The sequence below is a fragment of the Rutidosis leptorrhynchoides genome, chromosome 4, assembly GCF_046630445.1.
Source record: "Rutidosis leptorrhynchoides isolate AG116_Rl617_1_P2 chromosome 4, CSIRO_AGI_Rlap_v1, whole genome shotgun sequence".
NCBI lineage: Eukaryota > Viridiplantae > Streptophyta > Magnoliopsida > Asterales > Asteraceae > Rutidosis > Rutidosis leptorrhynchoides.
The window spans coordinates 403,999,437-404,071,525 of NC_092336.1; the positions used below are offsets into that span (position 1 = coordinate 403,999,437).

Here is a 72,089-nt window from a genome sequence, read left to right on the forward strand (position 1 = left end):
AATTAGTTGGAATATTTGACTTCGGGTATAACGATAATTTGACGAAGACTCTCGCACTTTATAATTATGACTGATGGACTATTATGGACCAAACCATATGGACATATCGAATAATCCAGGATAAAGGACAATTAACCCATGGTAATAAATTAAAATCAACATGTCAAACATCATGATTACGGAAGTTTAAATAAGCATAATTCTCTTAATTTATATCTCATCGCATTTTTATTTATAGTCATTTTATTTATCGTACTTTAAATTATTGCACTTTTAATTATCGTACTTTTATTTTATCGCATTTTTATTTATCGTCATTTACTTTACGCTTTAAATTAAGTTATATTTATTTTTAATATTTTGCATTAGAACTTAAAATCGACAAACCGGTCATTAAACGGTAAAAACCTCCTTATATATATATATATATATATATATATATATATATATATATATATATATATATATATATATATATACACAAATATAGTTTAAAAAAATATAGCGTTAAACTTGGCTAGCTCCCTGCGGAACGAACCGGACTTACTAAAAACTACACTACTCTACGATTAGGTACACTGCCTATAGTGTTGTAGAAAGGTTTAGGTATATCCACTCTATAAATAAATAAATAACTTGCGTAAAATTGTATCGTATTTAATAGTATTTGGTAGTAAAATTAATAGTATTTAGTACCCCTTCGCTTAAACATCATGGGATTAGATTAGTTAAAACTTTTAACTTTGAGGGCGAAATCATAAACCTATTGTAAACCTAATACAAGAGCGGTACTTTTAATTTTAACGTATTCTTGTCATTTTTTTCGAATGTATGTGTATTGATATCTTTTTTTTTTTTTTTTTGAAAGTCAAAAATTTTTATAGATAAAAAAATAAAGTACAACTAGCAAGAAGTTAGAAAAGACACGGAAATCACGAAAGATCACACCTACGAAAAACAAACTACCTAACCAACAAACACCACAAAAATGCTAAACATGAAGAATCACGACAAAATAACTCGAACGACCAGAATAAAACAACCACACAACTCAAAACAAAACGAAAGGAGAACACGAATGAGAAGCAAACTTATAGAGCCAATCACACAACACATACGATTCCGATCCGAGGATGAAACCGAATCACAATCGTAATCGCGATCGTCATCATAATCGCAATCGTAATCACAATCACAATCGCAATCGCAATCGCAATCGTCCTCACCCGAGTTCTTCATTAAATCATCGATAATAATCCTTTCATACCACGTACGCTTTTCACGACATCTTTTGCGCTTCAATTTTTTCTTTCATGTACGTACTTAATAAAATGATTTTTAATCAAAGGCCTAAACTTTCGCTTCTTATATCGAAAACGAACTACCGAGCTACACCTTGTCTCCTTGAAAACTGGGTCAAGAACTTCTTCATTTGTTTGAAATTCAAAAGTACCGCCGTTTGTATCGAAAGCATCATGGTCACGTTGTTTGCCATTTGAATTGTTTATCTCATGCACAGAAAAGTTGGACTTGTTCTGCTTCATATCAAGCCCACTTTCATTATTAGAATATGCATGTGAAGACCCACACCCATCACAACCATTTAATACCCTTTGACTCTAGAAATTTGATTCACTATCTTTATTATATAAAATTGAATTTAAATTATTAAAAGAAGTGTTATTCTCATTGGAAACATTACAATTTGAACAATCAATCCCAATATTCTCTTCGTTTAATAGCTACCAAATATTCACAGCACTAAAAAGTAAAAACCCTATTTTTGTAGTCGGGTTTTCCATTTAACCGCCGTCACCCTCTCGCTGCTTTCTCTCCTCCACCGTGCTCCTTCCTGCCACCGCTTTGTAGCTGATCTTTTCTTCCCCTCCCGGCCTCCGACATATCGTCAGAGGTCCGACGGTTTAGGTTTCCTCGCTATTTTTCTCCTTTCCATGTGAACCGTCTCCACGTCTCCATCTCCGGCGAGTTGGGTTCAGCCGACTTTCTGGGTCCGTCATCGTCGCAGGCGACGAGTGTGTGTCTACACACATCCTGCGTTCGATTTTGTCTCCGGTAAGTTCTCCTCTTCTCGTTTTTCTTTTTGGTTGATGGTTTGTAGTGGGTTGCCAGAGTTGGTTTACCGCCCGGCGACCTCTTCGAGCTCCTTACCGTGTTTACACAGGCGGCGATCTCTTCTTGAGATCTGTGTTATTTCGCTGTGGTAGTTCGTTTTTTGTTGGGGTGGCTGCTTTTTGTTCCTCTGCCGGCGGATCTAGAGCGCCATTGCTTTTGTGATGGTGTTTTTTCACCGGATTTTACTCCGGTCTGTTTTTTAGCGTTTTTTCTTTCTATAGCTTAGCGTCTAAAAATAGCTTGCACATTCTTCTTATCTGCCTACTGCTCTGCGTTTCCTGCTACTGGATATGTGTGTTGCCGGATTCCGGCATCCGGTTAGGGTTTGGTTGTTTAAGGTATCACTTTTCCTTTGTAAGCTTTGTTGGTTCCGCGACATCCCATTTCCCCTGTCGTCGTTTCCGGTTCGGGTAGGAACGATGTTGTTGCCGACGTAGTCGACTAAGTCGATATCGAAAAATTTGGTTCTCCGTGGTTGTCTCTTTAGGGCTTTTCTACTGCCCGTTCGGTGGTTGGGTCTTTGTTAGGGGATTTCTTTGGTTTTATGGTCTCAGGGGCGCTGTTCTTAGGTTTCCCGGTGTTTCGGAGCTCGCGGGTTTGCTGATGTTCAGGGTTGCTCTTTAGGACGGGTTGAGCGGTTGCGGTTCGGGAGATCCTTCCTGAGCCTGGTCGGGTTTGAGGGGTTATATATTGATGGGTTGGTGATCAGGCAGGGTTTCTGACGGGTCGGTTTTGTTTACGACCGTTTTGTATTTCAATGTAATTGGATTCGTATCAAGTTCAAGTGTGTAAGTTTTCAATGTTTTTTCAAGGTTTGTGGACTATGGTTGTTTGTAAAGTCACAAACCGCAGATCATTAGATCTGCTCAATCTTGTATGCTGCCTGATCTTATATATATATATATATATATATATATATATATATATATATATATATATATATATATATAGTGGTAGGATCAAGAGGGAAGTAACCAATCGGGGGGAAACGGGGGGAAGTAAAATCTTTTTTTTTTTTTTTTTTAAAAAAACTTTGTTTACGAACGTTATAGATTGAATGAAAATATGAATATTTAATAAAGATACTTTGTGATAAATGTTTTTATTTTGGGGGAAAACGTTCGAAGAACTGATATATAACAATTATCGTGTTTTTCGAGCGTATGTTGAGGTTTTAGATATTAGGGTTTGGATATTAGGGTTTAGAAATTTAGGGTTTAAGGTTTAAATTTAGGATTTAGATTGAGTTTTTAACACGAACGGTTTAGAGTTTAGGGTTTAGGGTTTAGGGTTTGGTGTTTTGGGTTTATGAAATAAACCCAAAACACCATAAACCCAAAACACCAAACCCTAAACTCTAAATCGGGCTAAATTTTACTTCACAAAATAGGGAAAAAAAAACGTTAACATTCTGCACGAACAATATTATCTTGAATGTTATTTTTGTCGATCGTTTTCCCGCCTAAATAATAATATTCATCACGAAATGTCTTTTCTAAATGTTCATATTTTCGTGTGATCTTGATGCCTGAAAAAAAATTCCAAAAAAAAACGAAGAAAAAAAATTTGCTTCCTCCCACTTCCCCCGATTGGTTACTTCTCCATTGATCCTGCCTATATATATATATATATATATATATATATATATATATATATATATATATATATATATATATATATATATATATATATATATTTCCAAAAAAAAAAATACATTACATTTTGAATTTGAACTTGTATAGAAAGAAGAGTACATCCTTGTATTGATATCTATTATCTACCAACAAATTATAACTTATCACAATTTATAATATTTATATTTATTTATTACTTTTCAACCGTAAAATTTAAGTTTGTGTAAGTGCAGCTCATTTAGATCAGTTTTATAGAACTTGTGGTTTAGTTTATACCAAGATACTTAAATGCAAATAATACTGCCAACAATACACAATTGAATGCACTTATGCACATAATATTATACATTTAATATACAACAGAAACTACATGTATATATACATGTGTGTAATTTCATTAGACCTCAAATTAAAAGTTTATACGAGAAATTAGATAAGAAAAAATAAAAACTTTGCAATGGGTGTAAGCAAACTACATATCATATTTTTTATGATTCTAACCATATCAAGCCAAGTATGCACATTTGGTATGCGGCTTCAACCCGAGGAACTTACAGCTAGAAAATCGATCACGCCAAATTCGAGTCCAAATAAACGTTGCTTCGGTATGCATCCCTGTGAAGGTGCTAAGTGCTTTTTTGCATGCCAAATTAAAGGAATAATTGGTATTGGTGGAAAATGTAAAGATCATAACACATGCTGTTGTTTTACAAAATAATTAGTTTAGTTCTATCTAATATGATAGTTTATTATAATATATAGTATTTTATCTTTTTAATGTTGGTGTATATATATATATATATATATATATATATATATATATATATATATATATATATGTGTGTGTGCAGGATTAATGGGGAAGTAACCAATCGGGGGGAAGCGGGAGGAAGCAAAAAAAAAAAATATCTTTTTTTTTTGGAATTTTTTTTTCGGCATCAAGATCACACGAAAATATGAACATTTAGAAGAGACACTTCGTGATGAATGTTATTATTTAGGCGGGAAAACGATCGACAAAAATAACATTCAAGATAATATTGTTCGTGAAGAATGTTAACGTTTTTTTTTTCATGTTTTGTGAAATAAAATTTAGCCCCGATTTAGAGTTTAGGGTTTAGGGTTTAGGGTTTGGTGTTTTGGGTTTATTCCATAAACCCAATACACCAAACCCTAAACCCTAAACTCTAAACCCTAAACTCTAAACCGTTCGTGTTAAAAACTCAATCAAAATCCTAAATCTAAACCCTAAATCTAAACCCTAAACCCTAAATTTCTAAACCCTAATATCTAAACCCTATAAACCCTAATATCTAAATCCTAATATCTAAAATCCAATAGCTAAAACCTCAACATACGCTCGAAAAACACGATAATTGTTATATATTACTTCTTCGAGCGTTTTCCCGCCAAAATAAAAACATTTATCACAAAGTGTCTCTACTAAATGTTCATATTTTCATCCCATCTATAATGTTCGTGAACAAAGTTTTTTCAAAAAACAAAAAAAAAAATTTTTGCTTCCCCCCGCTTCCCCCCGATTGGTTACTTCCCTCTTGATCCTACCACTATATATATATATATATATATATATATATATATATATATATATATATATATATATATATATATATATATTAGTAGGATCAAGGGGGAAGTAACCAATCGGGGGGAAGCAAATTTTTTTTTTTTTTGTTTTTTGAAAAAACTTTGTTCACGAACATTATAGATTAGATGAAAATATGAACATTTAATAAAGACATTTTGTGATAAATATTTTTATTTTGGCGGGAAAACGCTCGAAGAATTAATATATAACAATTATTGTGTTTTTCGAGCGTATGTTGAGGTTTTAGATATTAGGGTTAAAAGGGTTTAGACATTAGGGTTTAGAAATTTAGGGTTTAGGGTTTAGATTTAGGATTTAGATTAAGTTTTTAACACGAACGGTTTAGAGTTTAGGGTTTAGGGACTAAACCTAAAACACTAAACCCTAAACCTTAAACTCTAAATAAGGCTAAATTTTACTTCACAAAACATGAAAGAAAACGTTAACATTCTTCACGATCAATATTATCTTGAATGTTATTATTGTCAATCGTTTTTCCGTCTAAATAATAACATTCATCACGAAGTGTCTTTTTTAAATGTTCATATTTTCGTGTGATCTTGATGCCTGAAAAAAAATTCCCAAAAAATCGAATTTTTTTTTTGTTTCTCCCCGCTTCCCCTCGATTGGTTACTTCTCCATTGATCATGTCCACATATATATATATATATATATATATATATATATATATATATATATATATATATATATATATATATATATATATAAAAGCACGTGCGTTGCACGGGTTGTTAAAAATCGTGCAAAAACATAAGTCGTGATTATCTAATAAAATAATGTTGATAAATTAATAAATGCAAGTAACAATACTAATCTAAACAAAAAACTTAGTAAATACAATATTTGTTGATGAACCTTAAAAATTCAAAGTGTAAATCGATGTAATCAATCATGCACAACATGTTACTTAATAACAATGTAACATAGATTCATCAACAAAATGACCACAATCATCATCAATCAAGCATAATCATCATAATAAGCATTTATAGATAAAAAGCAAAACTCTCACAAATATGAATGAAATAAGGAATTAAAATGCAAGAATCTTACTTTAGTCATGATATATGATGAATTGGATGCAAGAAATTTGAAGAAATCGGGTGTTTTTGATGTTAGTGTGCTAGGGTTGGGAGTAGTAAGTCGTTCTTGAGAGAAAGAAAATGTGGGTGTGTGTGAAAAGTGATTTAAAACTGCCCATAAAATTCACTTATAACAGGCAGGAACGTCGTTCTTGTACACTTAAACCTCGAACGTCGTACTACAACCAAGAATGTCGTTCTTTACAGATACAACTAGGAACGTCTTTCCAAAATCAGGAACATCGTTCTTCAGCACGATTTAAAATCCCATTTTTCTTTCTGTTAACAAATCCCTCATTTCTTTCAAAAAGGAACGTTGTTCCACTTTTAAGAACGTCATTCCTTTTCCAAAATTTCCAGGAAACATATTTTTGTCAATTTAGCTCAATCACAAACCTTTCACAAGCTATTTTTGGTCTTTTCCAGGTTTTCCAAATGCATGAAATGAATTTAAATGCCAATAAGAAAAAGCAGTATCATACAACCTATATGTAATGCAATCCTAAAATGAACTATGTACAACGTTGTGGAAAGTGATTAACGAGTCTATCACCCACCTCGCATCAACGTTTAAGTTCAACTAATGTCGTAGTGGTAGGTTTCCCCCTCCTTCGATCTAAGGAAACTACCACTTGGAGAACCACCCTCGATCATAGACAACAACCAATCATCTATTTCTTTTGACTCCAAGATCAACTCTTTTAGCTTAACTTTTTCGTGTTTAGACAAGTTGGACACTAACCGGTGTGTTAAATGCTCATCTTCCTTGGATTTAGCCCGATGAACCCGTCCATAAAGCTTTCTCATTGATTTGTCAATGAGCTCATTTTCATTATCAGGTTAACTTTGGGTTTCTTGCACTAACTCGCCCCCACACTTAGTCTAAAAACCAACTTGATTTGTGCTTGTAGTGCCTTGCACACTAGCAACCATATTGGGTGCAGATTTGGGCATTGGTGGCAAAATTGTGCATTTGCTTTAGAAGCTAATGCTTTTTCCCCAGTCTCTTAAAGTCAAATTTCGGACCCTTAGGTCAAACAGGAAACCCGCAGTTTCTAAGAAAGGTCTACCCAATATGAGGGGTACAACCGAGTCCTCCTTGATATCAACAATAACAAAATCGGCTGAAAACTCCATTTCTCCAACTTTTACAATTAAATTTTCAGCGATCCCAAAGGTTGACTAATGGATTGATCAATTAGTTTGAATCCCGTTTTAGTCGGTGTAAGGTCACCAAGGCCCAACCTTGTGTACAAAGAGTAAGGCATGAAACTTATGCTTGCCCTCGAGTCAACTAAAGTGGTTAGCATTTCTGACCCCTTTATATGACAAGGGATTATGAAAGGCCCCTGCTCGCCCAATTTAGGTGGTAAGTTCCTTTTTCTCAAAATTCCATCACACTCCCTTTTTAGGAAGGCGGTGGAAGCTTGATCAAATTCGCCCTTTTTGGCCATGATTGTCTTTAAGAATTTCCCATAATTAGGCATATTTTTGCGAGTACTTAAACCAAGGGAACATACACACAAATGTTTTCATTTTCAATTTGAGGAGACTTACAAACCGCCTCCTTTGTTTATTTCGAAAGTAAAGCTTGAGGATACGGGATAGGTGTCTTGTATCCCTCAACTTTGGTGTAGCATGCACCTCAATGTCGATCTTTTTCTCATCCTTGTTCGACCCATTTTATACTTTTACCCCGGTTTTGTCATTGTTCAAATCAACCCCTTGTCATCATTGCTTGATTCGGTTCCCTTTACCGCATCTTCTAGCATAACCCTTGGAGACTCAGTAGTCTCCATCGCCATCACATCCTCCACACAACGAGGAGTATAATCCGCAACATCGGACCAAACAGAAAACTTGAATACACCAAACTCCATTGTGATGGTATTTATTCCTTTGTCCATATCAAACTCTTCACTCTCAATATTAAAGTCACCCTTAGTGTCTTCATACCCAAATGTAAAAATGGAAAGACAATCGGTTTGATCTTCCTCTTCGATGATAGAGATTCCATTCACTTGAGAATAGTCGGAATATTGGGGATTCTTATCTTTCAGTGTTGTATTAGATGAACTATCTTGGTTATAGTTTGAAGGATGGTTGGGGTTGGTTTAGGTGTTTGATGGTAGAGTACCCGGTGGTTTCTCCGATAGAATGTTTGCAACACGACCTAAATCATTTTTTAAATTTTGAATAGAGGCTTGTTGGTTTCTCATTTGTTGTTTATTCAACTCGGTTTCTTTTTTCAATAACGCTTCATTAGTCTCCGCCTTTTTCATGTAATTCATCAACATATCCTCAATAGGTGGTTTCTTCTCTACCTGTTGTTGACTAGGTAGTTGGTATTGGTTGAGATTTTGGTAGCTTTGTTGGTTTTGGTTATAACCTTGGTTTTGGTTTTGGTGAAATTGTTGTTGGTTGGATTGAGGGTAAGTTTGTTGGTTGGTATTGTAGGATTGTTGGTTGTAATTTTGGTCTTGGTTGAAGTTATTATTTTGGTTGTTGTTGTTGAATCCGGGTGGTCGGTTTCCTTGAAAATTGAAGGAAACTTGCTTTTAGCTTCCTTGGTAACCTTGGTTTTGAAAGTTGTTTTTGTAGCCCGGTGAACTACCCCTTTGGAAACCCGTGTTTCCTTGATAACCTTGGTTCCCCGAAATATCGGTAATTGTCAAGTCACCCTTCCTAACATATCCCGCATAGTTTTCTTGAACCTCCGTCATCATTGGTAAATTATCGACATTGACTTGAGTAATTTGATGACTATTCTTTGTAAGGTGAGGACCATCACACCTCTCACATCCCACTTGCATTGCAACAACTGTTTGTTGCAACTTCTTGATTTTTTTGTAACACTCCCTTGCCGATAAATTCCACTCAAAGGTATGAATGGCCATGTCCTCTAACATATCCCGCATAGTTTTCTTGAACCTCCGTCATCATTGGTAAATTATCGACATTGACTTGAGTAATTTGATGACTATTCTTTGTAAGGTGAGGACCATCACACCTCTCACATCCCACTTGCATTGCAACAACTGTTTGTTGCAACTTCTTGATTTTTTTGTAACACTCCCTTGCCGATAAATTCCACTCAAAGGTATGAATGGCCATGTCCTCTAACAATATCTCTGCCTCGGTTGGCATTTTGTACATGAACACACCTCCAGCGGAGGAGTCAAGAATAGCTCTAGTTTGCTCATTAATACCTCGGTAAAACACATGACTTTGATCCTTCTTGTTCAACCCGTGTTGAGGAAAAGTTCTTAATAACTTCTTAAACCTTTCCCAAGCATCATGAAGAGATTCATCACTCCTTTGACTAAATGTATTAACCTCCATCTTTAAACGTTCCACCTTCGTTGGTGGGTAGAAACGGTGTAAAGATTTCTCATTCAAATCTTGGAAAGTTGAAATTGAACCGGGTGGTTGGTTTCTGAGACAATCTTTAGCATCCTCCGTTACCGAGAAAGGAAATGCTCTAAGATTGAAAGCATGTTCGGTCACCCATTGATATTTTTATAAGTCATAAAGTTCGTTGAAAGCATCAAGGTGCTCATACGGATTTTCATGCATTTTGCCTCCAAATTGACCATCTTTCAATAACGTCATAAAATTCCCTTCAATCTTCTAATTATCGGCTGTAATTGGAGGTCTAGCAATTGATGGTGCAATCGTCATTGGTGCACTAAGTCTAGTACTCCACATAGGAACATTATTTGGATCCGCCATCGGTGGTGGAACTTGATAAACTTGAGGAATAGGGCCTTGAGGATTAGGACCTTCCCCGAATGGATTCTCTCCCTCCGTGTCGGAAAAATATAAAGGTAACGCTTCAAAATTTGTTCTAATAACCCTTTCGTCCCTTGATCGATAATAACCGTGAATTGCTTTCTCGGGCTCAGATATTGTATTCTCACAATCTTGATCCTTGTTGGACCTCAATTTCATGCACCACCTAACAAGAAAAGTAACTTATGTGAGAATAAATCTTCACAAAAGAATCGAACAATCACTAGTTGTATTTCAAAATCCAATTTAACACCACTCCCGGGAAGCGATGCCAAAATGTATGTGATGTGTGTCCACAACACTTAATAAAAACTAATAGCAAATACTACAAATAAGCACACAACTAACGAGCAATTAAAACCCAATCATCGTAGCACTTTGCATGTAAGTATTCAATTTAAGTTCGTCCCAAGAGAGTGTGTTTAGTCAAATGTTGAAAACTAATACTCGTCCAAGGTTTTGATCGGGGGTTTCGAATGATTTTGACTAACAACTAATACTTGCAATAAGAAGTAGCGAAATAGCGAAATAAGATATCAAATAACTAAGAAGTGTTCACTTGTCTAATCCACCCTTATGCTTGGATTACCTATTTTTATCCCAATTGTTATCACATTCGTTGTTGAACTATTAAACCTTCAATATCACTATTAAACCCTAATCTAGTTAAACTTTGCAAACTCACATAAACATCGAATTAACAAGATCAAGTTGAATCATTAGTAAGTCATTGAGATTATGCTTGGATTACAATCACTTAAAATCCTTTAATAATCAAAATCACTTAAGAAAACTAAACACCACTAGTTTTGACTAAGAACATTTTGAAAATCAATCCAATTAGAGGACACAATCACTTGTAATCCTTTCCTTGATTGTCTAGATCATGTAAGCATGCTGAAGTATAAATTAAATCCCACTTGAAATCACTCAGAAATGATCATCAATTCATATAATCAAAATTAAGTCCAAAACAACACTAGCAATGGATCATTAGCTAACTCAACAACGATTTCTCAATTATTTCATTCAAACAACATTTATTCAATAGATTTAGGGCAAATCCATACACTAGAGTTTTGTAAACAAGCAAATAAAAATGAAATTAGCCAATCATGGCTAAACAAACACTAATAATTGATAAACTAGCATAAACAAGCATCATATTACAAAATACAAGTAAACTAAGTGAAGTAATGAAAAACAAGGTGGGAATTACAACCCAAATTGAAGATTTAACACTAGACTCGCACCCACTTGAGCTTGATCCTTCAAATTCTCCTTAATCTCCTACTAGATGATGAAATTAGGATATTTGAGGTGAAATTCGAGGATAAAACTACAGCTCTAATGATGTCTCTCCCCAAAAACTCTAACTTATTCTATTTATAGTCGGTCCCAGAAATTCCAATCTGCAGGTAGGAACGCCGTTCCACAAAGCATGAAATATGTACGCCGTTCTTTGATAAAGAACGTTTTTCTTGATAACGTGAAACAGGTACGACGTTCCGAAATGTAGAACGTCGTTCTTGAAATGGCCCAAAACTTTCTGATGTGATTTTTCCAGTTTCCTTTGCAATGGAACTCCGTTCCAAATAAGGAGAATGCCGTTCTTGAATTGAAGCATAAAGGAACGCCGTTCCAAATGTCAGAACGCCGTTCTTGAACCCAGTTTTCAACACTTGATAAATTTTAACATCTTTGGACTCAAGACTTGGTCAATTTTGCACCGAGTTAGGCTTTTAGCCTTGAACCATCATTTCAGCTCAAAACCAAAAATATCATGCATTATTTCCATCAAAACTTAGCCAAATGAAGACTGATGTTGCGAGGATTATAAGTATAATTCGAGTAATATCAGAGTCACATCTACCTATTCCACCCTCTCTCAATACTAACAACCGATCTAGAATGAATGGTAGACCGATAAGTGAAGGTCATAAAGTGAATCTGCACGAATTTCCAGAGATCGACCATGAATTCAAAAGAATGAGTTGGTTTCCTTTCTTTTCGGTTGATTCGTACCTTTTTCCTTCACTCGTGAGTGAATTCTATTACAACTATGAATTAACTGATGAACAAAGAGTGACGTTTTGAATGTTTGAAACACCATACTCGTATAGTGTAAAAGAATTCGGTGAGCTATTAGGCGTACCATTTGGTGGTACTAATTTTTATTATGCCGGTGAAGATCTTGAAGCTCTTCCTGAGGATATTCCACGACATCAAATGACCCTACTTCTATGTCCTACTTGTATACCATATAAGATCATACAACGTACGGACATTCTTGACGAATATCTCTGTCTTAAAATTGCTTCAAGGAATGAAATTATCAGGAGTAACATATGCCATCGTGAACCAAATGACACTCTTTGGCGATGACTGAAGCCTGTCTTCATTGGTGTCTGACTCATAACATTGGAGTGAATATTGCTCATTTGGTCGCTTCCTGAATGAATGAGCTTCGTTATGCAGAAATAAGACCTCTTTCATACGGAGCATTTCTGAATCGACTATTTGCTAACATTGTGTGCTTAAAAGGTCTTGTGGGACGACATCTGATAACTAGGTTACCTATCAACATGACCGTCATTGCTGAAACTTCGGCAGCATCGAGCCCAGATTCAGAAACTTTGTCCACTAGTTCGGATGCTCATAGTCATGCTCTTCATTAATTAGTTGTGTGTTTCTTTGTTAGCTTCGTCCACTAGGTCGAATGCTTGTTTCTTGAAGTGTTTATTTAATAATTTTTTTAGTAACTTTGTATGACATTCGATATTTCTATTGAACTATGTTTTAATTATAGTAAATTTGTTAGAAACTAAAATAATGAAATTTGTTGAACATAACATAATCATCACGTAATTCATAAAATAAAAGTTAAGAAATAAAGATGTAAGGCTTACTAGAATAAGGAGATGATGAAGAAGCCATAAGTATTAGTTGAGATGTTTGATATTCTACTTGATCATCTCACTTAGTTGATGGAATGAGTACAATAATTATGTGTTGTTGTAATAATCTAATGGGGTGTGCCTAAGCCCCTATTTATATGAGAGGTTAATGTAGGGATCAACTCCAATGCATTAAGGAGTGACATCTCAATAATCTCCCATCAAGACATATTAAGAGCACTTCATTATGGTAATAAATCTCATCAAGACATATTAAGAGCACTTTATTATGGTAATAAAAAAGATAAAAATCATTAGTCTTGTAGCCGCGTATTACCTTAAGAGGATGGTTAATGAGATTAACTCAAGAGTCTCATAACATTGGGTTTATTAAGACATACATTAATGGGGTGGTTGAGTTTGCGTTTTGAATATTGATTATGCGTTTAAGATAATTAGAATTAAATAATCAAATGTATCAGAACGTGTTATAAATTAATAGTGTTTGGATTTGATTATATTGTTTGACAACACAATAATCAAATAATTAGTCAAATAAGTGTTTGGTAAATCTGATTATTTGTTAAATTAACAAGTAAAACGCAATAATCTGATAATCACATTTTGCTGTAGTAAGAAGTGACTTGCTTTTTCATTTTCACGTTTTGAGTCTCTTAAATCATAAATAATTGATTTTTTTGTTTAGCTTTTCAAACACTATAAACTGAGTATTTACGATTTGAAGACGTGTTAATCAAGTAATCATGTTCCAAACGCAAAGACAAACACCCCTTAAAACATTAAGGAATATACCATAATGCAAAAATATGTTTGGACGTATTGATGTTGGAGATATGTATATAATAATTCTAACAAAATTAACTTAATATTGTCATTCAACTAATAGAAAATTCAACATTACACAAACAAAAACTAAAAATAACTTAACAATTCCATCCAACTAATAGAAAATACAACATTACACAAACGAAAACTGAAAATAACTTAATTATTAAATAACTTAACACTAACAACACTGATGCGTGTGGAAATATACACCAATTACCCTTAAATTTATAACAAGATTCAAACACTACAAATAAGCACACACAACTAACGAGCACTTAAGACCCGATCATTATAGCACTTTTCATGTAAGCATTCGTTTCATGTTCGTCCCAAGAGAGCGGTCAAAGTCGAATAGTTGAAACTAATAATTGTCATAGGGTTTGTTTGATTGGGTTAGGGGGGGGGGGGTTAATTGATTTTGACTAACAACGAAAACTCGCATAAGAAAACAAAGTTTAGATTAACAGTTATAACTAGCAACAAGTAGCAAGTAATGAAATAGCGAAATCTAATCCAATTAACTAAGTATTGTTCACTTATCTAATCCACTATATGTTTGGATTGCCCCGTTTTACCTAAATTACTATCAAATTAGTTGTTGAACTATTAGATGTTTAGCATCACTACTAAACCTTAATTAAATTACACTTTGCAAACTCACATAAGCATTGTATTCTAAGATCAAGTTAATCATCAGAGGTCATTGAGATTATGCTTGGGTTGAAATCACTTAGAATCCTTCAATTATCAAAATCACTTAAGATAATCAAACACCACTATGTTGACTAAAGGTCAATTGAAAACCAACATAAACTAAGAAAATAATCACTTGAAATTCCCAATTTAGCTGTCTAGATCACTTAAAGTGTTGAAACACAAATTGTTTCACAAATCCAATCACTTAGAAAAGCTATACAATCAATGTAATCAAAGTAAAGCCTAAAACAAATTCATAGCAATGGATCTATAGCTAACACAATAACACTTACTCATATATTTCATTCAAAAAACTTTTATTCAATGAATTGGGGCAAAATCCTTACACTAGAGATTCATAGATAAGCAAACACAATCAAATTATCCAAGCATGACTAAAATTACACTAATCAAAGGTGATAAATCACAATCAAACTTCATGTTAAACTATTACAAGTATTCAATTCAAAATACGAGAAATAAAGGTGGAGATTACAACCAAAATGAGAAAACTAAGTAGATCTAATGATAAGATTGCTTGAGCTTTTGATTGATTATCCAAATTAGCCTTAATCTCCACTTGGATGATGAAATTAGGGTATTTGGGGTCAAAATCGTGACAAAAACTGCAGCTCTCTCCATTGAAACCATATCTTTTTTCCTTTTATACTTTACAAAAAGCTGCACCCAAAAACAGCGAGGTGTGTCGCACCATGTAATGGTGCACCACACCTTATAACGTAAAGGAAAGGTGCACTGCACCCTAAGGGTGGTGCGACGCACCATTTAACTGGCAATTTGATCTTCAAATTCTGAATTTGAAATCTAACTTTTTAGTGCAATGGTGCGCTGCCTTTTGGATCTGGTGCGCCGCACCTCATAACTGCAATTCCAGAATTTTCATTTTTCACTTGGAATTGCCCATTTTGCAATCCCTTTTTACTTTGGACCATGCCCTGCATTTTGGTTAACTAATTTGGCTGGATTTTGGTCAATTTTACACCAATATAAGCTTTTAGCCATGAACCGACACTTTTGTGCAAATATATAACTTTCAGGCTCAATGATCCTTAAAATCGAATGAAATGAGGTAGATATTGCGAGGTAAAACGTGTATAATTCGAGCAATATCAAACACTAATACTACCCAACTGCTAATTAACGTCAGCTTCGTCCTTCTAACCTGGTCTTGTGAAATCTTGAGTTCAACGTCAAGACTATTCTTCGTCCTTAACAATCAAGGTATAATCTGCACAACCCTATTACACATGGGTGGATCATGCTCCAATCACAAGTAGATAACTATAAATAAAAAATGAAATTAGTTGATAATATAATATTTTGTAATTATTATTATTATTATTATTATTATTATTATTATTATTATTGTTATTGTTATTATTATTATTATTATTATTATTATTATTATTATTATTATTATTATTATTATTATTATTATTATTATTATTATTATTATTATTTTGTATGTTGTTCTTGATTATATAGAAGATAAAAATTATCCAGATACACCTTTTGCGGCGACATGTCTCGATAATGCCAAAAAAGAGGGAAAAACAAGCGGGAACTAGCTTGGAGGGTAAATTTCAAAGCGTAAAAATACTACGACGGCTATTTGTGGTGATTCCATCGCCGCATTTGAATTTTCAACGTTTGACCAGATCTTAAATCGAACGAAGCTGAAAAAGAAAATACGTTAATTTTTTTGCGGCGACATCCTCAAAAAATTGTCGCCGCAATTGGTTGGTGAACCAAGTTGTTAGTCAAAAAGGTGAAAATTTTGTCATGTAGCGTGTCTTTTTGCAGCGAGATTGTCGCCGCAATTGTGTTCGTCGCCCGTTCTCTTTTTTCTCGTAGCGTTTAGAGGAAACTAGTGTCTAGATTCATAAAAATGTGTAAGTAACTTGAGGACATAATGTTGTTTAAATTGTAAGTAAGCCGTCTAAAATGTTTTTATAGTACTTTGAAATGCTGTTTAAATAGTTTAAAGATTAAGAAGCTTGTGAAGAAGCTTACGAAGAAACACCAAGCTTTTTTAGCTTCTGAGTCTGTTATCAAGCAGATTCCTCGTTTGTTGGGCCCTGGTCTAAACAAGGCAGGTTGGTGTATCTTTTAAAATGAATGCTCATTTCTTTTTGATCTAAGTTCGTTGATGCTGTATAGCGTTTTTGTTGTTATAGGGAAGTTTCCCAACCCTTGTTAGTCACCAAGAATCTCTTGAGGCTAAGGTGAATGAAACCAAAGCAACCGTCAAGTTTGAGTTGAAAAAGGTGTTGTGCATGGGTGTTGCTGTTGGTAACTGCAGCATGGAAGAAAAACAGATTTTCCAAAATGTTCAAATGAGTGTTAACTTCCTTGTTTCGTTGCTGAAAAATAATTGACAGCACGTAAGTTATCTTTTCACAACCAAAAATTATAGCAAAGATGGCTCACAAATGGAATTTTTTATTTATGAGTTTCACAATGACTATAAATTGTTTTAAACTTTGTAGCTTTGTAACGTTTTTTGTTTTTGTTTTTTTTTTTTTTTTGGGTCATTTCAGGTACGATGTTTGTACTTGAAGACAACAATGGGAAAGCCAGTTCGCATCTTTTAGGTGTCTGATTTGTCTTTAAAACTTGTTTTGTTTGAGGGTGTTGAGATAAGTAGGTAGCAGCATTTCATTTTAACGGGTGCTGTTGTTTTTGACTTATTGGACATTTCTTTTTCGCTTGTATTAGAATTTATATCGACATTGTTTAATGGATGTTGAGCTCATATCTTTGTTTCTTGGTCTGTTTCACATGTGGTGTTACAAAGCTAATTTGTTGGTCTGAAATCCCTGGGAGTTTTTTTAAGTAATTTTCAAGCAATATTGTTGGTGTTTTGAGCTATGAAGACACATAATGTGGAAATGGAACACATAATTTGATATGCTTAAAATCGATTTCCTCATTCAATTTTTCTTCCTCCGAACAATTTTTGTTTGAGTTAACTTAGGTTTGGTAAATATGTATGTTAGGTAAATGTTAGTTTTGAAACCATGCTTGAGATTATTTAAAAAATAAATAATCTTGAATAATAAATGAGGTTAAAATTTGAAAGTTTATTTATATTTATTTATTCTACTGAGACATTATGTTAACAGGTTGTTTGGGTTATGTTATATTCCGTAACTAAATTGGGCTGTTAGTACTCAAAAATCTTCCGAATCCTTTACTGGTGTAACACTGTCAAGTATCAATCTATTAGTAGTATAACATATGGCCATTCCTAGCAAGGAGTTACAAGCGAAACTAAGTCGAACGCGATGGAGACATGGAACCATCTATCATTCGGGTGGGTCACAATCTTTTATAATAATAAAGTTATTCTGTCCTTTAGAAAATAACTTTTGTAAATATCTCGAGGTTCTGATGTACATTTTGGTCATGGTCGCTGCTAGCTGTTCCTCCCTTAACATGCATCTTGGCATGGGGTCTAAATGGGCGAGTTACGGGCTACTTTGTAGCTGTATTTTCAGCATTATAGGCCTAATTCGTCCAGCTTGGTTTAAGTTAGACCTTGTGTTTTGATGCGGTTTTGGGAGAGGCAGTATGTTATATTTGTATATAGAATATGGATCACATAACATGTACTGTCTTATACAGTAATTAATAAAATTACTTTATTGCTTTAAAAAATAAAAAAAAACACGAGCATGCCAAAATGCAGAGCTTAACATAAACACTATATAAATAGTATAAAAATAAATTCTTAGCTACCCAGACTGACCTTGTATTCTTAGCTACCACATAAACACTGTATTAAGGCTGCAGACATATTTCAGTATAGACAAAATTGTTGAAATTGTCTACCTGTTAGGGCTTTTTAATCCCAAAATAAAATCTAACCACAATTTATTTGTGTCGCCTATAATACAAAATAAACAAAACTAACAAGTGTATGTTCGCTGCAGTAGTTCAAGTTTGTAAGTTAAGGTTTAACCTTACAAATAAAATTACGGAACATGATAAATTCAAAGTTTCATGTTGATGTTTATTAATTATATGTAGTTTTGTTACAATGTTTTTCATCTTTACAAAATGAAATTATTCATCTTTACAAAATGAAATTATAAGGGGCTTACTGTATATTACATCTGGTATTAACTTGTATATATTGTTGGAGTATAATCGATTAAGGTGTGCAAGTCATGTCCCACATAGGAAAAGAAGTGAACCAAATGTATGCATATAAGCTTAGGAGGACCTCCCTCTATCACCAATTGGTTTTAGAGTAATGTGGAACTCATGAGCTTATATGTTGTACATGTTGGTGGACCTGAAAACGATTCTACACGTGGTATCAAAGCCGGAGCAGAGAGCAATTAAACCGGACTCAAGAGGATGAAAGAAAGGGCTTGAGGACTTCCCTCTATCACCAATTGGTTTTAGAAGAGTAATGTGGAACTCATGAGCTTATATGTTGTACATGTTGGTGGACTTGAAAACGATCCTACATATATGAGTATAACAAGCACGGGATACGTGCTATCATGCGTGCGGAAAAAGCTTATTTTAAGAAGAAAAAAAACATAAGTATATGTTTCCAATTAAAATAATTTAAAAGAATTAGACTAACTTAATCAAATAAAAAATAACTCGTTTTATCAGAGCAAACGCACATAATTTAATCGTTAATAATTAAACTAATTAAAACTTACATAATTTTGATACTTTTAGTAGTTGATACCAAGTAATTGAATGTAAAATTATTTGTATAGAAAGAATATAAAAAGTTATAAAAGAAAAATTGTAATAAATGTTTAGGGAAGATTTAAATATTAAATACTCTACAACTGCATTTGTAATACATTTACGGTGTGTTTAATTTAATAAATAAACATTTAACCAATTTCCAACTAAAGCAGTATATTGAATTAGATAAATATTTAATCTCTTTATATTATATTATAATAACAAAACCAATAATAGATCATCTAAAAAATCAAACAGTAATCCTAGCCTTCCATTATTATTAACATCTATAATCTACACCATCTAAATTTTTTAATATACATTATGACCTCATAATCAGCTTTAGTAGTTATTCAATGACTAAAATACCCTTAACATTAAAAAAAAGACGGGATCAAGATGGTAAATTAGGGGTTCTGCAAAATTGAATTCATTCACGATCAAACAAGAAAAACAGCCTGATTTCCTCTCAAAAAAATACACGACAGATCTTCAAAATCAAGATTACATCTTCATTAACTTAAATCGATTTCGCATATTGTAACAGTACAAGAAGCATATATGGTTTGATTTTGATCTCAATCAAACAATTAAACGGAGACCGATTAACTTCCGTTTCATAAATCGTTAGCACTCAAGGATCGATTTTCTGTTGAAGGGGAAGAAATTCGTCGAATTATCTGATTGGTTCGTTGAAATTTAATATTTGCAACGAGGTACCAAATTTTGATTTCTAGGTTAAATTCAAATTTCGATGTTTCATTTAATTAATTTGTATTAAATTGAAGAGTAATTGGATTGAATGTATAAATATATTTGATCTGATTTAATGCATAAGTATTGAATTGAATAATTTAATACATAAGTATTGAATGGATAAATTAATGAATTTATGTGTCGTGGAGATATCCCGTTGAGCTGTTGTTCCAATGGCTAGACTCGACCATCACAGACACTGACAGTAAAAAAAATATTTATGAGTTTATGTTTTAACAATAATGCTCTTTGGGTCATGGTAAATACGTTTGCCAAGATTTGAGCCTTTAACGGATACACAAGTTGTGAACTTATCGAGATTGAGGCACACTTGTCGTCAAGGGGAAGATGCATTGAGTCGAGGAATCAAAAAACTTGAACAAACGTTGGCTCAAAGTGTTGCGAATAATATAACGGAAGGTAGAAACTATGACACACGTATGAAGGCGGTGATTGAGGGGCTCGAAGCGCTAGAAAACTTCTCGAATAAGGTAAACACAGCTCAACATCTCTGATGTGTCTGCCATGTGTGATGAAAATCGTGTTCCATTGAGTTTGGATCATCAATGGTTTTTATTTCAAATCGAGCTAATATGGCCTGTGAGTTGTAGGTGTTATCTCTGCTATTTTTTTTTTTTTTTGTGTGTGTATGGTATCTAAAGGTGGTGATTTAATGTTGTGTATGGTATCTAGAGGTGGTGATTTAATGTTGAAAACAGGCCAAGTGGGGTTTTGTTTTATTTTTAATGCGTCATTTTTTAGCAAAAAGGTGAACAGGTTCCTGGAAGTGGCTGTTGAGATTTGAATGGATGGTGATGTTCAGTGCCCGAACACGAAGACGTGCCATCCTCTCCTTTCGGCTCAAAGCGTCAGCTACAACATTGGCCTTGCCAGGATGATAACGAAGTTCACAATCATAGTCATTTAACGTCTCAATCCATCGACGCTGTCTCATATTCAGTTGCTTCTGATCGAATATATATTGGAGACTCTTGTGGTCGGTGAAGATAGTACTTTTAGTTCCATACAAATAGTGTCTCCACAATTTGAGCGCAAAGACAACGGCTCCAAGTTCAAGATCGTGAGTAGTGTAGTTCCGCTCGTGAATCTTCAATTGACGGGAAGCATAAGCGATAACCTTTGTGCGTTGCATTAGTACACAGCCAAAACCACTTTTCGAAGCATCGCAATAAATTATCACTGCCTTCAGGAAGAGATAAGATAAGTGCGGTGGTCAACTTCTTCTTCAGGGTTTGAAATGCTGATTCGTGTACGGGTTCCCAAATGAACTTCTTCCCTTTGTGAGTTAGCGCGGTCAAAGGGCGCTCAATCAGAGAGAAACCTTCAATAAATCTTCGGTAGTAACCGGCGAGGCCTAAAAATTGGCGAATATGAGTCGGAGTAGTGGGGGTCTCCCACTTGCTGATAGCTTCAATCTTGGCAGGATCAACATTGATACCCTGGTCGCTCACAACATGACCCAGAAATTGGACTTCCTTCAACCAAAATTCACACTTGGAGAATTTGGCGTAAAGTTGCTCTTACCTCAAGAGTTCAAGCACTAATCGAAGATGTTGCTCATGCTCTTCTTCGCTCTTAGAGTAGATGAGGATATCATCTATGAAGACGATAATGAACTTATCCAGGTATGGCTTGCAGACACGATTCATGAGATCCATGAACACGGCAGGTGCGTTGGTTAAACCGAATGGCATCACGAGAAACTCATAATGACCATAACGAGTTCTGAATGCAGTCTTCATCACATCGCTTTCTTTTACCCTCAACTGGTGATAACCGGATCGCAAATCGATCTTCGAGTAAACGCTCGATCCTTGTAGTTGATCAAAAAGATCCTCAATTCGGGGAAGAGGATACCGATTCTTGATCGTCAATTTGTTGAATTCACGGTAGTCGATACACATATGGAAGGATCCGTCCTTCTTCTTCACAAATAAAACAGGTGCGCCCCAAGGCGAGAAACTTGGTTGGATGAATCCACGGTCTAACAGCTCTTGTAGTTGACTCTGTAATTCTTGCGTCTCGGAAGGTGCAAGTCTATAAGGTGCGCGAGCTACAGGTGCAGCTCCTGGCACTAAATCGATCTGAAACTCTACTGCTCTCGGTGGCGGTAATCCAGGCAATTCTTCTGGAAAGACATCGAAAAATTCGTTCACAATTCGAATGTCGTTCACACTCTTCACCTCGGTTTCTACCGTTTTCACATGTGCTAGGACAGCAAGACGTCCCTTCTTCATGATCTTTTGTGCTTTCACGCAACTAATGAGGTTCAGCTGCGAACTACATCTCTCTCCGTAAATAGTCAGGGGTTCACCATCGCCTTGTGGTATACGAAGAGCTTTATCTCCACATATAATGTTGGCCCTTATCTTGGTCAACCAATCCATACCGACAATAACATCGAAGCTTCCCAACTTAATGGGTATTAAGTCAATCTCGAAATCCACACCAGCTATGTTGATAATAGCTCCTCGGCTTATTTGGTCAACTTTTTCAAGTTTTCCATTGGCTACCTCTACAAGCATACTCTCCTTTAAAGGAACTAACCACCAATTTATCTAATCGCAAAAGTGTCTACATACATAACTCCTATTGGCACCAGTATCAAATAAGACAGAAGCTAATAGATTGTTGATAGTGAATATACCTGTCACCAAGTCGGGGTTCTCGCGTGCATCCCTTGCATTAACATTGAAAGCTCTACCACGCGGTGGTCCGCCATCTTTTCTTTTGTTGGGGCACGCATTTCTGAAATGGCCCGTCTGTCCGCATTCGTAGCACTTTTTCAGTTCATTAGGGTTCGCCTTTACATTCAGGGTGGTAACCTTGCAGTCCTTACCGATATGTCCAGTCCGCTGGCCCTTTTCACAAACCACATTACAATACCCGGTATGGTGCTTGTAACACCTCTTGCATTGCGGTAAAGTACCCTTGTAGTTCGGGTTGGGGTTCCCACCTTTGAGACCCCCATGTCGCTTCGCCGGGTTTTGATCAAAGGCTCAACCCTTGTTGTTATCCCACTTTCGCTTATCACTACTACCCGCTTCAGACTTAGCCTTTTCCAGTTCATCGATGATGATTTGGTTCATTAAAGTATGCGCCATGCGCATCGCTTCCGAGACATTGGGTGGCTTGGATGAGGTGACGTTTCCCTTAATGGACTTAGGAAGTCCTTACAAATATCTTTCCATACGCTTGAACTCCGGGGTAACCATGGTAGGACACATCAGGGCTAGTTCCAAATACCTACGATTGTAACCATCAAGGTCGTTTCCCACAACCTTCAACTGCATAAACTCAATCTCCATCTTCTGGATCTCAGTCCTAGGGCAATATTCCTCAATCAGGGCCCCTTTGAATTCCTCCCATGGGGTAGCAAACGCCTCATCAATACCCTTTGCTTGTGCCAACGTGTTCCACCACGTTAATGCGCCGTCAGACAGCGTGCATGAAGCAAACTTGGTTTTATTCGCCTCCGAGCAGTTACTAACTCGAAACACAGATTCTAATTTCTCAAACCATCTAGTGAGACCAACCGGCCCCTCCGTTCCACTGAAGTTGTGGGGTTTGCAGCTTTGAAACTCTTTGTACGTGCACCCATTATGAATGGGCTGGATAACCGGTGGCGGTGGAGCTTGGAGGTTCCTTTCCACTAAAGCTGCGGTGACTCGTTCATTGATCATCTCCTCGATTTGGGCTGTGGTAGGTGTTGATCGTCCGTTGGCCATGATGTTCTAAACAAAAATTTTGACTCAAGTCAAAATCCAGTATTCAAATAATAATAATACAGTATATGGTAACCAACATGGAATCAACACATCACATGTTTATTAAGTAATGCAACCAGGTACAAATACCACAGAATCATCATACAGTAACGTAAATAGAACACCGTACAAGAATTAAATAACGCAAAGTTTCATTCATTAATAATAAGTTGCATACATTCGCATAGTTTCGTACAATACATAAGTGAAACATAAAACTACAACTAGATTATATAATGAAATCTACTACAAAGGTCCTATGGAGAAGGTAGGTGTAGGATGTCCAATACATGAGACATCTGGTCCTCGAGCTCAGCTACCCGAGCACGGAGGATCTCCACCTCCCTTGTCAGTTCCTCGAAAGTGGGAGATGGTGGGGCAGGCGATGCAGTTGGTACGGGTGGTGCTGGTGGAGCTGGTGGTGCAGACGGTCCGGCTCCAGAAGTAGAGGCTGCGAAGCGGTAAGGCTTACGGATGAAGTGATCAGCAGGATACGACACAAGCCACTTACGGGCGGTAACCCTACGACGCCGACCATATACGTCAGTGAATGCTCGACCTCCATTAATCCCTGGAATGACGGTACCATCGAAACGGTACCGCTTCTTCGGCGGGGTGGAGGGTGGCTGTACAGGTGCATCATCAGGGTCCTCCTCGTCGGAGTCATCGTCACTAGAGTCATCTGTGGATGAGTCGTCGGATGACGGGTCATCTGAATCATGTGGAGGTGGCTGTACGGGTGGCTGTATTGGCTCTCCTCGGGCGGCCATCATCTGTCAGTATCGGGCAGGCCCGATCGGCACGAGACGTCCATCAGGAGCGCGTCGGCACCAATGGCGATACTGATTACAGAATGGACCTTCCCCAAATTCCGCGGGAATCACAACACCACCGGGGCGGGGCTGTGGCTCCTGAGGTCCTGAGGTCCTGGGGCAGGTGGAGCTGGAATCTCCGGGAGGTCCTCGGCTCTGTCAGAAGTAACCATCGGGCCAGGTGCATGTCTACTAGCTCCGGAGGACGAAGCGCCTGGGTCACTAGAGGGTGTCGCCGACGGGATCTGAGGATCGGCAACAGCGGCAGGTGAAGTGGCTGATGAGTCTGTTTCGCTGCCCAAAATGATAGCAGGTGGAATATCCGACATCTGAACAAGGAAAAATAACTTTTTCCATGTCAGTAAGTCATAAAGCAAGCATGTATTAGGTAAAGTAACTATGATAGTCTAAATCATGTATAACAGTAAATAGCATGGCAATAATGACGAATCTTACAGAAGTAGCATGCAATCTAAAGCAAATAATAGCATGCAGTAGTGAAAACAAGTAGTATACGGCATATAGCAGTAAAAGTAAGCAGCAGCATACAGTAAGTTCAGCGAAAACAAGTAAACTAGCAAGTTGTAGATTAGTCCTATTAGTGAATCCTACTCGGGTCGGTCTTAGACTCACTAATGCAACCTAATTCCCTACAACCAGTGCTCTGATACCAAATGTAACACCCCGTACTAAATCATCATGTACGGACCATCAACAACAGAATCATTACAAGGTCAAACACTATATGATATTTCAAAATACGTTTGCATTCATGGTAAAAGGTGACGTCATAACTAACGTCGAATGTTTTACATCAAAAGTATGCTCCTATGAATAGAAGCAAAGATAATAGTGCATGACCCTTAGGTCGTTACAAATCATTGTTTCAAAAGTAATAATGTTTATGAATGCAAGATAAACGTTCATGCGGTGACATCTCTAAAGCAGCGGGTATCTACAGCAAGACTAGTACAACAGCGGAAGCAACCTTAAGCACCTGAGAAAAACAAGCTTAAAAACGTCAACACAAAGGTTGGTGAGCTATAGTTTAAGTGTAACAGTAATGTAAGGTAGGCCATGAGATTTCAGTGCTACAAATAGCGTTTCAAAACAGTATGTAAAGTATATGTTTAACCGTGGGCACTTGGTAACTAACTTAACGTTTATAACCCCCTGAAAGTACACTTGACAAGTGCGTATGTTTACGAAGTATTAAACACCCGTTAAATGCTAGCGCTACTAGATCGAGTGGGGATGTCAAACCCTATGTGTAGTGACCCGAACTTTTCCATGTTTATATATATTAATTGAGATTGATATTTACATGATTAAATGTTTCCAACATGTTAAGCAATCAAACTTGTTAAGACTTGATTAATTGAAATATGTTTCATATAGACAATTGACCACCCAAGTTGACCGGTGATTCACGAACGTTAAAACTTGTAAACACTATATGATGACATATATATGGATATATATATAGTTAACATGATACTATGATAAGTAAACATATCATTAAGTATATTAACAATGAACTACATATGTAAAAACAAGACTACTAACTTAATGATTTTTAAACGAGACATATATGTAACGATTATCGTTGTAAAGACATTTAATGTATATATATCATATTAAGAGATATTCATACATGATAATATCATGATAATATAATAATTTAAAATCTCATTTGATATTATAAACATTGGGTTAACAACATTTAACAAGATCGTTAACCTAAAGGTTTCAAAACAACACTTACATGTAACGACTAACGATGACTTAACGACTCAGTTAAAATGTATATACATGTAGTGTTTTAATATGTATTTATACACTTTTGAAAGACTTCAATACACTTATCAAAATACTTCTACTTAACAAAAATGCTTACAATTACATCCTCGTTCAGTTTCATCAACAATTCTACTCGTATGCACCCGTATTCGTACTCGTACAATACACAGCTTTTAGATGTATGTACTATTGGTATATACACTCCAATGATCAGCTCTTAGCAGCCCATGTGAGTCACCTAACACATGTGGGAACCATCATTTGGCAACTAGCATGAAATATCTCATAAAATTACAAAAATATGAGTAATCATTCATGACTTATTTACATGAAAACAAAATTACATATCCTTTATATCTAATCCATACACCAACGACCAAAAACACCTACAAACACTTTCATTCTTTAATTTTCTTCATCTAATTGATCTCTCTCAAGTTCTATCTTCAAGTTCTAAGTGTTCTTCATAAATTCCAAAAGTTCTAGTTTCATAAAATCAAGAATACTTTCAAGTTTGCTAGCTCACTTCCAATCTTGTAAGGTGATCATCCAACCTCAAGAAATCTTTGTTTCTTACAGTAGGTTATCATTCTAATACAAGGTAATAATCATATTCAAACTTTGGTTCAATTTCTATAACTATAACAATCTTATTTCAAGTGATGATCTTACTTGAACTTGTTTTCGTGTCATGATTCTGCTTCAAGAACTTCGAGCCATCCAAGGATCCATTGAAGCTAGATCCATTTTTCTCTTTTCCAGTAGGTTTATTCAAGGAACTTAAGGTAGTAATGATGTTCATAACATCATTCGATTCATACATATAAAGCTATCTTATTCGAAGGTTTAAACTTGTAATCACTAGAACATAGTTTAGTTAATTCTAAACTTGTTCGCAAACAAAAGTTAATACTTCTAACTTGACTTTTAAAATCAACTAAACACATTTTCTATATCTATATGATATGCTAACTTAATGATTTAAAACCTGGAAACACGAAAAACACCGTAAAACCGGATTTACGCCGTCGTAGTAACACCGCGGGCTGTTTTGGGTTAGTTAATTAAAAACTATGATAAACTTTGATTTTAAAGTTGTTATTATGAGAAAATGATTTTTATTATGAAAATGAAACTATATCCAAAAATTATGATTAAACTCAAAGTGGAAGTATGTTTTCTAAAATGGTCATCTAGACGTCGTTCTTTCGACTGAAATGACTACCTTTACAAAAACGACTTGTAACTTATTTTTCCGACTATAAACCTATACTTTTCTGTTTAGATTCATAAAATAGAGTTCAATATGAAACCATAGCAATTTGATTCACTCAAAACGGATTTAAAATGAAGAAGTTATGGGTAAAACAAGATTGGATAATTTTTCTCATTTTAGCTACGTGAAAATTGGTAACAAATCTATTCCAACCATAACTTAATCAACTTGTATTGTATATTATGTAATCTTGAGATACCATAGACACGTATACAATGTTTCGACCTATCATGTCGACACATCTATATATATTTCGGAACAACCATAGACACTCTATATGTGAATGTTGGAGTTAGCTATACAGGGTTGAGGTTGATTCCAAAATATATATAGTTTGAGTTGTGATCAATACTGAGATACGTATACACTGGGTCGTGGATTGATTCAAGATAATATTTATCGATTTATTTCTGTACATCTAACTGTGGACAACTAGTTGTAGGTTACTAACGAGGACAGCTGACTTAATAAACTTAAAACATCAAAATATATTAAAAGTGTTGTAAATATATTTTGAACATACTTTGATATATATGTATATATTGTTATAGGTTCGTGAATCAACCAGTGGCCAAGTCTTACTTCCCGACGAAGTAAAAATCTGTGAAAGTGAGTTATAGTCCCACTTTTAAAATCTAATATTTTTGGGATGAGAATACATGCAGGTTTTATAAATGATTTACAAAATAGACACAAGTACGTGAAACTACATTCTATGGTTGAATTATCGAAATCGAATATGCCCCTTTTTATTAAGTCTGGTAATCTAAGAATTAGGGAACAGACACCCTAATTGACGCGAATCCTAAAGATAGATCTATTGGGCTTAACAAACCCCATCCAAAGTACCGGATGCTTTAGTACTTCGAAATTTATATCATATCCGAAGGGTGTCCCGGAATGATGGGGATATTCTTATATATGCATCTTGTTAATGTCGGTTACCAGGTGTTCACCATATGAATGATTTTTATCTCTATGTATGGGATGTGTATTGAAATATGAAATCTTGTGGTCTATTGTTACGATTTGATATATAGGTTAAACCTATAACTCACCAACATTTTTGTTGACGTTTTAAGCATGTTTATTCTCAGGTGATTATTAAGAGCTTCCGCTGTCGCATACTTAAATAAGGACAAGATTTGGAGTCCATGCTTGTATGATATTGTGTAAAAACTGCATTCAAGAAACTTATTTTGTTGTAACATATTTGTATTGTAAACCATTATGTAATGGTCGTGTGTAAACAGGATATTTTAGATTATCATTATTTGATAATCTACGTAAAGCTTTTTAAACCTTTATTGATGAAATAAAGGTTATGGTTTGTTTAAAAATGAATGCAGTCTTTGAAAAACGTCTCATATAGAGGTCAAAACCTCGCAACGAAATCAATTAATATGGAACGTTTTTAATCAATAAGAACGGGACATTTCAGTTGGTATCCGAGCGTTGGTCTTAGAGAACCAGAATTTTGCATTAGTGTGTCTTATCGAGTTTGTTAGGATGCATTAGTGAGTCTGGACTTCGACCGTGTTTACTTGAAAAATGATTGCTTAACAAATTTTGTTGGAAACAATATATTTTTAACATGTGAATATTATGTAATTTATTAATCTCTTAACGCGTTTGATATTATGTGATAGATGTCTACCTCTAGAACAAGTCCCATCGACTCACCTAATAATAATGAAGAGTCAAATGTAAATTTATTTTTTTTTTTTTTTTTTTTTTTTTTTTTTTTTTTTTTTTTTTTTTTGAAGAGTCAAATGTAAATTGGAATGATTCGTGGACTGATTCACAAGTTCCCGAAGAGGAACCGGAAGAAGAGTCGGAACCGGAAGAAGAATCGGAACCGGAAGAAGAATCGGAATCGGATGAAGAAATAGAACCAGTGGGGGAAATAATAAAACGGTTAAGTAAAAGAAAATCCTCAACCAACCGACCAAGGTTAATTATGGTCAATGGTGTTTCCGCCAAGGAAGCAAAATATTGGGAGGATTACCAATTCTCCGATGAATCGGATTCCGACGAGAATTCCGATGATGTTATAGAAATTACCCCAACTGAATTTAAAAAGGCAAAAGAAAATAATAAGGGAAAGGGCATAAAAATAGAGAAATCTAATTCCAACCCCGATGAACTTTATATGTATCGTCAACCCCCGAAGTCCTTAAGTTGTAACAATGACCCGGGAACCTCTAAACCACCAGGTTTTTCTAAACCAATGTGGAAAATTACGGCTCGTATTAGGGGAACATCATATATCCCTAGAAACTTGGCAAAACGAATCAAAACCGAAGAAGAAGAAACAAGCGAGTCGGAATAAGATAGCTGTATTCGTGTGGTGTAATATATGTAATATAGTGTGCTTATGCTTTATGATATATGTAAAAATTGCTTGTATTAATAAGTATTTTTTTTTATGAATCTAACTCTTGTCTATTTTACAGTATAAAAACACAAAATGGATAGACAACCCAATATTTTAAGAGACCTACCCGGAGACATGATTGATGAAATCTTGTCTAGAGTCGGCCAGAATTCCTCGGCACAACTATTTAAGGCGAGATCAGTTTGTAAGACATTCGAAGAACGTTCCAAGAATGTCTTGGTTTATAAGAGACTTTCGTTTGAAAGATGGGGGATATCACATTGGGAAACCCATAAGTTACGATGTGTTTACTTTGATGCATATATTGCGGGGAACTCAAATGCTATTTTACGCAACGGGTTAAGAAATTATTTTGACTCAATGTATCCTAATATAGGACTTCGTGATTTAGAAAAAGCGGCTAACATGCAACATAAAGAAGCATGTTATGCTTACGGATTAGTAATGTTCGCTTCTCACCAAAGTGAGAACAAGAACATCGGGCTACAACTATTAAACAAATCGTTTCCACAAGTGACTGAGTCGGTAATTGGGGTAAGAAATGAGGTTTTTAGATTATTACGGGACTGTTGGACATTACGTAACCCTCGTCCCTTTGACGACGTTACAACACGCTGTCTTATCAACGGCCATAAAGGTTATGTTGCACAAGACCAAGGATGGGAAGTAGTCCTAGTAAAACCAGAATGCATGACTTGTTTCTGGACGTATGAATTACGTGTCTTTATTGCCTTTGCTGAACGACTTGTGTACTAGCTAGAATTATCTTCACAACTATCTTGTATCAAAGTTATTGTGTGCTATATTTCATGCTTTATGTAAAATAAGCGGTATTGTAAGTTTGTAAAATATTGTATAAAAGTTTGAACGCGAAATATTATTATAATCAGTTTTTCATATAGAATTGTAGTAGTTGAATTGTATATTAGCTACTAAGTATGAACTTAACGGGTAGGTACTACCCGAATTTAAACTTATAAAACGCTAATATGAAGAAAAAGCTTTTATAAATGAGTTCATATTATGCTACGAAATACTATTAACTACTCTTAATATTCTGTATGATTAACTTGTTCCATTTGACTATTTTGAAGGAAATGGCACCGACTACTCGACACACAGTGAATATGAATGAAGAGGAATTCCGTACTTTTCTAGCTTCAAACATAGCCGCAGTACAGGCTGCGCTACATACCAACAATAACCTTGGATCTAGCAGTACAGGAAATCGTGTAGGATGCACCTACAAAGAATTCACTGCCTGCAAACCTTTGGAATTTGATGGAACCGAAGGACCGATCGGATTGAAACGGTGGACCGAGAAGGTCGAATCGGTGTTTGCCATAATTAAGTGTACTGAAGAGGACAAAGTGAAGTACGCTACGCATACCTTCACAGGTTCTGCGTTAACATGGTGGAATACCTATCTAGAGCAAGTGGGACAAGACGATGCGTACGCACTACCGTGGTCAGCATTCAAGCCCTTGATGAACGAGAAGTACCGTCCCAGAACCGAGGTCAATAAGCTCAAGAAAGAACTTAGAGGGTTACGAACCCAAGGATTTGATATTACCACGTACGAAAGACGATTCACAGAATTGTGCCTATTGTGTCCGGGAGCATTCGAAGATGAGGAAGAGAAGATCGACGCGTTTGTGAAAGGATTACCGGAAAGAATCCAAGAAGATATAAGTTCACACGAGCCCGCCTCCATACAACAGGCATGTAGAATGGCTCACAAACTCGTGAACCAAATTGAAGAAAGAATTAAAGAACAGACTGCTGAAGAGGCCAATGTGAAGCAAGTCAAAAGAAAGTGGGAGGAAAACGGTGATAAGAATCACCAATACAACAACAACAGCAATTACAACAATAATCGCAACATCAATCGCAACTACAACAAACGGCCCAACAACAACAACAACAACAACAGCAACTACAACAATCATCCCAACAACAATAATAACCGCAACAACAACAACAATCAGAAGCAGCTATGCCAAAGGTGTGAAAAGAATCACTCGAGGTTCTGCACCAAATTTTGCAACAAGTGTAAAAGAAATGGTCATAGCGCGGCGAAGTGTGAGGTCTACGGACCAGGGGTTAATAGAACGAAAGGAACAAATGGTGTCGGAACGAGTAATGGCGGAGCAAGTAGTGTCGGAGCAAGTTATGCCAATGTAGTTTGTTATAAATGTGGAAAACCGGGCCACATTATTAGAAATTGCCCGAACCAGGAGAACACGAATGGACAAGGCCGTGGAAGAGTTTTCAATATTAATGCGGCAGAGATTTTTGTGCTAAATTAAGTTGTCCATTGACGCCTTTGGATAGTAAATTTTTACTCGAATTAGCAAATGGTAAATTAATTTCAGCAGATAATATATGTCGGAATCGAGAAATTAAACTGGTTAGCGAAACATTTAAGATTGACTTGATACCAGTAGAGTTAGGGAGTTTTGATGTGATAATCGGTATGGACTGGTTGAAAGAAGTGAAAGCAGAGATCGTTTGTTACAAAAATGCAATTCGCATTATACGAGAAAAAGGAAAACCCTTAATGGTGTACGGAGAAAAGGGCAACACGAAGCTACATCTTATTAGTAATTTGAAGGCACAAAAACTAATAAGAAAAGGTTGCTATGCTGTTCTAGCACACGTCGAGAAAGTACAAACTGAAGAAAAGAGCATCAATGATGTTCCCGTCGCAAAAGAATTTCCTGATGTATTTCCGAAAGAATTACCGAGATTACCCCCACATCGATCCGTTGAATTTCAAATAGATCTTGTACCAGGAGCTGCACCAATAGCTCGTGCTCCTTACAGACTCGCACCCAGCGAGATGAAAGAACTACAAAGCCAATTACAAGAACTTTTAGAGCGTGGTTTCATTCGACCAAGCACATCACCGTGGGGAGCTCCTGTTTTGTTTGTCAAGAAGAAAGATGGTACATTCAGGTTGTGTATCGACTACCGAGAGTTGAACAAACTTACCATCAAGAACCGCTACCCACTACCGAGAATCGACGACTTATTTGATCAACTACAAGGCTCGTCTGTTTATTCAAAGATTGACTTACGTTCCGGGTATCATCAAATGCGGGTGAAAGAAGATGATATTCCAAAGACTGCTTTCAGAACACGTTACGGTCATTACGAGTTTATGGTCATGCCGTTTGGTTTAACTAATGCACCAGCTGTGTTCATGGACCTTATGAACCGAGTGTGTGGACCATACCTTGATAAGTTTGTCATTGTTTTCATTGATGACATACTTATTTACTCAAAGAATGACCAAGAACACGGTGAACATTTGAGAAAGGTGTTAGAAGTATTGAGGAAGGAAGAATTGTACGCTAAGTTTTCAAAGTGTGCATTTTGGTTGGAAGAAGTTCAATTCCTCGGTCACATAGTGAACAAAGAAGGTATTAAGGTGGATCCGGCAAAGATAGAAACTGTTGAAAAGTGGGAAACCCCGAAAACTCCGAAACACATACGCCAGTTTTTAGGACTAGCTGGTTACTACAGAAGGTTCATCCAAGACTTTTCCAGAATAGCAAAACCCTTGACTGCATTAACGCATAAAGGGAAGAAATTTGAATGGAATGATGAACAAGAGAAAGCGTTTCAGTTATTGAAGAAAAAGCTAACTACGGCACCTATATTGTCATTGCCTGAAGGGAATGATGATTTTGTGATTTATTGTGATGCATCAAAGCAAGGTCTCGGTTGTGTATTAATGCAACGAACGAAGGTGATTGCTTATGCGTCTAGACAATTGAAGATTCACGAACAAAATTATACGACGCATGATTTGGAATTAGGCGCGGTTGTTTTTGCATTAAAGACTTGGAGGCACTACTTATATGGGGTCAAAAGTATTATATATACCGACCACAAAAGTCTTCAACACATATTTAATCAGAAACAACTGAATATGAGGCAGCGTAGGTGGATTGAATTATTGAATGATTACGACTTTGAGATTCGTTACCACCCAGGGAAGGCAAATGTGGTAGCCGATGCCTTGAGCAGGAAGGACAGAGAACCCATTCGAGTAAAATCTATGAATATAATGATTCATAATAACATTACTACTCAAATAAAGGAGGCGCAACAAGGAGTTTTAAAAGAGGGAAATTTAAAGGATGAAATACCCAAAGGATCGGAGAAGCATCTTAATATTCGGGAAGACGGAACCCGGTATAGGGCTGAAAGGATTTGGGTACCAAAATTTGGAGATATGAGAGAAATGGTACTTAGAGAAGCTCATAAAACCAGATACTCAATACATCCTGGAACGGGGAAGATGTACAAGGATCTCAAGAAACATTTTTGGTGGCCGGGTATGAAAGCCGATGTTGCTAAATACGTAGGAGAATGTTTGACGTGTTCTAAGGTCAAAGCTGAGCATCAGAAACCATCAGGTCTACTTCAACAACCCGAAATCCCGGAATGGAAATGGGAAAACATTACCATGGATTTCATCACTAAATTGCCAAGGACTGCAAGTGGTTTTGATACTATTTGGGTAATAGTTGATCGTCTCACCAAATCAGCACACTTCCTGCCAATAAGAGAAGATGACAAGATGGAGAAGTTAGCACGACTGTATTTGAAGGAAGTCGTCTCCAGACATGGAATACCAATCTCTATTATCTCTGATAGGGATGGCAGATTTATTTCAAGATTCTGGCAGACATTACAGCAAGCATTAGGAACTCGTCTAGACATGAGTACTGCCTATCATCCACAAACTGATGGGCAGAGCGAAAGGACGATACAAACACTTGAAGACATGCTACGAGCATGTGTTATTGATTTCGGAAACAGTTGGGATCGACATCTACCATTAGCAGAATTTTCCTACAACAACAGCTACCATTCAAGCATTGAGATGGCGCCGTTTGAAGCACTTTATGGTAGAAAGTGCAGGTCTCCGATTTGTTGGAGTGAAGTGGGGGATAGACAGATTACGGGTCCGGAGATTATACAAGAAACTACCGAGAAGATCATCCAAATTCAACAACGGTTGAAAACCGCCCAAAGTCGACAAAAGAGCTACGCTGACATTAAAAGAAAAGATATAGAATTTGAAATTGGAGAGATGGTCATGCTTAAAGTTGCACCTTGGAAAGGCGTTGTTCGATTTGGTAAACGAGGGAAATTAAATCCAAGGTATATTGGACCATTCAAGATTATTGATCGTGTTGGACCAGTAGCTTACCGACTTGAGTTACCTCAACAACTCGCGGCTGTACATAACACTTTCCACGTCTCGAATTTGAAGAAATGTTTTGCTAAAGAAGATCTCACTATTCCGTTAGATGAAATCCAAATCAACGAAAAACTCCAATTCATCGAAGAACCCGTTGAAATAATGGATCGTGAGGTTAAAAGACTTAAGCAAAACAAGATACCAATTGTTAAGGTTCGATGGAATGCTCGTAGAGGACCCGAGTTCACCTGGGAGCCTGAAGATCAGATGAAGAAGAAATACCCGCATCTATTTCCAGAAGATTCGTCAACACCTTCAACAGCTTAAAATTTCGGGACGAAATTTATTTAACGGGTAGGTACTGTAGTGACCCGAACTTTTCCATGTTTATATATATTAATTGAGATTGATATTTACATGATTAAATGTTTCCAACATGTTAAGCAATCAAACTTGTTAAGACTTGATTAATTGAAATATGTTTCATATAGACAATTGACCACCCAAGTTGACCGGTGATTCACGAACGTTAAAACTTGGATATATATGGATATATATATAGTTAACATGATACTATGATAAGTAAACATATCATTAAGTATATTAACAATGAACTACATATGTAAAAACAAGACTACTAACTTAATGATTTTTAAACGAGACATATATGTAACGATTATCGTTGTAAAGACATTTAATGTATATATATCATATTAAGAGATATTCATACATGATAATATCATGATAATATAATAATTTAAAATCTCATTTGATATTATAAACATTGGGTTAACAACATTTAACAAGATCGTTAACCTAAAGGTTTCAAAACAACACTTACATGTAACGACTAACGATGACTTAACGACTCAGTTAAAATGTATATACATGTAGTGTTTTAATATGTATTTATACACTTTTGAAAGACTTCAATACACTTATCAAAATACTTCTACTTAACAAAAATGCTTACAATTACATCCTCGTTCAGTTTCATCAACAATTCTACTCGTATGCACCCGTATTCGTACTCGTACAATACACAGCTTTTAGATGTATGTACTATTGGTATATACACTCCAATGATCAGCTCTTAGCAGCCCATGTGAGTCACCTAACACATGTGGGAACCATCATTTGGCAACTAGCATGAAATATCTCATAAAATTACAAAAATATGAGTAATCATTCATGACTTATTTACATGAAAACAAAATTACATATCCTTTATATCTAATCCATACACCAACGACCAAAAACACCTACAAACACTTTCATTCTTCAATTTTCTTCATCTAATTGATCTCTCTCAAGTTCTATCTTCAAGTTCTAAGTGTTCTTCATAAATTCCAAAAGTTCTAGTTTCATAAAATCAAGAATACTTTCAAGTTTGCTAGCTCACTTCCAATCTTGTAAGGTGATCATCCAACCTCAAGAAATCTTTGTTTCTTACAGTAGGTTATCATTCTAATACAAGGTAATAATCATATTCAAACTTTGGTTCAATTTCTATAACTATAACAATCTTATTTCAAGTGATGATCTTACTTGAACTTGTTTTCGTGTCATGATTCTGCTTCAAGAACTTCGAGCCATCCAAGGATCCATTGAAGCTAGATCCATTTTTTTCTTTTCCAGTAGGTTTATTCAAGGAACTTAAGGTAGTAATGATGTTCATAACATCATTCGATTCATACATATAAAGCTATCTTATTCGAAGGTTTAAACTTGTAATCACTAGAACATAGTTTAGTTAATTCTAAACTTGTTCTCAAACAAAAGTTAATCCTTCTAACTTGACTTTTAAAATCAACTAAACACATTTTCTATATCTATATGATATGCTAACTTAATGATTTAAAACCTGGAAACACGAAAAACACCGTAAAACCGGATTTACGCCGTCGTAGTAACACCGCGGGCTGTTTTGGGTTAGTTAATTAAAAACTATGATAAACTTTGATTTTAAAGTTGTTATTATGAGAAAATGATTTTTATTATGAACATGAAACTATATCCAAAAATTATGATTAAACTCAAAGTGGAAGTATGTTTTCTAAAATGGTCATCTAGACGTCGTTCTTTCGACTGAAATGACTACCTTTACAAAAACGACTTGTAACTTATTTTTCCGACTATAAACCTATACTTTTATGTTTAGATTCATAAAATAGATTTCAATATGAAACCATAGCAATTTGATTCACTCAAAACGGATTTAAAATGAAGAAGTTATGGGTAAAACAAGATTGGATAATTTTTCTCATTTTAGCTACGTGAAAATTGGTAACAAATCTATTCCAACCATAACTTAATCAACTTGTATTGTATATTATGTAATCTTGAGATACCATAGACACGTATACAATGTTTCGACCTATCATGTCGACACATCTATATATATTTCGGAACAACCATAGACACTCTATATGTGAATGTTGGAGTTAGCTATACAGGGTTGAGGTTGATTCCAAAATATATATAGTTTGAGTTGTGATCAATACTGAGATACGTATACACTGGGTCATGGATTGATTCAAGATAATATTTATCGATTTATTTCTGTACATCTAACTGTGGACAACTAGTTGTAGGTTACTAACGAGGACAGCTGACTTAATAAACTTAAAACATCAAAATATATTAAAAGTGTTGTAAATATATTTTGAACATACTTTGATATATATGTATATATTGTTATAGGTTCGTGAATCAACCAGTGGCCAAGTCTTACTTCCCGACGAAGTAAAAATCTGTGAAAGTGAGTTATAGTCCCACTTTTAAAATCTAATATTTTTGGGATCAGAATACATGCAGGTTTTATAAATGATTTACAAAATAGACACAAGTACGTGAAACTACATTCTATGGTTGAATTATCGAAATCGAATATGCCCCTTTTTATTAAGTCTGGTAATCTAAGAATTAGGGAACAGACACCCTAATTGACGCGAATCCTAAAGATAGATCTATTGGGCTTAACAAACCCCATCCAAAGTACCAGATGCTTTAGTACTTCGAAATTTATATCATATCCGAAGGGTGTCCCGGAATGATGGGGATATTCTTATATATGCATCTTGTTAATGTCGGTTACCAGGTGTTCACCATATGAATGATTTTTATCTCTATGTATGGGATGTGTATTGAAATATGAAATCTTGTGGTCTATTGTTACGATTTGATATATAGGTTAAACCTATAACTCACCAACATTTTTGTTGACGTTTTAAGCATGTTTATTCTCAGGTGATTATTAAGAGCTTCCGCTGTCGCATACTTAAATAAGGACAAGATTTGGAGTCCATGCTTGTATGATATTGTGTAAAAACTGCATTCAAGAAACTTATTTTGTTGTAACATATTTGTATTGTAAACCATTATGTAATGGTCGTGTGTAAACAGGATATTTTAGATTATCATTATTTGATAATCTACGTAAAGCTTTTTAAACCTTTATTGATGAAATAAAGGTTATGGTTTGTTTAAAAATGAATGCAGTCTTTGAAAAACGTCTCATATAGAGGTCAAAACCTCGCAACGAAATCAATTAATATGGAACGTTTTTAATCAATAAGAACGGGACATTTCACTATGGATCCATATCTAAGATTCGCGTTCACCGGTTCAAAAACCAATGACTAAACGTTACCGAGCTAAAGGGAATGTTTATGCCGTTGTATAACCCACACATAAATAAAGTTTAAGTACTCGTGCCTAGTATGTAAAACGTAAAATGCACATGTATTCTCAGTTCCCAAAATAGTTAAAGTAAAAAGGGATGCTATAACTCACAATGGTAAAGTAGTAGTAAAGTTGAGTCGGGAAGTAAGCAAGTACGTAGGTCCGGAAAGTCCTCAACCTAAGTCAAATATTACTAAGTCAGTAAATCGTTCCAATAGGTTTAAATGTATGTAAATTAGGTCTTAAGGGTCATCAACAATCATCATTAAACAAAAAGGTGTAAAGTAAGTTTCGTTCATGAAAAGAGTTTAAAACAAAGGCTGACTTCGATCAGTCACTATGGCCTCTATACCTACTGAAATAAGGTGAGACCAGTGGCCATGGCTCCGTATATAAGTCCTTTAGTTCCTGTAAAAATTCCAAAACCAAACTCATCTTCGTTTGACCGTGGCGACGGTTTAAGTGCGAGTAGGTCAGAATTTCAGCACAACGTTAAAAGGACATAGTGACGTTCGGAGGGCCATAAATCCTAAACCGTAACTCGGATTAAGACTAGTCTTAAACGAAAAATTATATACTCGAATAGAGATAACTGAAAATCAACTTTACAGTAGCCCAGGTATTCTAATCAGTTCCAAAAAATAGTAAACAGTAGGTTCCGGTGGGTTCTTGGTGCTTGACGTTCATCACGTTTCTCATCCTTAATGCATATAGCTTCAAGTGTACAACTTGTTGATGGGTTTACATCATATTTACCAAGTTTTGACCATCATAACACTAATGCAAGTCTAAGATATGTAGCACAACTCAATTAAGTGTTGTAAGTAGTTTGATGAACCAAATTTACATCAAGATCTTAGATTTGATACAAACATGAATTATAAAAGTAATATTAAGCTACAAACTTGCAAGTAAACTAACTAATCAAGATCTTAAGTTGTAGAACATAGTTCTTAGTTAGATCTTGAAGATCCAAGAACCAAAAGTCTAGATCTAAAGCTATTAAGTTAAATCCTAAGTAATAACACTTGAATCTTTACTTTAATGAAACCATAAGCTATAAAACTTAGATTTTCTTCTTGTAAAGTATATGTAAGCTTTCAAGCTTTTGTTTATGACAAAATAAGTAGACCATAAGCTATAGAAACTTAGATCTTTCATAAGTATGTAAAGTTGTAACTAGAAAGTTAAACTTCCATGTTCTTGAACTTATAAGTTAACTTTTGTTCAAGAAAAATGAGATCAAAGTTAACTAGTAACACTTGACCAAGAACAACATAAATCACGAATTTAAAGATGCTAGAAATGAAGAAATAAACTAAATAAACAAGTAACAAGTTCATGGTTGTTCATACTTTAAAGATTCAAGCCAAGATCTTGATCTTTAAGAAAGTAAACTTTAGTTTACAAACATGAATTCAAGTATGATTTTACAACATGAACTTTCTTTCTTTAAAACATTAAGTGTAGAACATAAACTAGAGAGTTTTGTTCTTGTATGTTCTTGTATGAACAAGATAAAATGAAGAACAAACTAAAGAGTTTGATCCTTAATAATATGTAAGTAATCAACAACAACAAAGTTCAAGTAATTAAACAACAACATGAAGCAAGTAAAAGGATGATGATGGTGTGTTGTTAGGCTACGGTTTTATCAAGGGAAAGAAGAGAGAAAAAGTAAGCTTGTTACTTACAAGAATGGAGATAAAGATGAGAGAAAAGTTGAGAGAAATTGCAAGTAATTTGTGTGTGTGTAAAATGAAAGAGTATAAGTGAATGAAGTAATAAGGAAATTGAAAAAAAACTCCGTAATACTCCTTGAAGGCCGACGGTTTTGGGAAGGGAAAGGGGAAGGAAAAAGTCCACTAGTTTCATGCATGAATTGGTTCAAAAAGATGGGTATAAGGTTAGCTTGCATGGGAACTAGGTGTAATGGTGTTGTAACTAGATTCCATAAGTATTAATCAAACTAGTTTAGTTCTAAAGTAATACTTACATGAGTGATGGGCTAATAAGTCCATTAAGATGAGTAGGGTGGGCTCTTAAGTCCATTAACATTAATAAAAGCCCAAGTTCAAGTGATTAACAATTTAAATCCAACAAAGCCCAAGTAATTAACTAGTAACTTTAGTTAATTAAAAATGATTAATAAAAATCAATCATGAATGTAAATAATATCTGAAAATATTATTCGTGAAATGTTCGTGCGTCACAAAGACGTGTCGGGCAATTAAAAGTCAATCATGGTAACAAGTAAATGTATAAAAATACATTCATTTAATCACAAGTATTAATAATAACAATTATTAATTAAAGATGGAAAAACCAGGGTCGTTACATACACAGTAACCTATATGCATCACCAACTGATCTTCTCACCATTAATGTAGAGTATGCAATAGTTTTTGGTACATCCTTTGAATATACGTGTTGTCTTTTATTTGTTTCAGGTACATACTAGAAAAGCCGTCAAAGCAATACGTCCTCTGGCAACAGACCGTACTTATAACAGCAAGGCTTGCTATAGCAATTATCACATTGCTGAAAGACCAAACACGTGTGACGTGTAGTGACCCGAACTTTTCCATGTTTATATATATTAATTGAGATTGATATTTACATGATTAAATGTTTCCAACATGTTAAGCAATCAAACTTGTTAAGACTTGATTAATTGAAATATGTTTCATATAGACAATTGACCACCCAAGTTGATCGGTGATTCACGAACGTTAAAACTTGTAAAAACTATATGATGACATATATATGGATATATATATATATAGTTAACATGATACTATGATAAGAAAACATATCATAAAGTATATTAACAATGAACTACATATGTTAAAACAAGACTACTAACTTAATGATTTTTAAACGAGACATATATGTAACGATTATCGTTGTAAAGACATTTAATGTATATATATCATATTAAGAGATATTCATACATGATAATATCATGATAATATAATAATTTAAAATCTCATTTGATATTATAAACATTGGGTTAACAACATTTAACAAGATCGTTAACCTAAAGGTTTCAAAACAACACTTACATGTAACGACTAACGATGACTTAACGACTCAGTTAAAATGTATATACATGTAGTGTTTTAATATGTATTTATACACTTTTGAAAGACTTCAATACACTTATCAAAATACTTCTACTTAACAAAAATGCTTACAATTACATCCTCGTTCAGTTTCATCAACAATTCTACTCGTATGCACCCGTATTCGTACTCGTACAATACACAGCTTTTAGATGTATGTACTATTGGTATATACACTCCAATGATCAGCTCTTAGCAGCCCATGTGAGTCACCTAACACATGTGGGAACCATCATTTGGCAACTAGCATGAAATATCTCATAAAATTACAAAAATATGAGTAATCATTCATGACTTATTTACATGAAAACAAAATTACATATCCTTTATATCTAATCCATACACCAACGACCAAAAACACCTACAAACACTTTCATTCTTCAATTTTCTTCATCTAATTGATCTCTCTCAAGTTCTATCTTCAAGTTCTAAGTGTTCTTCATAAATTCCAAAAGTTCTAGTTTCATAAAATCAAGAATACTTTCAAGTTTGCTAGCTCACTTCCAATCTTGTAAGGTGATCATCCAACCTCAAGAAATCTTTGTTTATTACAGTAGGTTATCATTCTAATACAAGGTAATAATCATATTCAAACTTTGGTTCAATTTCTATAACTATAACAATCTTATTTCAAGTGATGATCTTACTTGAACTTGTTTTCGTGTCATGATTCTGCTTCAAGAACTTCGAGCCATCCAAGGATCCATTGAAGCTAGATCCATTTTTCTCTTTTCCAGTAGGTTTATCCAAGGAAATTAAGGTAGTAATGATGTTCATAACATCATTCGATTCATACATATAAAGCTATCTTATTCGAAGGTTTAAACTTGTAATCACTAGAACATAGTTTAGTTAATTCTAAAATTGTTCGCAAACAAAAGTTAATCCTTCTAAATTGACTTTTAAAATCAACTAAACACATGTTCTATATCTATATGATATGCTAACTTAATGATTTAAAACCTGGAAACACGAAAAACACCGTAAAACCGGATTTACGCCGTCGTAGTAACACCGCGGGATGTTTTGGGTTAGTTAATTAAAAACTATGATAAACTTTGATTTAAAAGTTGTTATTCTGGGAAATTGATTTTTATTATGAACATGAAACTATATCCAAAAATTATGGTTAAACTCAAAGTAGAAGTATGTTTTCTAAAATGGTCATCTAGACGTCGTTCTTTCGACTGAAATGACTACCTTTACAAAAACGACTTGTAACTTATTTTTCCGACTATAAACCTATACTTTTCTGTTTAGATTCATAAAATAGAGTTCAATATGAAACCATAGCAATTTGATTCACTCAAAACGGATTTAAAATGAAGAAGTTATGGGTAAAACAAGATTGGATAATTTTTCTCATTTTAGCTACGTGAAAATTGGTAACAAATCTATTCCAACCATAACTTAATCAACTTGTATTGTATATTATGTAATCTTGAGATACCATAGACACGTATACAATGTTTCGACCTATCATGTCGACACATCTATATATATTTCGGAACAACCATAGACACTCTATATGTGAATGTTGGAGTTAGCTATACAGGGTTGAGGTTGATTCCAAAATATATATAGTTTGAGTTGTGATCAATACTGAGATACGTATACACTGGGTCGTGGATTGATTCAAGATAATATTTATCGATTTGTTTCTGTACATCTAACTGTGGACAACTAGTTATAGGTTACTAACGAGGACAGCTGACTTAATAAACTTAAAACATCAAAATATATTAAAAGTGTTGTAAATATATTTTGAACATACTTTAATATATATGTATATATTGTTATAGGTTCGTGAATCAACAGTGGCCAAGTCTTACTTCCCGACGAAGTAAAAATCTGTGAAAGTGAGTTATAGTCCCACTTTTAAAATCTAATATTTTTGGGATGAGAATACATGCAGGTTTTATAAATGATTTACAAAATAGACACAAGTACGCGAAACTACATTCTATGGTTGAATTATCGAAATCGAATATGCCCCTTTTTATTAAGTCTGGTAATCTAAGAATTAGGGAACAGACACCCTAATTGACGCGAATCCTAAAGATAGATCTATTGGACCTAACAAACCCCATCCAAAGTACCGGATGCTTTAGTACTTCGAAATTTATATCATATCCGAAGGGTGTCCCGGAATGATGGGGATATTCTTATATATGCATCTTGTTAATGTCGGTTACCAGGTGTTCACCATATGAATGATTTTTATCTCTATGTATGGGATGTGTATTGAAATATGAAATCTTGTGGTCTATTGTTACGATTTGATATATATAGGTTAAACCTATAACTCACCAACATTTTTGTTGACGTTTAAAGCATGTTTATTCTCAGGTGAATATTAAGAGCTTCCGCTGTTGCATACTAAAATAAGGACAAGATTTGGAGTCCATGTTTGTATGATATTGTGTAAAAACTGCATTCAAGAAACTGATTTCGATGTAACATATTTGTATTGTAAACCATTATGTAATGGTCGTGTGTAAACAGGATATTTTAGATTATCATTATTTGATAATCTACGTAAAGCTTTTTAAACCTTTATTTATGAAATAAAGGTTATGGTTTGTTTTAAAAATGAATGCAGTCTTTGAAAAACGTCTCATATAGAGGTCAAAACCTCGCAACGAAATCAATTAATATGGAACGTTTTTAATCAATAAGTGAAATGTCCCGTTCTTATTGATTAAAAACGTTCCATATTAATTGATTTCGTTGCGAGGTTTTGACCTCTATATGAGACGTTTTTCAAAGACTGCATTCATTTTTAAACAAACCATAACCTTTATTTCATCAATAAAGGTTTAAAAAGCTTTACGTAGATTATCAAATAATGATAATCTAAAATATCCTGTTTACACACGACCATTACATAATGGTTTACAATACAAATATGTTACAACAAAATAAGTTTCTTGAATGCAGTTTTTACACAATATCATACAAGCATGGACTCCAAATCTTGTCCTTATTTAAGTATGCGACAGCGGAAGCTCTTAATATTCACCTGAGAATAAACATGCTTAAAACGTCAACAAAAATGTTGGTGAGTTATAGGTTTAAGCTATATATATCAAATCGTAACAATAGACCACAAGACTTCATATTTCAATACACATCTCATACATAGAGATAAAAATCATTCATATGGTGAACACCTGGTAACCGACAATAACAAGATGCATATATAAGAATATCCCCATCATTCCGGGACACCCTTCGGATATGATATAAATTTCGAAGTACTAAAGCATCCGGTACTTTGGATGGGGTTTGTTAGGCCCAATAGATCTATCTTTAGGATTCGCGTCAATTAGGGTGTCTGTTCCCTAATTCTTAGATTACCAGACTTAATAAAAAGGGGCATATTCGATTTCGATAATTCAACCATAGAATGTAGTTTCACGTACTTGTGTCTATTTTGTAAATCATTTATAAAACCTGCATGTATTCTCATCCCAAAAATATTAGATTTTAAAAGTGGGACTATAACTCACTTTCACAGATTTTTACTTCGTCGGGAAGTAAGACTTGGCCACTGGTTTATTCACGAACCTATAACAATATATACATATATATCAAAGTATGTTCAAAATATATTTACAACACTTTTAATATATTTTGATGTTTTAAGTTTATTAAGTCAGCTGTCCTCGTTAGTAACCTACAACTAGTTGTCCACAGTTAGATGTACAGAAATAAATCGATAAATATTATCTTGAATCAATCCACGACCCAGTGTATACGTATCTCAGTATTGATCACAACTCAAACTATATATATTTTGGAATCAACCTCAACCCTGTATAGCTAACTCCAACATTCACATATAGAGTGTCTATGGTTGTTCCGAAATATATATAGATGTGTCGACATGATAGGTCGAAACATTGTATACGTGTCTATGGTATCTCAAGATTACATAATATATAATACAAGTTGATTAAGTTATGGTTGGAATAGATTTGTTACCAATTTTCACGTAGCTAAAATGAGAAAAATTATCCAATCTTGTTTTACCCATAACTTCTTCATTTTAAATCCGTTTTGAGTGAATCAAATTGCTATGGTTTCATATTGAACTCTATTTTATGAATCTAAACAAAAAAAGTATAGGTTTCTAGTCGGAAAAATAAGTTACAAGTCGTTTTTGTAAAGGTAGTCATTTCAGTCGAAAGAACGACGTCTAGATGACCATTTTAGAAAACATACTTCCACTTTGAGTTTAACCATAATTTTTGGATATAGTTTCATGTTCATAATAAAAATCATTTTCTCAGAATAACAAATTTTAAATCAAAGTTTATCATAGTTTTTAATTAACTAACCCAAAACAGCCCGCGGTGTTACTACGACGGCGTAAATCCGGTTTTACGGTATTTTTCGTGTTTCCAGGTTTTAAATCATTAAGTTAGCATATCATATAGATATAGAACATGTGTTTAGTTGATTTTAAAAGTCAAGTTAGAAGGATTAACTTTTGTTTGCGAACAAGTTTAGAATTAACTAAACTATGTTCTAGTGATTACAAGTTTAAACCTTCGAATAAGATAGCTTTATATGTATGAATCGAATGATGTTATGAACATCATTACTACCTTAAGTTCCTTGGATGAACCTACTGGAAAAGAGAAAAATGGATCTAGCTTCAATGGATCCTTGGATGGCTCAAAGTTCTTGAAGCAAAATCATGACACGAAAACAAGTTCAAGTAAGATCATCACTTGAAATAAGATTGTTATAGTTATAGAAATTGAACCAAAGTTTGAATATGATTATTACCTTGTATTAGAATGATAACCTACTGTAAGAAACAAAGATTTCTTGAGGTTGGATGATCACCTTACAAGATTGGAAGTGAGCTAGCAAACTTGAAAGTATTCTTGATTTTATGAAACTAGAACTTTTGGAATTTATGAAGAACACTTAGAACTTGAAGATAGAACTTGAGAGAGTTCAATTAGATGAAGAAAATTGAAGAATGAAAGTGTTTGTAGGTGTTTTTGGTCGTTGGTGTATGGATTAGATATAAAGGATATGTAATTTTGTTTTCATGTAAATAAGTCATGAATGATTACTCATATTTTTGTAATCTTATGAGATATTTCATGCTAGTTGCCAAATGATGGTTCCCACATGTGTTAGGTGACTCACATGGGCTGCTAAGAGCTGATCATTGGAGTGTATATACCAATAGTACATACATCTAAAAGCTGTGTATTGTACGAGTACGAATACGGGTGCATACGAGTAGAATTGTTGATGAAACTGAACGAGAATGTAATTGTAAGCATTTTTGTTAAGTAGAAGTATTTTGATAAGTGTATTGAAGTCTTTCAAAAGTGTATAAATACATATTAAAACACTACATGTATATACATTTTAACTGAGTCGTTAAGTCATCGTTAGTCGTTACATGTAAGTGTTGTTTTGAAACCTTTAGGTTAACGATCTTGTTAAATGTTGTTAACCTAATGTTTATAATATCAAAAGAGATTTTAAATTATTATATTATCATGATATTATGATGTACGAATATCTCTTAATATGATATATATACATTAAATGTCGTTACAACGATAAACGTTACATATATGTCTCGTTTCAAAATCATTAAGTTAGTAGTCTTGTTTTTACATATGTAGTTCATTGTTAATATAATTAATGATATGTTTACTTATCATAATATCATGTTAACTATACATATAACCATATATATGTCATCATATAGTTTTTTTACAAGTTTTAACGTTCGTGAATCACCGGTCAACTTGGGTGGTCAATTGTCTATATGAAACCTATTTCAATTAATCAAGTCTTAACAAGTTTGATTGCTTAACATGTTGGAAACATTTAATCATGTAAATATCAATCTCAATTAATATATGTAAACATGGAAAAGTTCGGGTCACTACAGTACCTACCCGTTAAATAAATTTCGTCCCGAAATTTTAAGCTGTTGAAGGTGTTGACGAATCTTCTGGAAATAGATGCGGGTATTTCTTCTTCATCTGATCTTCACGCTCCCAGGTGAACTCGGGTCCTCTACGAGCATTCCATCGAACCTTAACAATTGGTATCTTGTTTTGCTTAAGTCTTTTAACCTCACGATCCATTATTTCGACGGGTTCTTCGATGAATTGGAGTTTTTCGTTGATTTGGATTTCATCTAACGGAATAGTGAGATCTTCTTTAGCAAAACATTTCTTCAAATTCGAGACGTGGAAAGTGTTATGTACAGCCGCGAGTTGTTGAGGTAACTCAAGTCGGTAAGCTACTGGTCCGACACGATCAATAATCTTGAATGGTCCAATATACCTTGGATTTAATTTCCCTCGTTTACCAAATCGAACAACGCCTTTCCAAGGTGAAACTTTAAGCATGACCATCTCTCCAATTTCAAATTCTATATCTTTTCTTTTAATGTCAGCGTAGCTCTTTTGTCGACTTTGGGCGGTTTTCAACCGTTGTTGAATTTGGATGATCTTCTCGGTAGTTTCTTGTATAATCTCCGGACTCGTAATCTGTCTATCCCCCACCTCACTCCAACAAATCGGAGACCTGCACTTTCTACCATAAAGTGCTTCAAACGGCGCCATCTCAATGCTTGAATGGTAGCTGTTGTTGTAGGAAAATTCTGCTAACGGTAGATGTCGATCCCAACTGTTTCCGAAATCAATAACACATGCTCGTAGCATGTCTTCAAGCGTTTGTATCGTCCTTTCGCTCTGCCCATCAGTTTGTGGATGATAGGCAGTACTCATGTCTAGACGAGTTCCTAATGCTTGCTGTAATGTCTGCCAGAATCTTGAAATAAATCTGCCATCCCTATCAGAGATAATAGAGATTGGTATTCCATGTCTGGAGACGACTTCCTTCAAATACAGTCGTGCTAACTTCTCCATCTTGTCATCTTCTCTTATTGGTAGGAAGTGTGCTGATTTGGTGAGACGATCAACTATTACCCAAATAGTATCAAAACCACTTGCAGTCCTTGGCAATTTAGTGATGAAATCCATGGTAATGTTTTCCCATTTCCATTCCGGGATTTCGGGTTGTTGAAGTAGACCTGATGGTTTCTGATGCTCAGCTTTGACCTTAGAACACGTCAAACATTCTCTTACGTATTTAGCAACATCGGCTTTCATACCTGGCCACCAAAAATGTTTCTTGAGATCCTTGTACATCTTCCCCGTTCCAGGATGTATTGAGTATCTTGTTTTATGAGCTTCTCTAAGTACCATTTCTCTCATATCTCCAAATTTTGGTACCCAAATCCTTTCAGCCCTATACCGGGTTCCGTCTTCCCGAATATTAAGATGCTTCTCCGATCCTTTGGGTATTTCATCCTTTAAATTTCCCTCTTTTAAAACTCCTTGTTGCGCCTCCTTTATTTGAGTAGTAATGTTATTATGAATCATTATATTCATAGATTTTACTCGAATGGGTTCTCTATCCTTCCTGCTCAAGGCATCGGCTACCACATTTGCCTTCCCCGGGTGGTAACGAATCTCAAAATCGTAATCATTCAATAATTCAATCCACCTACGCTGCCTCATATTCAGTTGTTTCTGATTAAATATGTGTTGAAGACTTTTGTGGTCGGTATATATAATACTTTTGACCCCATATAAGTAGTGCCTCCAAGTCTTTAATGCAAAAACAACCGCGCCTAATTCCAAATCATGCGTCGTATAATTTTGTTCGTGAATCTTCAATTGTCTAGACGCATAAGCAATCACCTTCGTTCGTTGCATTAATACACAACCGAGACCTTGCTTTGATGCGTCACAATAAATCACAAAATCATCATTCCCTTCAGGCAATGACAATATAGGTGCCGTAGTTAGCTTTTTCTTCAATAACTGAAACGCTTTCTCTTGTTCATCATTCCATTCAAATTTCTTCCCTTTATGCGTTAATGCAGTCAAGGGTTTTGCTATTCTGGAAAAGTCTTGGATGAACCTTCTGTAGTAACCAACTAGTCCTAAAAACTGGCGTATATGTTTCGGAGTTTTCGGGGTTTCCCACTTTTCAACAGTTTCTATCTTTGCCGGATCCACCTTAATACCTTCTTTGTTCACTATGTGACCGAGGAATTGAACTTCTTCCAACCAAAATGCACACTTTGAAAATTTAGCGTACAATTCTTCCTTCCTCAATACTTCTAACACCTTTCTCAAATGTTCACCGTGTTCTTGGTCATTCTTTGAGTAAATAAGTATGTCATCAATGAAAACAATGACAAACTTGTCAAGGTATGGTCCACACACTCGGTTCATAAGGTCCATGAACACAGCTGGTGCATTAGTTAAACCAAACGGCATGACCATAAACTCGTAATGACCGTAACGTGTTCTAAAAGCAGTCTTTGGAATATCATCTTCTTTCACCCGCATTTGATGATACCCGGAACGTAAGTCAATCTTTGAATAAACAGACGAGCCTTGTAGTTGATCAAATAAGTCGTCGATTCTCGGTAGTGGGTAGCGGTTCTTGATGGTAAGTTTGTTCAACTCTCGGTAGTCGATACACAACCTGAATGTACCATCTTTCTTCTTGACAAACAAAACAGGAGCTCCCCACGGTGATGTGCTTGGTCGAATGAAACCACGCTCTAAAAGTTCTTGTAATTGGCTTTGTAGTTCTTTCATCTCACTGGGTGCGAGTCTGTAAGGAGCACGAGCTATTGGTGCAGCTCCTGGTACGAGATCTATTTGAAATTCAACGGATCGATGTGGGGGTAATCCCGGTAATTCTTTCGGAAATACATCGGGAAATTCTTTTGCAATGGGAACATCATTGATGCTCTTTTCTTCAGTTTGTACTTTCTCGACGTGTGCTAGAACAGCATAGCAACCTTTTCTTATTAGTTTTTGTGCCTTCAAATTACTAATAAGATGTAGCTTCGTGTTGCCCTTTTCTCCGTACACCATTAAGGGTTTTCCTTTTTCTCGTATAATGCGAATTGCATTTTTGTAACAAACGATCTCCGCTTTCACTTCTTTCAACCAGTCCATACCGATTATCACATCAAAACTCCCTAACTCTACTGGTATCAAATCAATCTTAAATGTTTCGCTAACCAGTTTAATTTCTCGATTCCGACATATATTATCTGCTGAAATTAATTTACCATTTGCTAATTCGAGTAAAAATTTACTATCCAAAGGCGTCAATGGACAACTTAATTTAGCACAAAAATCTCTACTCATATAGCTTCTATCCGCACCCGAATCAAATAAAACGTAAGCAGATTTATTGTCAATAAGAAACGTACCCGTAACAAGCTCCGGGTCTTCCTGTGCCTCTACCGCATTAATATTGAAAACTCTTCCACGGCCTTGTCCATTCGTGTTCTCCTGGTTCGGGCAATTTCTAATAATGTGGCCTGGTTTTCCACATTTATAACAAACTACATTGGCATAACTTGCTCCGACACTACTTGCTCCGCCATTACTCGTTCCGACACCATTTGTTCCTTTCGTTCTATTAACCCCTGGTCCGTAGACCTCACACTTCGCCGCGCTATGACCATTTCTTTTACACTTGTTGCAAAATTTGGTGCAGAACCCCGAGTGATTCTTTTCACACCTTTGGCATAGTTGCTTCTGATTGTTGTTGTTGTTGCGGTTATTATTGTTGTTGGGATGATTGTTGTAGTTACTGTTGTTGTTGTTGTTGTTGTTGTTGGGCCGTTTGTTGTAGTTGCGATTGATGTTGCGATTGTTGGGATAATTATTGCGATTGTTGTTGTAATTGCTGTTGTTGTTGTATTGGTGATTCTTATCACCGTTTTCCTCCCACTTTCTTTTGACTTGCTTCACATTGGCCTCTTCAGCAGTCTGTTCTTTAATTCTTTCTTCAATCTGGTTCACTAGTTTGTGAGCCATTCTACATGCCTGTTGTATGGAGGCGGGCTCGTGTGAACTTATATCTTCTTGGATTCTTTCCGGTAATCCTTTCACAAACGCGTCGATCTTCTCTTCCTCATCTTCGAATGCTCCCGGACACAATAGGCACAATTCTGTGAATCGTCTTTCGTACGTGGTAATATCAAATCCTTGGGTTCGTAACCCTCTAAGTTCTGTCTTGAGCTTATTGACCTCGGTTCTGGGACGGTACTTCTCGTTCATCAAGTGCTTGAATGCTGACCACGGTAGTGCGTACGCATCATCTTGTCCCACTTGCTCTAGATAGGTATTCCACCATGTTAACGCAGAACCTGTGAAGGTATGCGTAGCGTACTTCACTTTGTCCTCTTCAGTACACTTACTTATGGCAAACACCGATTCAACCTTCTCGGTCCACCGTTTCAATCCGATCGGTCCTTCGGTTCCATCAAATTCCAAAGGTTTGCAGGCAGTGAATTCTTTGTAGGTGCATCCTACACGATTTCCTGTACTGCTAGATCCAAGGTTATTGTTGGTATGTAGCGCAGCCTGTACTGCGGCTATGTTTGAAGCTAGAAAAGTACGGAATTCCTCTTCATTCATATTCACGGTGTGTCGAGTAGTCGGTGCCATTTCCTTCAAAATAGTTAAATGGAACAAGTTAATCATACAGAATATTAAGAGTAGTTAATAGTATTTCGTAGCATAATATGAACTCATTTATAAAAGCTTTTTCTTCATATTAGCGTTTTATAAGTTTAAATTCGGGTAGTACCTACCCGTTAAGTTCATACTTAGTAGCTAATATACAATTCAACTACTACAATTCTATATGAAAAACTGATTATAATAATATTTCGCGTTCAAACTTTTATACAATATTTTACAAACTTACAATACCGCTTATTTTACATAAAGCATGAAATATAGCACACAATAACTTTGATACAAGATAGTTGTGAAGATAATTCTAGCTAGTACACAAGTCGTTCAGCAAAGGCAACAAAGACACGTAATTCATACGTCCAGAAACAAGTCATGCATTCTGGATTTACTAGGACTACTTCCCATCCTTGGTCTTGTGCAACATAACCGTTATGGCCATTGATAAGACAGCGTGTTGTAACGTCATCAAAGGGATGAGGGTTACGTAATGTCCAACAGTCCCGTAATAATCTAAAAACCTCATTTCTTACCCCAATTACCGACTCCGTCACTTGTGGAAACGTTTTGTTTAATAGTTGTAGCCCGATGTTCTTGTTCTCACTTTGGTGAGAAGCGAACATTACTAATCCGTAAGCATAACATGCTTCTTTATGTTGCATGTTAGCCGCTTTTTCTAAATCACGAAGTCCAATATTCGGATATATTGAGTCAAAATAATTTCTTAACCCGTTGCGTAAAATAGCATTTGGGTTCCCCGCAATATATGCGTCAAAGTAAACACATCGTAACTTATGGGTTTCCCAATGTGATATCCCCCATCTTTCAAACGAAAGTCTCTTATAAACCAAGACATTCTTGGAACATTCTTCGAATGTCTTACAAACTGATCTCGCCTTAAATAGTTGTGCCGAAGAATTCTGGCCGACTCTAGACAAGATTTCATCAATCATGTCTCCGGGTAGGTCTCTTAAAATATTGGGTTGTCTATCCATTTTGTGTTTTTAAACTGTAAAATAGACAAGAGTTAGATTCATAAAAAAATACTTATTAATACAAGCAATTTTTACATATATCATAAAGCATAAGAACACTATATTCCATATATTACACCACACGAATACAACTATCTTATTCCGACTCGCTCGTTTCTTCTTCTTCGGTTTTGGTTCGTTTTGCCAAGTTTCTAGGGATATATGATGTTCCCCTAATACGAGCCGTCGTTGTCCACATTGGTTTAGAAAAACCTGGTGGTTTAGAGGTTCCCGGGTCATTGTTACAACTTAAGGACTTCGGGGGTTGACGATACATATAAAGTTCATCGGGGTTGGAATTAGATTTCTCTATTTTTATGCCCTTTCCCTTATTATTTTCTTTTGCCTTTTTAAATTCAGTTGGGGTAATTTCTATAACATCATCGGAATTCTCGTCGGAATCCGATTCATCGGAGAATTGGTAATCCTCCCAATATTTTGCTTCCTTGGCGGAAACACCATTGACCATAATTAACTTTGGTCGGTTGGTTGAGGATTTTCTTTTACTTAACCGTTTTATTATTTCCCCCACCGGTTCTATTTCTTCATCCGGTTCCGATTCTTCTTCCGGTTCCGATTCTTCTTCCGGTTCCGACTCTTCTTCCGGTTCCTCTTCGGGAACTTGTGAATCAGTCCACGAATCATTCCAATTTACATTTGACTCTTCATTATTATTAGGTGAGTCAATGGGACTTGTTCTAGAGGTAGACATCTATCACATAATATCAAACGCGTTAAGAGATTAATATATCACATAATATTCACATGTTAAAAATATATAGTTTCCAACAAAATTTATTAAGCAATCATTTTTCAAGTAAACACGGTCGAAGTCCAGACTCACTAATGCATCCTAACAAACTCGATAAGAAACACTAATGCAAATTTTCTGGTTCTCTAAGACCAACGCTCGGATACCAACTGAAATGTCCCGTTCTTATTGATTAAAAACGTTCCATATTAATTGATTTCGTTGCGAGGTTTTGACCTCTATATGAGACGTTTTTCAAAGACTGCATTCATTTTTAAACAAACCATAACCTTTATTTCATCAATAAAGGTTTAAAAAGCTTTACGTAGATTATCAAATAATGATAATCTAAAATATCCTGTTTACACACGACCATTACATAATGGTTTACAATACAAATATGTTACAACAAAATAAGTTTCTTGAATGCAGTTTTTACACAATATCATACAAGCATGGACTCCAAATCTTGTCCTTATTTAAGTATGCGACAGCGGAAGCTCTTAATATTCACCTGAGAATAAACATGCTTAAAACGTCAACAAAAATGTTGGTGAGTTATAGGTTTAAGCTATATATATCAAATCGTAACAATAGACCACAAGACTTCATATTTCAATACACATCCCATACATAGAGATAAAAATCATTCATATGGTGAACACCTGGTAACCGACAATAACAAGATGCATATATAAGAATATCCCCATCATTCCGGGACACCCTTCGGATATGATATAAATTTCGAAGTACTAAAGCATCCGGTACTTTGGATGGGGTTTGTTAGGCCCAATAGATCTATCTTTAGGATTCGCGTCAATTAGGGTGTCTGTTCCCTAATTCTTAGATTACCAGACTTAATAAAAAGGGGCATATTCGATTTCGATAATTCAACCATAGAATGTAGTTTCACGTACTTGTGTCTATTTTGTAAATCATTTATAAAACCTGCATGTATTCTCATCCCAAAAATATTAGATTTTAAAAGTGGGACTATAACTCACTTTCACAGATTTTTACTTCGTCGGGAAGTAAGACTTGGCCACTGGTTGATTCACGAACCTATAACAATATATACATATATATCAAAGTATGTTCAAAATATATTTACAACACTTTTAATATATTTTGATGTTTTAAGTTTATTAAGTCAGCTGTCCTCGTTAGTAACCTACAACTAGTTGTCCACAGTTAGATGTACAGAAATAAATCGATAAATATTATCTTGAATCAATCCACGACCCAGTGTATACGTATCTCAGTATTGATCACAACTCAAACTATATATATTTTGGAATCAACCTCAACCCTGTATAGCTAACTCCAACATTCACATATAGAGTGTCTATGGTTGTTCCGAAATATATATAGATGTGTCGACATGATAGGTCGAAACATTGTATACGTGTCTATGGTATCTCAAGATTACATAATATATAATACAAGTTGATTAAGTTATGGTTGGAATAGATTTGTTACCAATTTTCACGTAGCTAAAATGAGAAAAATTATCCAATCTTGTTTTACCCATAACTTCTTCATTTTAAATCCGTTTTGAGTGAATCAAATTGCTATGGTTTCATATTGAACTCTATTTTATGAATCTAAACAAAAAAAGTATAGGTTTCTAGTCGGAAAAATAAGTTACAAGTCGTTTTTGTAAAGGTAGTCATTTCAGTCGAAAGAACGACGTCTAGATGACCATTTTAGAAAACATACTTCCACTTTGAGTTTAACCATAATTTTTGGATATAGTTTCATGTTCATAATAAAAATCATTTTCTCAGAATAACAAATTTTAAATCAAAGTTTATCATAGTTTTTAATTAACTAACCCAAAACAGCCCGCGGTGTTACTACGACGGCGTAAATCCGGTTTTACGGTATTTTTCGTGTTTCCAGGTTTTAAATCATTAAGTTAGCATATCATATAGATATAGAACATGTGTTTAGTTGATTTTAAAAGTCAAGTTAGAAGGATTAACTTTTGTTTGCGAACAAGTTTAGAATTAACTAAACTATGTTCTAGTGATTACAAGTTTAAACCTTCGAATAAGATAGCTTTATATGTATGAATCGAATGATGTTATGAACATCATTACTACCTTAAGTTCCTTGGATGAACCTACTGGAAAAGAGAAAAATGGATCTAGCTTCAATGGATCCTTGGATGGCTCAAAGTTCTTGAAGCAAAATCATGACACGAAAACAAGTTCAAGTAAGATCATCACTTGAAATAAGATTGTTATAGTTATAGAAATTGAACCAAAGTTTGAATATGATTATTACCTTGTATTAGAATGATAACCTACTGTAAGAAACAAAGATTTCTTGAGGTTGGATGATCACCTTACAAGATTGGAAGTGAGCTAGCAAACTTGAAAGTATTCTTGATTTTATGAAACTAGAACTTTTGGAATTTATGAAGAACACTTAGAACTTGAAGATAGAACTTCAGAGAGTTCAATTAGATGAAGAAAATTGAAGAATGAAAGTGTTTGTAGGTGTTTTTGGTCGTTGGTGTATGGATTAGATATAAAGGATATGTAATTTTGTTTTCATGTAAATAAGTCATGAATGATTACTCATATTTTTGTAATCTTATGAGATATTTCATGCTAGTTGCCAAATGATGGTTCCCACATGTGTTAGGTGACTCACATGGGCTGCTAAGAGCTGATCATTGGAGTGTATATACCAATAGTACATACATCTAAAAGCTGTGTATTGTACGAGTACGAATACGGGTGCATACGAGTAGAATTGTTGATGAAACTGAACGAGAATGTAATTGTAAGCATTTTTGTTAAGTAGAAGTATTTTGATAAGTGTATTGAAGTCTTTCAAAAGTGTATAAATACATATTAAAACACTACATGTATATACATTTTAACTGAGTCGTTAAGTCATCGTTAGTCGTTACATGTAAGTGTTGTTTTGAAACCTTTAGGTTAACGATCTTGTTAAATGTTGTTAACCTAATGTTTATAATATCAAAAGAGATTTTAAATTATTATATTATCATGATATTATGATGTACGAATATCTCTTAATATGATATATATACATTAAATGTCGTTACAACGATAAACGTTACATATATGTCTCGTTTCAAAATCATTAAGTTAGTAGTCTTGTTTTTACATATGTAGTTCATTGTTAATATAATTAATGATATGTTTACTTATCATAATATCATGTTAACTATACATATAACCATATATATGTCATCATATAGTTTTTTTACAAGTTTTAACGTTCGTGAATCACCGGTCAACTTGGGTGGTCAATTGTCTATATGAAACCTATTTCAATTAATCAAGTCTTAACAAGTTTGATTGCTTAACATGTTGGAAACATTTAATCATGTAAATATCAATCTCAATTAATATATGTAAACATGGAAAAGTTCGGGTCACTACAATAAGAACGGGACATTTCAGTTGGTATCAGAGCGTTGGTCTTAGAGAACCAGAAAATTTGCATTAGTGTGTCTTATCGAGTTTGTTAGGATGCATTAGTGAGTCTGGACTTCGACCGTGTTTTCTTTAAAAATGATTGCTTAACATTTTTGTTGAAAACTATATATTTTTAACATATGAATATTATGTGATATATTAATCTCTTAACGTGTTTGATATTATGTGATAGATGTCTACCTCTAGAACAAGTCCCATTGACTCACCTAATAATAATGAAGAGTCAAATGTAAATTGGAATGATTTGTGGACTGATTCACAAGTTCCCGAAGAGGAACCGGAAGAAGAGTCGGAACCGGAAGAAGAATCGGAACCGGAAGAAGAATCGGAACCGGATGAAGAAATAGAACCGGTGGGGGAAATAATAAAACGGTTAAGTAAAAGAAAATCCTCAACCAACCGACCAAAGTTAATTATGGTCAATGGTGTTTCCGCCAAGGAAGCAAAATATTGGGAGGATTACCAATTCTCCGATGAATCGGATTCCGACGAGAATTCCGATGATGTTATAGAAATTACCCCAACTGAATTTAAAAAGGCAAAAGAAAATAATAAGGGAAAGGGCATAAAAATAGAGAAATCTAATTCCAACCCCGATGAACTTTATATGTATCGTCAACCCCCGAAGTCCTTAAGTTGTAACAATGACCCGGGAACCTCTAAACCACCAGGTTTTTCTAAACCAATGTGGACAACGATGGCTCGTATTAGGGGAACATCATATATCCCTAGAAACTTGGCAAAACGAACCAAAACCGAAGAAGAAGAAACGAGCGAGTCGGAATAAGATAGTTGTATTCGTGTGGTGTAATATATGTAATATAGTGTTCTTATGCTTTATGATATATGTAAAAATTGCTTGTATTAATAAGTATTTTTTTATGAAACTAACTCTTGTCTATTTTACAGTTTAAAAACACAAAATGGATAGACAACCCAATATTTTAAGAGACCTACCCGGAGACATGATTGATGAAATCTTGTCTAGAGTCGGCCAGAATTCTTCGGCACAACTATTTAAGGCGAGATCAGTTTGTAAGACATTCGAAGAACGTTCCAAGAATGTCTTGGTTTATAAGAGACTTTCGTTTGAAAGATGAGGGATATCACATTGGGAAACCCATAAATTACGATGTGTTTACTTTGACGCATATATTGCGGGGAACCCAAATGCTATTTTACGCAACGGGTTAAGAAATTATTTTGACTCAATATATCCGAATATTGGACTTCGTGATTTAGAAAAAGCGGCTAACATGCAACATAAAGAAGCATGTTATGCTTACGGATTAGTAATGTTCGCTTCTCACCAAAGTGAGAACAAGAACATCGGGCTACAACTATTAAACAAAACGTTTCCACAAGTGACGGAGTCGGTAATTGGGGTAAGAAATGAGGTTTTTAGATTATTACGGGACTGTTGGACATTACGTAACCCTCGTCCCTTTGATGACGTTACAACACGCTGTCTTATCAACGGCCATAACGGTTATGTTGCACAAGACCAAGGATGGGAAGTAGTCCAAGTAAAACCAGAATGCATGACTTGTTTCTGGACGTATGAATTACGTGTCTTTATTGCCTTTGCCGAACGACTTGTGTACTAGCTAGAATTGTCTTCACAACTATCTTGTATCAAAGTTATTGTGTGCTATATTTCATGCTTTATGTAAAATAAGCGGTATTGTAAGTTTGTAAAATATTGTATAAAAGTTTGAACGCGAAATATTATTACAATCAGTTTTTCATATAGAATTGTAGTAGTTGAATTGTATATTAGCTACTAAGTATGAACTTAACGGGTAGGTACTACCCGAATTTAAACTTATAAAACGCTAATATGAAGAAAAAGCTTTTATAAATGAGTTCATATTATGCTACGAAATACTATTAACTACTCTTAATATTCTGTATGATTAACTTGTTCCATTTAACTATTTTGAAGGAAATGGCACCGACTACTCGACACACCGTGAATATGAATGAAGAGGAATTCCGTACTTTTCTAGCTTCAAACATAGCCGCAGTACAGGCTGCGCTACATACCAACAATAACCTTGGATCTAGCAGTACAGGAAATCGTGTAGGATGCACCTACAAAGAATTCACTGCCTGCAAACCTTTGGAATTTGATGGAACCGAAGGACCGATCGGATTGAATCGGTGGACCGAGAAGGTTGAATTGGTGTTTGCCATAAGTAAGTGTACTGAAGAGGACAAAGTGAAGTACGCTACGCATACCTTCACAGGTTCTGCGTTAACATGGTGGAATACCTATCTAGAGCAAGTGGGACAAGATGATGCGTACGCACTACCGTGGTCAGCATTCAAGCACTTGATGAACGAGAAGTACCGTCCCAGAACCGAGGTCAATAAGCTCAAGACAGAACTTAGAGGGTTACGAACCCAAGGATTTGATATTACCACGTACGAAAGACGATTCACAGAATTGTGCCTATTGTGTCCGGGAGCATTCGAAGATGAGGAAGAGAAGATCGACGCGTTTGTGAAAGGATTACCGGAAAGAATCCAAGAAGATATAAGTTCACACGAGCCCGCCTCCATACAACAGGCATGTAGAATGGCTCACAAACTAGTGAACCAGATTGAAGAAAGAATTAAAGAACGGACTGCTGAAGAGGCCAATGTGAAGCAAGTCAAAAGAAAGTGGGAGGAAAACGGTGATAAGAATCACCAATACAACAACAACAGCAATTACAACAATAATCGCAATAATTATCCCAACAATCGCAACATCAATCGCAACTACAACAAACGGCCCAACAACAACAACAACAACAACTACAACAATCATCCCAACAACAATAATAACCGCAACAACAACAACAATCAGAAGCAGCTATGCCAAAGGTGTGAAAAGAATCACTCGGGGTTCTGCACCAAATTTTGCAACAAGTGTAAAAGAAATGGTCATAGCGCGGCGAAGTGTGAGGTCTACGGACCAGGGGTTAATAGAACGAAAGGAACAAATGTTGTCGGAACGAGTAATGGCGGAGCAAGTAGTGTCGGAGCAAGTTATGCCAATGTAGTTTGTTATAAATGTGGAAAACCAGGCCACATTATTAGAAATTGCCCGAACCAGGAGAACACGAATGGACAAGGCCGTGGAAGAGTTTTCAATATTAATGCGGTAGAGGCACAGGAAGACCCGGAGCTTGTTACGGGTACGTTTCTTATTGACAATAAATCTGCTTACGTTTTATTTGATTCGGGTGCGGATAGAAGCTATATGAGTAGAGATTTTTGTGCTAAATTAAGTTGTCCATTGACGCCTTTGGATAGTAAATTTTTACTCGAATTAGCAAATGGTAAATTAATTTCAGCAGATAATATATGTCGGAATCGAGAAATTAAACTAGTTAGCGAAACATTTAAGATTGATTTGATACCAGTAGAGTTAGGGAGTTTTGATGTGATAATCGGTATGGACTGGTTGAAAGAAGTGAAAGCGGAGATCATTTGTTACAAAAATGCAATTCGCATTATACGAGAAAAAGGAAAACCCTTAATGGTGTACGGAGAAAAGGGCAACACGAAGCTACATCTTATTAGTAATTTGAAGGCACAAAAACTAATAAGAAAAGGTTGCTATGCTGTTCTAGCACACATCGAGAAAGTACAAACTGAAGAAAAGAGCATCAATGATGTTCCCATTGCAAAAGAATTTCCCGATGTATTTCCGAAAGAATTACCGGGATTACCCCCACATCGATCCGTTGAATTTCAAATAGATCTTGTACCAGGAGCTGCACCAATAGCTCGTGCTCCTTACAGACTCGCACCCAGCGAGATGAAAGAACTGCAAAGCCAATTACAAGAACTTTTAGAGCGTGGTTTCATTCGACCAAGCACATCACCGTGGGGAGCTCCTGTTTTGTTTGTCAAGAAGAAAGATGGTACATTCAGGTTGTGTATCGACTACCGAGAGTTGAACAAACTTACCATCAAGAACCGCTACCCACTACCGAGAATCGACGACTTATTTGATCAACTACAAGGCTCGTCTGTTTATTCAAAGATTGACTTACGTTCCGGGTATCATCAAATGCTGGTGAAAGAAGATGATATTCCAAAGACTGCTTTCAGAACACGTTACGGTCATTACGAGTTTATGGTCATGCCGTTTGGTTTAACTAATGCACCAGCTGTGTTCATGGACCTTATGAACCGAGTGTGTGGACCATACCTTGACAAGTTTGTCATTGTTTTCATTGATGACATACTTATTTACTCAAAGAATGACCAAGAACACGGTGAACATTTGAGAAAGGTGTTAGAAGTATTGAGGAAGGAAGAATTGTACGCTAAGTTTTCAAAGTGTGCATTTTGGTTGGAAGAAGTTCAATTCCTCGGTCACATAGTGAACAAAGAAGGTATTAAGGTGGATCCGGCAAAGATAGAAACTGTTGAAAAGTGGGAAACCCCGAAAACTCCGAAACACATACGCCAGTTTTTAGGACTAGCTGGTTACTACAGAAGGTTCATCCAAGACTTTTCCAGAATAGCAAAACCCTTGACTGCATTAACGCATAAAGGGAAGAAATTTGAATGGAATGATGAACAAGAGAAAGCGTTTCAGTTATTGAAGAAAAAGCTAACTACGGCACCTATATTGTCATTGCCTGAAGGGAATGATGATTTTGTGATTTATTGTGATGCATCAAAGCAAGGTCTCGGTTGTGTATTAATGCAACGAACGAAGGTGATTGCTTATGCGTCTAGACAATTGAAGATTCACGAACAAAATTATACGACGCATGATTTGGAATTAGGCGCGGTTGTTTTTGCATTAAAGACTTGGAGGCACTACTTATATGGGGTCAAAAGTATTATATATACCGACCACAAAAGTCTTCAACACATATTTAATCAGAAACAACTGAATATGAGGCAGCGTAGGTGGATTGAATTATTGAATGATTACGACTTTGAGATTCGTTACCACCCGGGGAAGGCAAATGTGGTAGCCGATGCCTTGAGCAGGAAGGACAGAGAACCCATTCGAGTAAAATCTATGAATATAATGATTCATAATAACATTACTACTCAAATAAAGGAGGCGCAACAAGGAGTTTTAAAAGAGGGAAATTTAAAGGATGAAATACCCAAAGGATCGGAGAAGCATCTTAATATTCGGGAAGACGGAACCCGGTATAGGGCTGAAAGGATTTGGGTACCAAAATTTGGAGATATGAGAGAAATGGTACTTAGAGAAGCTCATAAAACCAGATACTCAATACATCCTGGAACAGGGAAGATGTACAAGGATCTCAAGAAACATTTTTGGTGGCCGGGTATGAAAGCCGATGTTGCTAAATACGTAGGAGAATGTTTGACGTGTTCTAAGGTCAAAGCTGAGCATCAGAAACCATCAGGTCTACTTCAACAACCCGAAATCCCGGAATGGAAATGGGAAAACATTACCATGGATTTCATCACTAAATTGCCAAGGACTACAAGTGGTTTTGATACTATTTGGGTAATAGTTGATCGTCTCACCAAATCAGCACATTTCCTGCCAATAAGAGAAGATGACAAGATGGAGAAGTTAGCACGACTGTATTTGAAGGAAGTCGTCTCCAGACATGGAATACCAATCTCTATTATCTCTGATAGGGATGGCAGATTTATTTCAAGATTCTGGCAGACATTACAGCAAGCATTAGGAACTCGTCTAGACATGAGTACTGCCTATCATCCACAAACTGATGGGCAGAGCGAAAGGACGATACAAACGCTTGAAGACATGCTACGAGCATGTGTTATTGATTTCGGAAACTGTTGGGATCGACATCTACCGTTAGCAGAATTTTCCTACAACAACAGCTACCATTCAAGCATTGAGATGGCGCCGTTTGAAGCACTTTATGGTAGAAAGTGCAGGTCTCCGATTTGTTGGAGTGAAGTGGGGGATAGACAGATTACGGGTCCGGAGATTATACAAGAAACTACCGAGAAGATCATCCAAATTCAACAACGGTTGAAAACCGCCCAAAGTCGACAAAAGAGCTACGCTGACATTAAAAGAAAAGATATAGAATTTGAAATTGGAGAGATGGTCATGCTTAAAGTTGCACCTTGGAAAGGCGTTGTTCGATTTGGTAAACGAGGGAAATTAAATCCAAGGTATATTGGACCATTCAAGATTATTGATCGTGTCGGACCAGTAGCTTACCGACTAGAGTTACCTCAACAACTCGCGGCTGTACATAACACTTTCCACGTCTCGAATTTAAAGAAATGTTTTGCTAAAGAAGATCTCACTATTCCGTTAGATGAAATCCAAATCAACGAAAAACTTCAATTCATCGAAGAACCCGTCGAAATAATGGATCGTGAGGTTAAAAGACTTAAGCAAAACAAGATACCAATTGTTAAGGTTCGATGGAATGCTCGTAGAGGACCCGAGTTCACCTGGGAGCGTGAAGATCAGATGAAGAAGAAATACCCGCATCTATTTCCAGAAGATTCGTCAACACCTTCAACAGCTTAAAATTTCGGGACGAAATTTATTTAACGGGTAGGTACTGTAGTGACCCGAACTTTTCCATGTTTATATATATTAATTGAGATTGATATTTACATGATTAAATGTTTCCAACATGTTAAGCAATCAAACTTGTTAAGACTTGATTAATTGAAATATGTTTCATATAGACAATTGACCACCCAAGTTGATCGGTGATTCACGAACGTTAAAACTTGTAAAAACTATATGATGACATATATATGGATATATATATATATAGTTAACATGATACTATGATAAGAAAACATATCATAAAGTATATTAACAATGAACTACATATGTTAAAACAAGACTACTAACTTAATGATTTTTAAACGAGACATATATGTAACGATTATCGTTGTAAAGACATTTAATGTATATATATCATATTAAGAGATATTCATACATGATAATATCATGATAATATAATAATTTAAAATCTCATCTGATATTATAAACATTGGGTTAACAACATTTAACAAGATCGTTAACCTAAAGGTTTCAAAACAACACTTACATGTAACGACTAACGATGACTTAACGACTCAGTTAAAATGTATATACATGTAGTGTTTTAATATGTATTTATACACTTTTGAAAGACTTCAATACACTTATCAAAATACTTCTACTTAACAAAAATGCTTACAATTACATCCTCGTTCAGTTTCATCAACAATTCTACTCGTATGCACCCGTATTCGTACTCGTACAATACACAGCTTTTAGATGTATGTACTATTGGTATATACACTCCAATGATCAGCTCTTAGCAGCCCATGTGAGTCACCTAACACATGTGGGAACCATCATTTGGCAACTAGCATGAAATATCTCATAAAATTACAAAAATATGAGTAATCATTCATGACTTATTTACATGAAAACAAAATTACATATCCTTTATATCTAATCCATACACCAACGACCAAAAACACCTACAAACACTTTAATTCTTCAATTTTCTTCATCTAATTGATCTCTCTCAAGTTCTATCTTCAAGTTCTAAGTGTTCTTCATAAATTCCAAAAGTTCTAGTTTCATAAAATCAAGAATACTTTCAAGTTTGCTAGCTCACTTCCAATCTTGTAAGGTGATCATCCAACCTCAAGAAATCTTTGTTTCTTACAGTAGGTTATCATTCTAATACAAGGTAATAATCATATTCAAACTTTGGTTCAATTTCTATAACTATAACAATCTTATTTCAAGTGATGATCTTACTTGAACTTGTTTTCGTGTCATGATTCTGCTTCAAGAACTTCGAGCCATCCAAGGATCCATTGAAGCTAGATCCATTTTTCTCTTTTCCAGTAGGTTTATCCAAGGAAATTAAGGTAGTAATGATGTTCATAACATCATTCGATTCATACATATAAAGCTATCTTATTCGAAGGTTTAAACTTGTAATCACTAGAACATAGTTTAGTTAATTCTAAAATTGTTCGCAAACAAAAGTTAATCCTTCTAACTTAACTTTTAAAATCAACTAAACACATGTTCTATATCTATATGATATGCTAACTTAATGATTTAAAACCTGGAAACACGAAAAACACCGTAAAACCGGATTTACGCCGTCGTAGTAACACCGCGGGATGTTTTGGGTTAGTTAATTAAAAACTATGATAAACTTTGATTTAAAAGTTGTTATTCTGGGAAATTGATTTTTATTATGAACATGAAACTATATCCAAAAATTATGGTTAAACTCAAAGTAGAAGTATGTTTTCTAAAATGGTCATCTAGACGTCGTTCTTTCGACTGAAATGACTACCTTTACAAAAACGACTTGTAACTTATTTTTCCGACTATAAACCTATACTTTTCTGTTTAGATTCATAAAATAGATTTCAATATGAAACCATAGCAATTTGATTCACTCAAAACGGATTTAAAATGAAGAAGTTATGGGTAAAACAAGATTGGATAATTTTTCTCATTTTAGCTACGTGAAAATTGGTAACAAATCTATTCCAACCATAACTTAATCAACTTGTATTGTATATTATGTAATCTTGAGATACCATAGACACGTATACAATGTTTCGACCTATCATGTCGACACATCTATATATATTTCGGAACAACCATAGACACTCTATATGTGAATGTTGGAGTTAGCTATACAGGGTTGAGGTTGATTCCAAAATATATATAGTTTGAGTTGTGATCAATACTGAGATACGTATACACTGGGTCGTGGATTGATTCAAGATAATATTTATCGATTTATTTCTGTACATCTAACTGTGGACAACTAGTTATAGGTTACTAACGAGGACAGCTGACTTAATAAACTTAAAACATCAAAATATATTAAAAGTGTTGTAAATATATTTTGAACATACTTTAATATATATGTATATATTGTTATAGGTTCGTGAATCAACAGTGGCCAAGTCTTACTTCCCGACGAAGTAAAAATCTGTGAAAGTGAGTTATAGTCCCACTTTTAAAATCTAATATTTTTGGGATGAGAATACATGCATGTTTTATAAATGATTTACAAAATAGACACAAGTACGTGAAACTACATTCTATGGTTGAATTATCGAAATCGAATATGCCCCTTTTTATTAAGTCTGGTAATCTAAGAATTAGGGAACAGACACCCTAATTGACGCGAATCCTAAAGATAGATCTATTGGGCCTAACAAACCCCATCCAAAGTACCGGATGCTTTAGTACTTCGAAATTTATATCATATCCGAAGGGTGTCCCGGAATGATGGGGATATTCTTATATATGCATCTTGTTAATGTCGGTTACCAGGTGTTCACCATATGAATGATTTTTATCTCTATGTATGGGATGTGTATTGAAATATGAAATCTTGTGGTCTATTGTTACGATTTGATATATATAGGTTAAACCTATAACTCACCAACATTTTTGCTGACGTTTAAAGCATGTTTATTCTCAGGTGAATATTAAGAGCTTCCGCTGTTGCATACTTAAATAAGGACAAGATTTGGAGTCCATGTTTGTATGATATTGTGTAAAAACTGCATTCAAGAAACTGATTTCGATGTAACATATTTGTATTGTAAACCATTATGTAATGGTCGTGTGTAAACAGGATATTTTAGATTATCATTATTTGATAATCTACGTAAAGCTTTTTAAACCTTTATTTATGAAATAAAGGTTATGGTTTGTTTTAAAAATGAATGCAGTCTTTGAAAAACGTCTCATATAGAAGTCAAAACCTCGCAACGAAATCAATTAATATGGAACGTTTTTAATCAATAAGAACGGGACATTTCATGACGATCCGGAGATTTCCGACCAAATTTAAACTTAATCTTTATATGACTTCGACACGATAAGCAAAGTATGTAATGTTGAACCTCGAAAATTTTGAAACTATATTCATGTAGTTAATTACCCTTTGACTATTTCCGACGATTCACGAACCACAAGTTATAAATAGATACGTATATGTTTAAATGTATTAATATATATAATAATATGTAATATCAATTTTAATAACAAGTTAAAATATAGTTGATATATAATATCATTATTATTTCATTATTAATATAATTATTAATATTATATGTTAATATAAAATTTGAAACATGTGATTTACTAAACTAATAATAACATTATTATTAGTATTATTATTATACCAATATTGTTAATGTTATCATATTATTTTTATTACCATTATTATTATATCTATTATTAATTATTAATATAATTATTGTTATTATTAGTATTAATGATATTATTATTAATATTATTATTATATCTATTATTATTAGTAATTTAGATGATTGTTAATGTAATTAAAATTTTTAATTACTACTAGTATTTATATTTATCATGTAATATCTCTAGGAATCAAATTCTGTTGTCCATCTCAATCATGTCCATTTCAATCATAACTGTTGGTGATTCTTGTTTCTGTCTCTAAACTTATTACCATTCGAATCCACTCAACACATACAACCAAAATCTGTTGTACGTCCCAGTCCTAATCTACCTTTTTATATTCTAAATTTTTGGTTCTTTCTTCTGATTTTGATTCTATATGTCACCAATAGATTACAGGTCGATCTCAATTACCAAACACAATCAATTGTGATCAAATACATTATTACATCAATTCTTCATTCACTTTATATATATTTTCGACTGCAACTCATGAAAGAAGACCAAAAACTACTGCAACTATCTTGTCCATCAAGAAACACCAGAAACTGCCACCTTTCTTTCTCTCTTTCCTTCATTAACTTGCATAATTTTTATCGGTTTCAAATAATTATCAAACCCATCACCTTTTTCTTCGATCAACCAACACCTTCATCATCACTAAACCTTTGGACACCTTCGAGCTCCTCATCGAACCACAATTTATGTTTCCTTCATCGATCACCAACGTAACCACCACCTTAATTATCTTTATCTAAACCCACTAGCTAAGACCGCTACATAAAATTGCTTCTTTATGGTAAACCATCATGATCTTGCTGCACTCTTGTTTCTTGTTTCATTCACAACTCACAATCTTCACTTTATATATTTCTATTTTCTCTTCTAGTGTGTCTCGATTTCATCTACTTAAAGTATACAACTCCTATTTCTTGATGATAACCATGCACGTTCTCTATTTCCTTTTTCATTTTGGCTGACGACTTCCAAGTATCTAATCCACTTAAATCATGTAAGGTATTATATTATGGTAAAGAAGAGATTGGTGGCTATGAATTGGGTTACCAATTATCAAGAGAAAACAAGACCCTTTTTGCTGTTTCTTTTTTTTTTTCGTGACCCACCCAAGTGTTCAATATACAAAAAGAAAGATAAGTGGCGGACACATGATGGTGGAGTTTTCTCAATTTTTTTTAAACCGAAAGGATAGCATGAGGACATGAGTCTTCCAATTTCACCACGTATAAAGTTTGTTTTGTTTTTTTTTTAATATAAACCAAATCATGATTCAATATATCAAAAAAGAATCAGATAACTTGAGCTGGTGACTTGATCGAGTTAGCAACAGGCCATAGTCGGGCCATAACTTCCTTGTGCACTAGTGGGCCGATATGTTTTCTGTTGGGCTATAGTTTCCTGATTGGGCCGAAACACGGGTTATATAAAATGGAAGTCGAATATATAACAGAAAAATATGGGTGGTGGAAGGGTTCAGAGTGTTTGAGTGTGAGCGGGAGGTCAAGGGTTCGAGCCGGGCGAGGGCAAGTATTTTTTTGGGACTCCTTTTATTTGAGGTAGTCTTTATTTATTTACTTACTTATTATAATTATTATTATTGTTGGTTTGTATTTGCTATTGTTATTATTATTATTGTTATTATTATTATTAGTACTAATTATTATTGTTATAATTGTTATTATTACTAAAGTTATTATAATTACTTAGTATTATTATTATTATTAAGCATTAGGATTAGTATTATTATTATTATCATTATTTGGAACATAATAAAATTATCATTATAAACATTATAATTAGTGACAAAATAATGCAACTTATTATTATTTTTGTAAATATTAGTAATTGTACCATTTTTAGTACTATTATTATTATTATGAATATGTTTAGGATTATTATTAGTGTTATTATAAAACAATACAAGTTATTATTACTCTCACTAATATTGGTATAAATATCATTATCGTAATTATTAGTTTTAATATTATTATTATTAACATAAGTATCAATTTTAACAATATCGTTATTATTATCAATATTAAGAAAGTTATTATTATTATTAGTAAATCATTATTATCAAAACTATCATTTTGGTTACAAATAAATATTTTGTACCTGAAAATATACTTAATACATATATTATAATCATATTAATAGTTTATATATCACCTACCAATTATAATAACATTATTTATATATAAATAATTATATATAACGAATTAAGAATATTTTCATATAATACTAACCGTATATATATAGAGAGAGATATATTAATATAACCAAATATATAGATATTAAACATTTAAAATATATACACAAACTAAATAAGTATAATATATAATTCAAGTTATAATATATAAACTTGTTCGAATACGATTATACATTTTAATATATATACAAATGATATAGGTTCGTGAATCCGAGGCCAACCCTGCATTGTTCAGTTTGTCTAATGTTGTTATATGTATTTTTACTACAAAATACATTAGGTGAGTTTCATTTTCTCCCTTTTTAAATGCTTTTGCAATATATATTTTTGGGACTGAGAATACATGCGCTGCTTTTATAAATGCTTTACGAAATAGACACAATTGATCGAAACTACATTCTATGGTTGGATTATTAAACCGAATATGCCCCTTTTTAGTCTGGTAATCTAAGAATTAGGGAACAGACACCCTAATTGACGCGAACTCTAAAGATAGATCTATCGGGCCCAACAAGCCCCATCCAAAGTACCGGATGCTTTAGTACTTTGAAATTTATATCATGTCCGAAGGAGGATCCCGGAATGATGGAGATATTCTTATATACATATTGTGAATGTCGGTTACCAGGTGTTCAATCCATATGAATGATATTTTTGTCTCTATGCATGGGACGTATGTTTATGAGAAATGGAAATATGAAATCTTGTGGTCTATTAAAATTATGAAATGATTATTTATGTTAAACTAATGAACTCACCAACTTTTTGGTTGACACTTTAAAGCATGTTTATTCTCAGGTATGAAAGAAATCTTCCGCTGTGCATTTGCTCGTATTAGAGATATTACTTGGAGTCATTCATGACATATTTCAAAAGACGTTGCATTCGAGTCGTCGAGTTCATCAAGATTATTATTAAGTCAATTATAGTTGGATATATTATGAAATGGTATGCATGCTGTCAATTTTCGATGTAAAGCAAGTTTGTCTTTTAAAAACGAATGCAATGTTTGTAAAATGTATCATATAGAGGTCAAGTACCTCGAAATGAAATCAACTATTGTGAATCGTTTGTAATCGATATGGACTTCGTCCATATGGATTAGGACGGGTCGTTAGAGTTGGTATCAGAGCGGTGGTCTTAGCGAACCAGGTCTTGCATTAGTGTGTCTAACTGATAGTTGTTTAGAAGCATTAGTGAGTCTGGACTTCGACCGTGTCTGCATGTCAAAAGTTTTGCTTATCATTTCGTGTCAAAAATTACCTGCTTATCATTCTTAAAGAATCACTTGCTTATCATCTTTAGTCTAGACACATCTTATTGCATTGATTGCATGAATAGTGTATAGACAAAATTCATATCTTAACATATCTGCTAATTAATATCTTAGCGTATCTGTTACTGTAAACATTACCTGACATTTTACGTAGATTCCTCCGTAACTTATTAGATTTTAGTATTATATATGCATATGTAAATTATGTATTGCAGGGTACTAATCTACATTCTATAATCTATTTCTTATCAA

At 34.8% G+C, this 72,089-nt stretch overlaps 1 protein-coding gene and 1 long non-coding RNA gene across 2 annotated transcripts; one reads left to right on the plus strand and one right to left on the minus strand.

Moving 5' to 3' along the window:
* Window positions 1-7,457: 7,457 nt before the first annotated feature.
* On the minus strand, window positions 7,458-7,933 carry LOC139841965 (uncharacterized). Its single transcript, XM_071832148.1, has 2 exons — window positions 7,763-7,933; window positions 7,458-7,661 (listed from the first exon to the last, which is right to left on the minus strand). The coding sequence occupies exons 1-2, from the start codon at window positions 7,931-7,933 to the stop codon at window positions 7,458-7,460; spliced, it is 375 nt and encodes a 124-aa protein (XP_071688249.1).
* An 11,969-nt stretch (window positions 7,934-19,902) lies between these two features.
* Window positions 19,903-41,742, plus strand: LOC139904486 (uncharacterized). The gene is made up of 3 exons (XR_011778839.1): window positions 19,903-20,166; window positions 20,484-20,697; window positions 41,633-41,742. It is a non-coding gene; the product is annotated as an uncharacterized lncRNA (long non-coding RNA).
* The last annotated feature ends 30,347 nt before the right edge of the window (window positions 41,743-72,089 follow it).

What these genes read in the sequence shown, in the direction of transcription:
- LOC139841965 (XM_071832148.1), bottom strand. Translation starts at nt 7,933, where the DNA reads ATGGCCAAAAAGGGCGAATTTGATCAAGCTTCCACCGCCTTCCTAAAA. An exon ending in CCACTTTAGTTGACTCGAGG is followed by an intron (nt 7,662 to 7,762) that starts GCAAGCATAAGT and finishes TCAATCCATTAG; the next exon opens with TCAACCTTTGGGATCGCTGA.